General features: G+C 46.8%; 14 protein-coding genes across 14 annotated transcripts; 7 read left to right on the forward strand and 7 right to left on the reverse strand.

The window, feature by feature from the left end:
- Positions 1 to 654: 654 nt before the first annotated feature.
- N7533_006417 (uncharacterized protein) lies at positions 655 to 4,113 on the reverse strand (the record flags this gene model as incomplete). Its single annotated transcript, XM_057103067.1, has 1 exon — positions 655 to 4,113. One exon carries the CDS (start codon positions 4,111 to 4,113, stop codon positions 655 to 657), a length of 3,459 nt encoding a protein of 1,152 aa, XP_056958024.1.
- Positions 4,114 to 4,120: 7 nt separating this feature from the next.
- N7533_006418 (uncharacterized protein) lies at positions 4,121 to 5,224 on the reverse strand (the record flags this gene model as incomplete). The annotated part of the gene is made up of 2 exons (XM_057103068.1): positions 4,121 to 4,531; positions 4,586 to 5,224. 2 exons carry the CDS (start codon positions 5,222 to 5,224, stop codon positions 4,121 to 4,123), a joined length of 1,050 nt encoding a protein of 349 aa, XP_056958025.1.
- A 3,969-nt stretch (positions 5,225 to 9,193) lies between these two features.
- N7533_006419 (uncharacterized protein) lies at positions 9,194 to 9,496 on the forward strand (the record flags this gene model as incomplete). The annotated part of the gene is made up of 1 exon (XM_057103069.1): positions 9,194 to 9,496. One exon carries the CDS (start codon positions 9,194 to 9,196, stop codon positions 9,494 to 9,496), a length of 303 nt encoding a protein of 100 aa, XP_056958026.1.
- A 54-nt stretch (positions 9,497 to 9,550) lies between these two features.
- On the forward strand, positions 9,551 to 9,769 carry N7533_006420 (DUF3716 domain-containing protein; the record flags this gene model as incomplete). Its single annotated transcript, XM_057103070.1, has 1 exon — positions 9,551 to 9,769. The coding sequence occupies one exon, from the start codon at positions 9,551 to 9,553 to the stop codon at positions 9,767 to 9,769; it is 219 nt and encodes a 72-aa protein (XP_056958027.1).
- Positions 9,770 to 11,005: 1,236 nt separating this feature from the next.
- On the reverse strand, positions 11,006 to 14,401 carry N7533_006421 (uncharacterized protein; the record flags this gene model as incomplete). The annotated part of the gene is made up of 1 exon (XM_057103071.1): positions 11,006 to 14,401. One exon carries the CDS (start codon positions 14,399 to 14,401, stop codon positions 11,006 to 11,008), a length of 3,396 nt encoding a protein of 1,131 aa, XP_056958028.1.
- Positions 14,402 to 15,696: 1,295 nt separating this feature from the next.
- On the forward strand, positions 15,697 to 19,303 carry N7533_006422 (uncharacterized protein; the record flags this gene model as incomplete). The annotated part of the gene is made up of 4 exons (XM_057103072.1): positions 15,697 to 16,687; positions 16,757 to 17,493; positions 18,454 to 18,833; positions 19,192 to 19,303. The coding sequence occupies 4 exons, from the start codon at positions 15,697 to 15,699 to the stop codon at positions 19,301 to 19,303; spliced, it is 2,220 nt and encodes a 739-aa protein (XP_056958029.1).
- A 6,721-nt stretch (positions 19,304 to 26,024) lies between these two features.
- Positions 26,025 to 26,440, forward strand: N7533_006423 (uncharacterized protein; the record flags this gene model as incomplete). Its single annotated transcript, XM_057103073.1, has 3 exons — positions 26,025 to 26,088; positions 26,119 to 26,279; positions 26,327 to 26,440. The coding sequence occupies 3 exons, from the start codon at positions 26,025 to 26,027 to the stop codon at positions 26,438 to 26,440; spliced, it is 339 nt and encodes a 112-aa protein (XP_056958030.1).
- A 728-nt stretch (positions 26,441 to 27,168) lies between these two features.
- N7533_006424 (uncharacterized protein) lies at positions 27,169 to 27,697 on the reverse strand (the record flags this gene model as incomplete). Its single annotated transcript, XM_057103074.1, has 2 exons — positions 27,169 to 27,410; positions 27,475 to 27,697. 2 exons carry the CDS (start codon positions 27,695 to 27,697, stop codon positions 27,169 to 27,171), a joined length of 465 nt encoding a protein of 154 aa, XP_056958031.1.
- A 1,300-nt stretch (positions 27,698 to 28,997) lies between these two features.
- Positions 28,998 to 29,436, reverse strand: N7533_006425 (uncharacterized protein; the record flags this gene model as incomplete). Its single annotated transcript, XM_057103075.1, has 2 exons — positions 28,998 to 29,206; positions 29,265 to 29,436. Coding segments are annotated over 2 exons (381 nt in total), but the record flags the coding sequence as incomplete, so codon positions are not given.
- A 1,966-nt stretch (positions 29,437 to 31,402) lies between these two features.
- Positions 31,403 to 32,436, reverse strand: N7533_006426 (DUF3431 domain-containing protein; the record flags this gene model as incomplete). The annotated part of the gene is made up of 3 exons (XM_057103076.1): positions 31,403 to 32,024; positions 32,108 to 32,189; positions 32,247 to 32,436. 3 exons carry the CDS (start codon positions 32,434 to 32,436, stop codon positions 31,403 to 31,405), a joined length of 894 nt encoding a protein of 297 aa, XP_056958033.1.
- A 5,139-nt stretch (positions 32,437 to 37,575) lies between these two features.
- On the forward strand, positions 37,576 to 39,911 carry N7533_006427 (uncharacterized protein; the record flags this gene model as incomplete). Its single annotated transcript, XM_057103077.1, has 7 exons — positions 37,576 to 37,755; positions 37,807 to 37,870; positions 38,444 to 38,455; positions 38,510 to 38,909; positions 38,956 to 38,982; positions 39,033 to 39,840; positions 39,894 to 39,911. 7 exons carry the CDS (start codon positions 37,576 to 37,578, stop codon positions 39,909 to 39,911), a joined length of 1,509 nt encoding a protein of 502 aa, XP_056958034.1.
- Positions 39,912 to 47,008: 7,097 nt separating this feature from the next.
- N7533_006428 (uncharacterized protein) lies at positions 47,009 to 47,378 on the reverse strand (the record flags this gene model as incomplete). The annotated part of the gene is made up of 2 exons (XM_057103078.1): positions 47,009 to 47,186; positions 47,242 to 47,378. 2 exons carry the CDS (start codon positions 47,376 to 47,378, stop codon positions 47,009 to 47,011), a joined length of 315 nt encoding a protein of 104 aa, XP_056958035.1.
- Positions 47,379 to 48,044: 666 nt separating this feature from the next.
- Positions 48,045 to 48,643, forward strand: N7533_006429 (uncharacterized protein; the record flags this gene model as incomplete). The annotated part of the gene is made up of 2 exons (XM_057103079.1): positions 48,045 to 48,235; positions 48,295 to 48,643. The coding sequence occupies 2 exons, from the start codon at positions 48,045 to 48,047 to the stop codon at positions 48,641 to 48,643; spliced, it is 540 nt and encodes a 179-aa protein (XP_056958036.1).
- Positions 48,644 to 48,645: 2 nt separating this feature from the next.
- N7533_006430 (uncharacterized protein) lies at positions 48,646 to 49,411 on the forward strand (the record flags this gene model as incomplete). The annotated part of the gene is made up of 2 exons (XM_057103080.1): positions 48,646 to 49,011; positions 49,070 to 49,411. 2 exons carry the CDS (start codon positions 48,646 to 48,648, stop codon positions 49,409 to 49,411), a joined length of 708 nt encoding a protein of 235 aa, XP_056958037.1.
- Positions 49,412 to 50,707: the final 1,296 nt, after the last annotated feature.

The raw sequence follows: 50,707 nt of genomic DNA on the forward strand, positions 1-50,707 counted from the left end.
TGCCAAAACCCTAAAACCACCCTCTGACCGGGTTCTACCCCGAAAACCCTCATCTCATGGGCCCTGGGTCCCTTGCTATCTATATCAAAACCTTGTAACTGATTTACTGACTTTTGTTACTCTGATCTCTTCCTATGCACTCTCGGACGGGTTGGAACCACTAATCTAATAACAAACAACTTTGGAACACCAACATATATAACCCTAAACACCTATCTACAAACCCTCACCACCTATCTACAAACCCTCACCACCCATCCATAAACCCTCACCACCTATCTACAAACCCTCACCACCCATCCATAAACCCTCACCACCTATCTACAAACCCTCACCACCCATCCATAAACCCTCACCACTGGCATCTCTCGGAACATTCCCAACTTCTAAACCTCGATCTCCGTATAACACACGATCCCTATCACTAATGACCTTATCACTTACTATACAATCGTCCTGTATATCACCTTCCTAATACCCATCATATATCTATCCTCCTGACCCTATAATTCCCATATATTTCTACCGTAATCATCCCTCTCACCTGGAAATACACTGAATCAACCATGGAACCCGGCAACATGACAACATATATTTGGCCATCGTCTTTATTACTTGAATACGGAAAACACGAACGCCGCTCTCGATTTCCACCTACCCACCACGCTCAACTCCTTGATATGCTCTCCGTAACCAAATAAACTCTTCCGTAATCTGCGCTCGCTTTCGTCCACAATTCCGCGCCATCTGTCCCAAATACCGAATCAACTCTGTATCGTTCGCCCGGATATTATCCACCCCATGCTCACTCAATCGCTGGAACCACCGTTCTCGGATTACTGCATTGGCATGGGGCCCATGCACCATCATCGCAATCGTCGGAATCAATGCCGTACGATATCCATCACATGCCTGGACCGTCTGCGGACTATGCTCCGTTCGCCGATCGCTCCGCGGACATATATACTGCGGCATCCCACACCAAAAATGCGCCGTGAACCCATCGTACGAAATCTGCCGTCGAATCTTGACCATCCAATCCTTACTGGCCTGCGCAATCTTGCCGCTGCCCCCTTCACCATACCAACACTTCCACATCTCATGTCCATCGTCACGGCCTCCTTGGCTGCATGTCCAACAACGATCAACCCACTTCTCAATCTCACGGATCAAAAACTCTTCATCCTCATATTGCTGACCGGCCCTCCCATCCGCCTGCTGGCATAATTCGGCCCGTTGGATATCCTGTTGCCGAAATGTATGCTGGATGGCGATTGGTACGGCCCGGGCCATGGTGCTGGGAATATCCTCCGTCGGGCCGGCCATCACCGGCTCAACCGCCCCAACATCAACCATCGGGTCATCGGCGATAACGGGGGACGCGGATCCAATCCGGGACTCCTGGTCTTCCCAATTGGGCATACATCCATCACATGCGGACTCGACCACCCGATCACCACATCGCTGTCGTTGGTATTCCTCGATGGGTCCATCCAAATACCCATCCAATATCACTCGCCGGCAACCCGTCACCGCCGCCTCCATATACTCAACAACATGGGCATGGTCGTCCGGGGGCGCATCGTGCATCCAAAACGGACGGCATTCCCGCCCCATCGTCTGACCCTCGGCCTGGATGATAATCGCCTCGCTGGGCTGTCCATCACGCCCGGCCCGCCCACTTTCCTGCGCGTAATCTAACATGGTCCGGGGCTGACCAACGTGGATCACACTGCGGATATCGGGGATATCAATCCCCATCCCTAACGCACTGGTGGCCGTGATCACCGCCCCGGCCTGGTGGCGGAATGATGCCAAAATCCCTTCCTTGTCCACCTGCTTGCTATGGTATGCGGCACAACCTAATAACTCGGCCAATGCGGTGACATGGGCCCGGACGGTGGCATATATGATCACCCGGCCGGGGTACGCTCGGCGAACACGGTCCTGGATGAACTGGATCACACTCCGCATCTGCACCCACTGGAACGGATGGTCATATCCATCGTCTACGGGGATCGTATGGACACGATATGCGATATTGGGCCGGCTGGTGTGGCCCCGATATAATACCACTTGATCCCGGACCCAATGCATCCGATGGAATAATAATTCCTCGCTGCGGGGGGGCAATGTCGCGGTCAACATCACGATCTGGGTGGCTGCGGTTCGTAACTTGCCCAACTGCTGGAATAATGGCCGGAATCGCTCCTGTTGACTTAATACCATATGGCACTCGTCCACCACAATCCGATCTAATCGCTGTAACATCCGCTGCCGGGTCACAAAATCGGCAAATGCATCGCTGTCGGTGCTCTCGGGCGTGATCAATACGATGGATACCCCATCGGGTGGCCGTCGGGGGTCCCATACCGCACATGAAATCCCCAATCGCTGGCATCGTGCTTCCATGTCACCGCGTAATGCAATCAATGGAACAACCACGATGGTTAACCCGGCACGGCCACTCACCCACGCGGGCAACATAAACAACACACTCTTACCTCCCCCGGTGGGCATGACCGCCACAATGGGGCTTACCCCATGCTTGATGGCTTGTAATACGGGACCCTGTTGCCCCCGCAATGCTACGGTGTTGCTCCCCATCATGTGCTGGAATGCCTCGTCTATGTTGGTCTGGTGTAAATCATATCGACGCTGCGTACGGGCCTCGGCCGTTTCGACTTCCCATGGGTTGGGCTTACGCTTGGTGCCGGGGGCCCGGCGGTCATGTTCGATACGGGTGGACTCGAATCCTAAAAAATAATGCCAATCCTGGCTCACCTGGCGGAATAACTCGCGGTGCCGGGCCGTGGTGTTGGGATTCTCCATCATCATCCGGCCATATTGCGTCCCGGCAATGCTGGCGGAATGCGCGGCCTGGATATCCGCAATGAATGCTCGGATCCCATCATCATCCATGGATGTCTCGTCGTCAATGTCGGGGGCCTCCTCCTCGGTGTTGGCCTGGAACTGACTGCTGGGGCGTAAATACCGCCGGCTGATGGCGATGGCGATGTCACGGTATGCCTGTAATCCCAACTTCTGCCCATCCAATCCAATCGCGGTCTCGCGCTTCAATACCTCCCGTAACCGGACGCTACTCCACTCGGTCTGCCGATCGGGATCCGGGGACCATACATACTCGGCCCGTCGACCGATGGTGGCGGCTTCGCCCCGTATATGCCGCTGATATGACTGCATCTGCTCCACAAATGGCAATACTAACCATAAATACCATATGACCAACTCACCAATCTCCCGGGGTAAATATCGGAAAATCACCTTGGTATCATTGGCCACATGGAACCCCTTATGGTATCGACTGACAAATGTGACCATGCCATCCTCAATGAATATATTGCGGCGCTCTCGCTCACTGTTACGATGCCGGATGCTCATTAACTCGGGACCCCGGCTGGGTTGACCGGCACAAACATGGACGGCCACGCTTAACCGCTCACGGAACTGGCTCACCACTCGAAAAAACCGATCGATGGCGGGCATCCGGAACCCGGCCCCGTGGGACTGTACAAACTGACGCTGTAATCGGGGCTCGTGGCGGATACGCTCCATGAACCACGTCGGACCCTGGACCGGCCACGATGTACGTAAATCCTGTAAAAAACTCCATCCGGTGGCACTCTGCGTGGCATCATCGTACAAATGATCCCACGGGATGGCTGGGGGCGGGTGATCGGTGCAAAACATCAACTCGTGGACCAACTGCTGCCGTAACCGGCCAACCAACCCATGCACAAATCCGCGGAAATGGCCCATGGTAAAATGGATCTGTTTGTACAACAATTCATCTCCGGACTTCCACCCGATATGACCCTCGCTGGGGGTATTCATAAATATCGTCCGTCCGTACGTACGTAAATCTAACCACCACTGGACGGGGCCATTGGTCCCACGAACCATGAATAAATCCACCAAATATGTGACCCATTCGGGGAACGTTCGGTCGGGATGCTGGCGCTGCTCCTGTGTCAATGCTCCTAATATGTCATCGCTGGTGGGGGGGGGAACTACGCATGGCCACCGGGGATGGGGGGGGGCACTGCCATATCCTTCATCATCGTGGGCATATGCCTCATCGATGCCGATCATATCACCTTCAAACCATGGCGGGTTCTGCTGCCCGGCGAACCCACGACGGATCTCCGATGACCGGGGGTCTAACCGCAATGCTTTGTGCAAAATAAAAAACCGCGCGATCTTGATCAAACTGGATATCCGGGGGGGGGAAATTCTCGGGCGTGGCCCAACCAAACTGCCCGCATCCAATCACGGCGGTGGCACAAATCATGGCACATCCATATTCATCGTTGCGGATCTTCTGGCGTAATAAATCGATGCAAAACGTTAATAATGCATGCTCGATGGGACGAATCTCGAATGGCTCGGGCTCATCATCCTCGGGGTCGGGACAACTGGCCTGGGCCTGGGCATGGCGCCACACGGCATCCCATAACTGCTGCTGTCGGGGGGTAAATGAATACTTGGGTGATTCCCAATCATGTTCAATCTGGGATGGTGAATCAACCTGGGTGTCTGATATCGGGTACGGACGTGATCATACCTGGGTTCGTGCAAAAAACATCATAATCTGCTGCCACGGTGCCACATGCTTTTGAATGGCGGTGGCATCTAAATATGCCAATAATGGCTTATGTGGACTCTCGTCCTTCATCGTACGGACCACATCAATGCGTACTAAATGCCCGCACGCCTTGGCGATCTCCTGGCTCACCGATGCCAATCGCTCCATGGCCTCCCAAATGACCAATGCGATACGCTCTGGTCCCTCGGCATCCTCCTCGGGGCGCTGGGTACTCTCGAATAATGGCTGCCGGGGGGTCCCTTGTAAATACCGAACCCACCCCGTCCGATTCAACCATGGCGTGGCTTCATCTAACTCCCCGGCCTGGATGATGGTTTCATGGGCCTGTTGATCTTGCTGCTGATACTCCTCAACCATTTGCACTAACTGGTGAATCCGGTCGGGGTCTTCCACGGGGTCTATGGGGGGCTCATTGGGATTGGGCTGCACAATATGAATATAATGTGAACCGGGGCCTTGGCTGAATATACGCTGACACGCAACGGCTCGGCTATTGGCGTTAATGGCGGCCTGGATGGCTTTTTCCTGTCTGGGTGTGGGACGACCACGGCTTTGCTGTACACGATACTGATGGGCCTCTATCCAATGTGCCTTCATCGTACGGATCTGGCGGCATGTATATACCTCACATTGCTGGCACAATAATCCATCCTGATAAACGGGTAACTCGGGGATGGGTTGATCAATCTGGCGGGGCCAACTATCCACCTCTGGGTGATCATCAATATGATCCCACTGCTGGATCACTCTGTCGATATACTGTACCCACGAAATGGGTATCCGATGTACGGTACTACTTAAATGGGCCTTGATCTGTCCCCGGCGTACGGCACATTGACATTTCTGGCAAATCAACACGCGAAATTCGGCATTGACACAAAATAATTCGTGGGCCTGGTATTCGGTGTCCATGTCGGATATGGAAATCTATATATCGGCTGGTATTGTATATCTGGGAAATGGGATCAACTCAATGTTGTTCAAATGGACCCAAAATAAAATGGGATGATGATGGGGGATCTGGGAAAACCCCCCTGAAATTTGAAACAAAAAAAAACAAATCCTATGACTAAACTACATATGGTGGTTGTTGATGTTGGTGGGTTTGACTGGTCGCGACCGGCGGCTGGTGGTTACCCCATCAAAAAATCTTGCTACTTTGTGGGGGACAAAATCGATACTGGATATGCTCTGATTGTGCTTAAATTTGGCTATGGAATAAAACTAATACTAAATTAAAATATATCGAAATCTGGAAACTCTACGACATTATTTTGCTAAATTCAATGGGGGTTTGAAATCTAAATTCAATGGGCCCTGGACCCACTTTTTTCCCCCATACTTAACAAAACCCTAAAAAATTCAATGGGCCTCATTGAATTTACCCTCATGGGATAGAAAGTATATAAAACTTTAAACTATCTAAATAACTATTTAATATCTATATAATATATATCCTAATAATTAAGTAATATCTTTATAAATAATAAAGTAGATCTCTACTAGTATTTTACTTCTTTAATACCTTACTAATAATATTAATTACTTTAAAAATCTATAAATAATTACTAGAGTACTTAGAATAAAAGAAACTAGATATAATTCAAATATATAATAGAGATATATCTAGATAGATATTAAAATAAGTATTTTTCTATAACTACTAATATATAAATTCTAGAGATAATATAAATTAATATTAATATTAAATCCAACTAAAAATAAATTCTAGAATCTATCTAGATTATAGTCCTTAATAAACTAATAAATTATAGAAGAGATTACTACTAAAGACTAGTACTAAAACTTAGATACGATAGGTCCCTAGCTCCAGAGAGTGACTCTTTTACTTAGGTATAGCAGACCCTCGTACGTAGGGGATAAAGGCTAGACTTTAGGAGTAAAGCAAAAACTTAAGATATAAAGTCTAAAATTTAGGAGCTAAGCTAAAATATAGGGTATAATACCTAAGCTTAGATATAATAGGGCTCTAGCCCTAGGGGGGTTAAAAACTTACTAAGATATAGCTAACCCCCATATATAGAGACTTGGGTCTAGATATTAGAACTAAAGCTAAGACTTTAGAGAAGCTTTAGAGATCAAACCCAAAATTTGGGAACTAAGCCAGAACTTAGAGAGTAGTACCTAAGTTTAGGTATAACAGATCCCTAGCCCTAGAGGCCTAAATTCTCACTTAGTTATAGCAGACCCTTATACGTTAGGGACAAAGCCCAAATATTGGGATTAAAGCCAAAACCTTAGGAAGTAAAACCTAAGCTTTAGGGATAAAGCCCAAAATTTAGGAACTAAGTTAAAACTTAGTAGGTAATACCTAAGCTTAGGTATAATAGGTCCCTAGTCCTGGGGGGTCAAACTTTCACTTTAGTATAGCAGACTCTCGTACGTAGGGGACAAAGCCTAGACTTTGGGAACTAAGCTAAAACTTTTGGGGGTAAAACCTAAGCTTTAGGGGTAAAGCCTAAAATTTGGGAACTAAGCTAAAACTAAGAGAGTAATACCTAAGCTTAGATATGATAGGTCCCTAGCCCTAGGGGGGTTATACTTTTACTTAGGTATAGTAGACCCTCGTACGTAGGGGGGTAAAGTCTAGAATTTAGGAATAAAGCTAAAACTTAGGGGGGTAATACCTAAGTTTAGATATAATAGGGTCCTAGTCCTAGAGAGTAAAATATTTATCTAGGTATAGTAGTTATATATATATAGAAACTAAAGTTTAGTTTTAGAAATTAAACTAAAATTTAACAGAGTAAAATCTTAATTTTAGTAATAAAGTCTTAATTTAGAGAATAATACCTAGACTAAGATATTATAGATCTCTATATATTTTAATATAAATCTTAGGGTTAGAAATTATATTAAAACTTTAGAGATATAGTCTAGATTTAGATATAAGAGATCTCTAATTCTAGAAGATAAACTTTTACCTAAAATATAATATACTTCTATATCTAGAAAGTAAAGTTTAAATCTAAATATTCTAAGATTTTATATATCTTAAAAGATTTAGAAGAGATTAGATAAAGAGATAAATATATTTAGGTTTTTTAATAAGAAAAGAAATTATATACTATTTATTATATTTACTAATTTTGTATTAATTACCTTACTTATTCTATAATTCTTTTTATATAGTATCTAGGGTTCTTTATTATAATTAATTCTTTTAATCTAGATATATTATAAATTAAATATTAATTAAGAGTTGTCTAGAATTCTATATAGCTAGAGTTTATATAAATAAACTCTTACTATCTAGATATAAAGATTTATTTAGATAAATCTAGTCTATATAAAAATATAGCTTTACTATAGTAATCTTAATAGTTTTCTAGGATTCTATATAACTAGAGTTTGTATAAAGAAACTCTTATATACTAGATATAAGGATTTATCTAGAGAAACCTAGTCTGTACTAAGGTATAGCTTTACTATAGTAATCTTAATAGTTTTCTAGGATTCTCTACAGCTAGGGTTTATACATAGAAACTCTAACTGTCTGGATATAAAGATTCACCCAGATGAACCTAGCCCGTGCCTTAGTACGGCTTCACTATAGCAATCTCAATAGTTTTCTGGGATTCTGTACGGCCGGGGTTCGTACGAAGAAACTCTCACTATCTGGCTGTCAAGATTTACCTGGACAAACCCAGCCTACACCAAGGTGCGGCTTCACTATGGCAATCTTAATAGTTTTCTGGGATTCTGTACGGCCGGGGTTCGTACGAAGAAACTCTCACTATCTGGCTGTCAAGATTTACCTGGACAAACCCAGCCTACACCAAGGTGCGGCTTCACTATGGCAATCTCAATGGTTTTCCGGGATCCTGTGCGGCCAGGGTTCGTACGAAGAAACTCTCACTGTCTGGATGTGAAGATTCACCTAGACAAACCTAGCCCGTACCAAGGTACAGCTTTACTATGGCAATCTTAATGGTTTTCTGGGATTCTGTATAGCTTAGGTTCGTACAAAGAAACTCTTGCTGTCTGGATGTGAAGATTCACCCGGACGAACCCAGCCCGTGCCTTAGTGCGGCTTCACTATGGCAATCTCAATGGTTTTCCGGGATTCTGTGCGGCCAGGGTTCGTACGAAGAAACTCTCACTAGCTAGATATAAAGATTCACCTAGATAAACCTAGCCCGTGCCTTAGTGCGGCTTCACTATGGCAATCTCAATGGTTTTCTGGGATTCTGCGCAGCCAGGGTTCGTACGAAGAAACTCTTATATACTAGATGTGAGGATTCACCCGGACGAACCCAGCCCGCACCAAGGTGCGGCTTCACTATAGCAATCTCAATAGCTTTCTGGGATTCTGCACGGCCAGGGTTCGTACGAAGAAATCCCAAATTTGATAGTATTCACTATGCAATCTTAACCACCTTGACGACGTAATCGGATACACCCCCTTAGATATAAATACCCTCCCTACCCCCCCACCGAACTTAACTTCTTCACCATCTCTCCTTCTTCTCATCTTCTCTCTCCCATCTTCCACTTCCCACCCCATCCAACATCACCATCTTCTCAACCATCAACTGGCCAACCATGGACACCGACCAAGCCCTCATCCCGTACGAGGCTAGCCAGGTGCTAGTCGGCACAAACCAGTTCCTCGAGCGCCGTGCCACCCACGAGGACAGCCAGGGCCGCATCTACGTCCGAGTCCGTCTCTCCCACCTCGCCAACGAGGCCCTACGCCTCAGCTGTCACACCGCCGTGCAGCGAGAGGTGTGGTCCTTTCCGACGTACGAATTCTGGATCCGTGTGATCAACAACAAGATCGTCATCTCGGCGAACCAGGCAAGTCGCCCGTGGTGTAGTGGTTTGTACGAAGCTGACCATATCTAGATCCGCACTGGCCGCCCTTCCTACATCAACGCGGTGTTGATCGCCTCCCGGGGCATGCTGAACCCGGGGGAGGTGTGTGGGCACTCGACCTCAGGTCGTCCCTTCGGTGGCTGCGTACGACTGCCTGGCTACTTTGGCGGTGCCTGCGCCAACTGCAAGTGGTCGGACCACGCTGCTCGCTGCACCCTCCCTGTTCCAGGTGAGCCCGCCTTTGAACCAGCCACGGTGACCGAGCTGCCTGAGGCCCTGGCGATTGAGCTTCTGGAGGACTAGGCGTACGGGGGATTTTTGAGCTGGCCGGATGGCCGTGTGGAGGTTCCGGGGTTCTGGGTGGTGTCAAAGCGGTGGATGGATTTCTGGGTGTTCTCTTTGTTTTTAGCATTTTTAACGGAATCTGGGTCTCTGGCAGCAGTTGCCAGCAGTAGGAGATAGCAAACAATCACCTCTCCTTCTTACTTTTAAGAATTATGCCGTACGATAGGATAATAAAATTTTGATTGATCTTAGGGCTTCGACAAGCTATGTCACCAAGATATATATTTAACCGGATGATGGTTGACAGAAAGATTCTCCCTGTACGTAACCTATAGATTGACCCGGTGAAACTGCTGCCGTAGATACAAAAAGGCCTCACAGAGCCGGCTCTGTTTTAGTGGTGTATCTGCCTTCTGGGAGAGATATCGTACGAGGTCCTGCTCACTATGAATCTCAGTCCCCAGCTCTCGATACCATGTCTGCAGGATCGACTGGATTTGCTCCTGGATCTCACCCTGGGTCGCCACCCCATACATCATCATCGCCATCATTGGCAAAAGAACGTACGGATACTCACAGGGCCGCTGGCTTGTCCGACGGTCACAGATCGTCTCGGGAAGCCCACAATGAAAGCAGCAGGAGAAGGGTGTGAACCGGATCCGGCTCCGCCATTCAGAGTACCAAGCCTGGGCCTCGGTGCTCTGCGGGCTCGTACAATAAAGTAATTCATGCTCGTCCGGCTGCTGGTTGATCATACAGACCCAGCATCGGAGATTCCACCGCCCTAGCTCTTGTCGGAGATCCTCCTCGGTAGTGGTGTGGGTGTATCGATCCTTGTAGATATGGCTAGTCCGTGTCGTACGGGAGATATCCTGTTGCCGGATGATATGGCGGGCGGTGACTGGGACCGTACGAGGGGGGGTCTGGGGTAGATGGAGCCTGAGGGGTAGAGGATCGAGGCGACGGAGACCGGGTGGGGGTTGAGACCGGTGGTGGCTGGCGGGCGTACGGGGGGGGTACTTGATGGGTGATAGACCGGTGAGTAGCTCTCGTCGATCTCCATCAGAGGGGGTGGTCTAGATGGCCTGGCCGGTAGATCGATTTCAGCTGGAACGTAAGTGGCTTGTGAATGACCAGAGATATCATAATGGTCGTCCGAATCAGGTACCGGGGCATCAAAGACTGGGGGGTCAGCAGGGTCTAGGGAAGGCGGCAGGGCGGCGGTTATAGCGGGTGGGGAGATCTGCGGGGAGATCAGCCTAGGGGAAAGAGCCTCGTACGGATCACCAGGGGCACAGATCTCACAGGGGATCTCTGCTGCAGGCTCGGGCACCGTACGATCCTGGCAAGAGGTCCGCTCCTGGCCATCGAGATAGCGGTCGAGTAACACCCGGCGACAGGGCGGCTGCTCAGTCGCCAACCACTGCTGGACGATCTTGGCTTCCTCGGGGGGGGGGTCTTCTCTGAATAGACCCACGATGGGGGCTGGGTCATCGTCCGAGGCTGGATCAGAATTGCCTCGCTCGGTTGGCCATCTCGTCCGGCACGGCCGGTCTCCTGGGCGTAGTCAAGAAGACTGTAGGGCCAGCCGATATGGATCACCGTCCGAATATCAGGGATGTCCATGCCCATACCTAGAGCACTGGTCGCTACCAGGATTGCATTGTCCGTACGACGGAAGCGGGCCAGGATCCCCTCCTGGTCCACTTGCTGCCGAGGCGCCCCGGCTATATCGGTCACGACCTTGGAGTAGAAGGCCTCACAGCCTAGAAGCGATGCCAGGAGGGTCACATGTCGTACGAGAGAGGCGTAGACTAGGACCCGGCCAGATCGGGCGTGGCGTCGGCGAGCCTGGATGAAGCGTACGATCTGTGGATCCTGGATCCACTGCTCCAGGCCCTGGCGGGGGAGATCGGTTTCCGGCCGGAAAGAACAGTAGGCGATATTAGGGCGGGTCGTACGGCTGTGATAAAGAAATATATCTTCCCGGGATAAGTGGAGCCGGCGCCAAAATATATCGTGGAGGCTAGGGGGCAGGGTGGCGGTCAGGAAGACTGTTTGTACATTTATCTGCTGGAGACGGCCGATCTGGGCCAGCTCTGGCCGAAAGGTATCACTAGGGTTCAGGACCATATGGCATTCATCGATCACGATCCGATCCAGACGGTGAAGGGTCACCTGGCGGTTTAGGAACGTACGAAAGATATCACTCAGGGCGGACTCGGGGGTGACCAGAACGATCGAGGCTTCATCCGGGGGGTGGTGGCTCTCCCATTCAGTACAGCTGATACCTAGGCTCGTACAATGTCTCTGAAGCTCTTTGCGTAGGGCCACCAGAGGGACCACCACTACAGTCAGGCCTTTGGAGATCCACGCCGGAAGCTGGAATAGAAGACTCTTACCCCCACCGGTGGGCATAACGGCCACAATAGGACTGAAGCCGTGCTGGATCGCCTGGAGGACCTCTAGCTGCTTCTCTTTGAATCGTACGGAAGGGTCACCCAGGAAATGCTGTAATGCTTCCTCCAGGTTACAATTCGCAAATTCATAGCGGCGGGTCACCTGATTCTCCTGCTGCTCGTTCTCCCAGGGGGCATACTTCCGCTTCTTGTTTGGACGCTCAGGGGCCAAGGGGAGATCCGTACGGGGGAAGCCCAGGAAGTGATGCCAGTCCTGACTGATATGGCGGAATATCGTACGGCGATAGGCCATTGTGCCTGGGGCCTCATGGAGCTGGCGGGCGTACGCAAGGCCCGCAACATGAGAGGAGTGACCGGCCTGTAGATCCTGGAAATTCTCATCTGGATTGGTCTCAGGGTCCACAGCCTCGTCGGTCTCTCCGTCATCATTGGCATTCTGGGGGAAAGCACTGCTCGTACGAAGAAATCGGCGGCTAAGGGCAATCGCAATATGCCGCCACGCGGCAATATTCACTATCTGCCCATTGAGGCCGAGACGGGACTCTCGCTGGAGGACCTCCCGAAGCCGATCGGCGGTCCAGGGTCGTTGACTGAGAGGATCGGGGCCCCAGAGTAACGCCGTACGGGCTGTAGTGGGCTGCTGATCCCGAGGGCTGGTCAAGGCGTCGAACCGCTCCACCAAGGGTAGAATAAGCCACAGATATCGTACGAGTAAGGTACCAACGGACCGAGGCAGATATCGATGGATGATCTTTGGGTCGTTGTGGACGTGGAAGCCTTTGTGGTATCGGGTCGCAATCACCACCTGCCCATCCTCGATAAAGATATTCCGGTGGGCATTGGTGGTGTTGCGATGGCGGACGGAGAGGATCTCCGGGGCCCGCGCTGGCTGGCCACCACAGAGGTGGATCAGGACTGCGAGCTTCTCTCGAAAGAGACTCACCTGGGCCAGATATCGCTTAATGGCATTCGTACGGAAGCAGCCATGATCGATGTCCAGAAATCGCTGCTGGAGGACCCGGTCGGAGCGAAGACGCCTCACCAGCCACTGGTCCCCGCAGACCGGCCAGGTCGTACGAGAGTCGTGGAGAAAGCTCCATCCAGGCTTAGACTCTGAGGGATCGTCCATTATCGTCGCCCAGGGGACCAGGGGAGCCTCGGCCTCTGAGGGCAGGAGGAGTAGATCGGACGAGAGAAGATCCTGGCAGGTCTGGACAAGCCCGTGGATCCAGCCACGAAGGTCACCGGTGGTAAAGCTGAGCTGCTTATAGAGAAGGCGATCCGTGCCCACCCAGCCAATATGCCCAGGCTGGGTCGTACTAAAGCTCACCTTCATACCGTACGTACGAAGATCCAAGATCCACTGGAACGGGGAGTTGGTGCCCCGGAGCATAAAGCTCTTCATGATCAACTGGACCCATTCCTGAAAGGTCTTACCCGTACGGCTGCGGAGATGCTGGCTGTATGGGAGCGGGGCCGGGGAGGAGGAGTTGGGGGAGGAGGAGTTGGGGGAGGAGGGGATGGCCGGTGAGGACGGACTCTGGTATCCCTCATCATCGTACGAGCACCGATACTCAGGGTCATCCAGGGGGCTGATCAGGTCAAAATCGGTACTGGTCTCCTCCCCGCGGAAGTGTTGGACGATCTGCTCCGCGTGGGGATCCAGCCAGAGGGCCTGCCCCAGGACCAGAAACCGAGCGAGCTTGATCACCCTAGACAGGATCAGAGGGAAGGAATCAGCAGTATGCCAGCCCGTACGGGACCGGCCTAGCACAGCGAGGGCACAGACTAGAGCACACTCATATTCGTCCGCGCCAATCCGCTGGTTCAGTAGCTCGATACAGAAGTCCAGACAGGCCCGCTCGATAGGTTGGAAGTGGAAGGGCGAGGGTTGAGCTGGTGTAGCCGGAGCCGTACGGTCTTTATCACTCTCATAGGGGTCAGGGGAGGGAGAGCGGGTGGCCAGAGTCCAGAGGTGCTGCCACGCCTTCCGTTGACGGCGGTTGAAGCGATAGTGGGGGTAGGCCGGGTGGGAGGGCTCTGTGGGATACTGCGTACGGGCAAAGAAGCTGACTATCTGCTGCCAGGGGGTGATATGGGCCAGGATCGTCTCCGGGTCCATGTAGGCCTGCAGGGGAGTATGCGGGGACTGATCGATCTCCGTACGAACAATCTCCACCCGGATCAGATGGCCGCAGTGCTTGGCAATCAACTGGGCCGTACGGGCCATACTGACCATTGCCTGGTGGATCTTCCAGAGCGGATCGGACGCATCAGGCTCGGGGGGTCTCGGTCAGCGAAGAGAGTATCTCTGGGTGTTGGTCCTTGAGATACTGCGACCACCGTGTACGACGTAGCCATGGAGTAGCCTCATTAAGCTCCACGGTCTCAATCGTACGATCTGAAGGCTGAAAGATCTCCTGGTGCTGCTTTTCTAGTTGGTCAAAGAGCTGGTCAATAGTAGAGGATGCTGACTCTGGCTCTGCTGATTCTGATCGTACGGGGTTAAGCACAGCAAAATAGTGAGAGGTAGGCCCTCGGCGATAGAGACGTTGGCAAGAGACTGAGTGCGTACAATTCTCTAAGAGCTGTTGGGTAGAAGCTGTAGAAATAGCTTGGGCAAGCCATTGGTGGGATGTCCGCCAGTGCTCTTTCATAACCTTGGTCGTACGACAGACATAGTGACAAGTAGGGGTAAATTGGCACTGAATACCATCATGATAAAGGGGAAGGTGAGGAAAAGGTAAAGGGCAGTTAGGGATAGAGTTAGGTGTAAAGGTAGCAAGTAACTGTGGCCAGAGGGTAGGGAGATATTCTTGGATCTGAGAAGCCGTACGAGCAGACAGAGAATGGGAAGAAGAGATTAGATGGGCTATAACTTGGCTGATTCGTACGGCAGATTGACATTTATAACAAATAAGAATAGGTAGAGTAGAAAGAGGAGTAAAGAGCTCCTGGGTAAGGGAGGGAATATTAGTTTCCATGGTAGTGGTTAAATTTGTGTAGTATGTAAAAGTGCTAGGGAAAGTAGCTCATAAAGTAGTGATCTATCTTCAGGGGTCGTACGTAGAATTAAGCTATCACAAAAGTTTTGTGTGGGTCTAAAACCAAAAGGTGGGTCTTCCCGGTCGCACCCCAACAAAATTATTTTAGGGTTTTAGGTGATTTAGGGTTAGCTCGTACGACTGCTATAGTAGACTACAGTGTCTAAGAAGAAAACTGGGTATAAATCTTATACACACTTAGAACTTCTGAAATTCTGAGGTTAATCGTACGAAGGAAATTGCTTGCAGTCTACCCTAGAAAAAGTGGTTGCAGTCTACCCTGTGGGGCGAATTCTGCCCATACTTAAGAACTTCTGACCGCCATGCAGTCAGGTAGACTGCACCAGGTCCCTTGGGTTAGGGTTTCAACTGGTTATGAGCCTCTCCTTTCTAGACTATTCTTTGGATTGACACAAGTAATCAGACCAGACCCCAGACCCCAAACGCCCAATTCAGGGCCCCAGACAAGATATAATCTAAGATGGATGAAGTCAAACCAGATCGCCAGCTGAAAGGCAAGACCAACTTCATTAGTTGGAAACGCGAGTTTGAGCGAGCAGCCAGAGCAAACGATGTGCTCGAATTTCTCACGGGCGAAGAAGTCGTTCCACCGAAGCCCAACAAGGACGAATATTTTTTGAAGGTCCTTGACGCTGAAACTCGTCGGTCTACTCGGATAAAGAAAAGCTTAAGTCCGACGACCGACGACGAAAATGAGACCGATGATGGCCAGGCAGTTGTCTTGACGACCAACAACACACTCCGATGGCAAATTGATTACAATGATCACAAAGCTGCCAAAGATAAGATGAAACTTGCAACCAAGTTACTCGATACATGGATTACCGACGGCATTAAAATCGAGGTTGAGGATTGCGCGGACGCCAAGGAAGCCTATGATTTCATCAAGAAGCGATACGCGGTCACAAATGAGCGCGCACGCGACATTCTGCTGAATAGATTGAACGATCTCAAGCTAGACAACTGCCTATCTGTGACCGACTACACCAACCAAGTCCGCCAGATCAAAGCTGATCTCAAGACAGTCAAATATGATATGACTGATGACATGTTCGCCACCGCTCTTCTTCATGGTCTTCCCCCTAGCTACCGCGGCTTCAAAGAGAAGTACGACTGGATTAGGTCGATGCGGCCTGAAGATTCCCCTGATCTGGACTATCTTTTTGAACGCATGCATGTTGAAGAAATGCACCAGCTTCAAATCAAAGAAGAGAGGAAGACCAGGGACAAGGCCAAGAGAGATGCAACCAGCATCAACAGCACCATGAACATGGACAACACTCGTTACAGGCCGAGACGGGAAGACAGAAGTCACCTCAAGTGCACCCATCCTAGCTGTGGCAAGACTGGCCATACCGAGGAAAATTGCTGGGTTAAGAACCCCGAGAAAATTCCACGGTCTCTCAAAGAAAAGTTCACCAACCCAACCAACAGGGCCGTTGCCACCAATGGTATGGGTGGTGTCGCAGAAATGGATCTCACCGATTCCAAAGACACCTATATCCGGACTGATCCTCTAGGTACGGGTCTTTCTCCTTCAACTTATGCGAAACCAGCTGACACTTCGCCACAGATGCATAGACCTATGTCTTGCATCAAGTTGCGGAGATCAGGGGGAGTTGATATGGGGGACTCAATGTCTACAACGTTGGATATCTCTAAACCTGTATGGGGGGCCTTCTTGGCAGGCGATTTCTGCACAACAGACACATGGCTAGCTGACACCGGAGCAAATATGCATATCGTTAATGACATGAAATGGTTCAAGAAAAACACTTTCTGCCCATCGAATATAAAAATAAGCACCGCAGACGGTTCCACTACCCTTGACATTGAAGGAACGGGAGTTGTCAACCTTGTCTTGAAAAGCCCTGATGGTTCTCCAGTGAATGCATCACTCTCGGAAGTTGCCTATGCTCCTCGGGGCAAATGCAATCTCTTTTCGGCAGGAATGTTCACCCGAAAGGCCAACGTAACCGGCATCTACAATGACCGGTATATGACATGGATAACTGATACCGGACATACGATCGGACACGCCATCTTCGGCAACGGTCTCTATCACCTTGACGCCGCGAAACCTCCCCATGATGAGACGCCAGGTCATGTCGTCGCAGCCACAGTGGATTTCGATGATCCTGTATGGAAATGGCACCGGAGGCTGGGACACCTAGGCTTCCAAAACATGCTGAACCTGCTGGGCAGCTCAACTGGAATGGAAATCACGGAGAAGCAGATCAAAGCCAAGCTCAAGGCCGTATGTCCCATATGCGCGACGACAAGGGCCTTGGTTAAGATTCCGCGCGACCCCGCCACACGTCATGCTCAACAGCCGGGGTGGATGGTACACATGGATGTGTGGGGACCATACCCCATCGAAGGCTTTGATGGAACGAGATACTTCTTGTTCATCACCGATGACTGTACGCGATATACGTGGAGCGCTCGATTCGATAAAAAGTATCAGCTCTTCGAAGTGTTCAAGTCGCTGGTCAAACTGATCCAAAAGGTTTTCAATATCACCATCCGGTGCTGTCGCTTCGATAATGAATTTGAAAGAGGTCCGATTGGTAAATGGTGCAATTCTCATTCCATCGCCCGAGAGCCCATCGAGCCATACGCCCACTATCAGAATGGTGTTGCTGAGAGGACAAACCGTACGATTCGTGAAAAAGCTGCGCCTATGGTCCAAGAAATTTCCATTTCTGGACAAGTCTCCAAAATCATTTCTGAGAAGGGCACTGAACTCTTGCGAACGTCCAAGATTCCCGAGAATCTCTGGCCCGAAGCTATACAACATGCGGTTTGGCTGAAAAATCGAGCCCCGGCACGTGCATTGCGCAAGAAGGATGCAAAAACACCATATGAAGCCTTACGGGGAGTGAGACCAACCCTCACAAGAGAGAGAATATGGGGCAGCCGAGCATATGTCACGTATCCGCAAGAGCTGAGGAACACCGCTGAGATGACGAAGTTACATAACCCCCGTGGCTGGCTAGGCTACTTTGTCGGATGCGAGAGTGAAGCAATTTATCATATCTATTCCCCGCAAAAACACAAGGTTTATCGTATCGGCGTTGCCAGGATCGAAGACGGTGAAGGCCTGAGCGATTCTCATGATGCGCCATGTCTAGAAGATAGGGTTCCTACCCCAGATGCTGAGAGGCCGAGCAACAATCACTCGGAACAGGAGACTGAAACTTCTAGTGATTCAGAGAGTAACTACGACAACAGTGGCTACCGCCATGATCAGATTAGAACCTCCCCAGGCGAGGAAATTACTGACCAAGAGCACCATCTCTCAGAAGCGACGCAAGAGTCCCAAGATGAATCTGAAGACGCTGACGATGAAGATGAGACCGATGGCAGAGACTTGGGTCCCGCAACCATGTCCAAGTATTTCAATCAATACAAGCACGCCGGCATGGCTAAACGCAAGGCTCCCAATGACCCTATAGTAGCGCCACGGAAAAGTCGCCGGGCCACTCACGGACTACGCGACATCGAATTAGACCATTCAGACTCAGATTTATCAGACTCGAATGCCGATTCCTGGTACTACTCGGAAGACGGAAAGATCTCACAGGGTTACTGGCAGTTTGTCGCAAAACATGGCGGTAATCATATGAAGAATTTTCTACCTGATAATGATAAATGCGACCGTTGTTTCCGAAACGGAAGAAGATGCGACTCTGCCGAAAAAGGAATACCCTGTTCAATCTGCAAGAAAGAAAATCAAGCTTGCAGACCACAGTCAAGGGAAACGAAACGCCTGATACTTCCTGAGAACCGCCACAAACACAAAGAAATTGGAAGAGTACAACAAGACCAGCCATGCAGAAGATGCTTCCAGACAAACCGCACGTGTTTTCTTCTTGACTCAAGTAATCCAAAATGTGAAGGATGTCAAAAATCAAAATTGAATTGCAACTGGAACCTGGATGGAGCAAAACAGTCAACAGCGCGACAGAGGAGAAGACAAGCTGAAAAAGAAGCCAAGCATAGAATCCTCGGATTTACACCAGTTCCTCGAGATCAGAAATGCTACCGGTGCGCAAGAAAAATAATGACATGCGATGGAAAGGTTCCATGCAATAAGTGCAGCACCCTTCTCCAGCGCTTAGCGTGTCGGCCACAGGGCGTAGAGGATTCACCTCCTTGTGACCAGTGCAGCCATGGAAGTAGGAGTGGAAAGAAATGTGACCGCGGACGACCTTGCAAGGCATGCATCCATGGAAAGTCGACATGCAGCTACAAAGCTCAGCATGGCTTGCTAACTAGAGTCTATCACGCTCCTGATTCCTCACTTCCAACAGGTTTCTCCTCAGTGGGACCTCTTGAGGAAGGAGATCCGTCTGATGATGAATGTGTACGCTGTCGAAGAATGAAATTAAATTGCGACGGGGAAAAACCCTGTTATCCATGCATCAAGTCGCAGGATAATAAACACGTCGCGAACTGCAATTATCGGCGATCTGATGGAACGTACGAATCCTGGGCGATCCGGCCATTCGAGATGAAAGGTCTGGCCGAGCCGAATCTTCGGGAAAATTACCAAACCTACGCCGGTCGGAGGAAGCTTCAAGTTTCTCACGAGCCGGGATCAGTGAGAGAGACGATCGAGTCCAACTCACATGATACTAAGAATTACAATCGACGCGGGGCGGCCATGGATAGCGACAAAACTTTCAAGTTTGGCCTATCTGTATACTCTGAACAAGCTACACCACCTCTGCAGCTGAAGTTCGATGGTACTGGGAGTTCAAAGTACCACCAGGCTAAGATGGAAGAGTTGAATTCGCACAAACAAAAAGGTACATGGAAGGTCGTACCACTTCGGCATGGCATCAAACCGGTTACCTCACGGTGGGTCACGACGGACAAGTATGGACCAGACGGCGAAGTCACCAGGCGGAAAGCTCATCTAGTGGCAAGAGGTTTTCAACAAGAAGAGGGCATTGACTATGAGGAAACGTTTGCTTCTGTAGTCAAATCTACCTCCACCCGCATCTTGCTCGCGCTGGCGGCACTTTGCCGTTGGCACATTCACCAGGGAGATGTCAAAACGGCGTTCCTAAACAGCGACTTAGACAAACCCGTCTACATGAAAGCTCCGAGAGATGTGCAGTTACCTCGTGGATGCTGTTTACTGCTACTGAAGGCCCTTTATGGCCTGAAGCAGTCACCTCGAGCGTGGTATCAGAAACTCCGGGATACTCTTGTCCGCTGGGATTGGCGGATGTCTGCCTATGACCCATGTGTTTTCATCAATTACGGAAAAGGGCTCATCCTCGAAGTTCACGTGGATGACATAAACGTGATGGGTAGAAGCCTACAGGCAATCCTTGACTTCAAGGGTGAATTTTCAAAGGAATTCCCAATAACCGACCAGGGGGAGTGCTCCTGGTATTTAGGAATGCACATAGAGCAAAAGCCTGGAGAGATTAATCTCCATCAAAAACAATATATCGACCAAATGGTCGACAAATATGGCTTCAAAGATGCAGCCCCTGCCAAGACTCCCCTGGACGCAAAAGTCAAGCTAGCAAAACAGGGCGACTACGTCGCCAACACCAAATTCCGCAAAGAATATCAGTCGAAGGTCGGATCGCTCAACTTTAGCAGCAATCAGACAAGACCGGACATTGCCTTTGCGACCGGGTATGTAGCTCGATACGTATCCAACCCAAACCGGGCCCACATGGATGCCGTGGATCGCATTTTTGCATATCTGAAGAGCGACGCGAGGAAAGGAATTGTCTATTCAGACAAACATGGTCTTCAGCTGACGGGCTTTGTCGACAGCGACTTTGCCGGATGTGAGGACTCGCGCAAGTCAACAACTGGATGGGTCTTCACGCTTGCCGGAGGGCCCATATCGTGGTCATCCCAGAGACAAAAAACAGTTGCTACATCAACCATGGACGCGGAGTATGTTGCATGCGCCGAGGCTGCGAAGGAAGCTATGTGGATTCGCAACTTTATTAATGACCTCCGCATCCCCGGAGTCCATATCGATACGGTTCCCCTTTATATCGACAATAACGCAGCCTTGAAGCTCACCAGGAATCCAGAGTTTCACAGCAGGTCTAAACACATTGACGTCAAGCATAACTTCATCCGGGAAAAGGTAGAGGAAGGACTTATCAATACCCAGCGCGTCAATACAAAGGACAACTTGGCAGATGTTTTCACCAAAGCTTTACCAAGGTCTTCACACGAAGACCTTATCGAGCGTCTGAATCTCCATTCAAGGGGAGGTGTTGAGTCTGCAATTTCGTTCCAAAAAGGATCAGAAAATGCCAGATCAAATTCAGGGATCCTTGAGGTGCCTCGGCCCCTTCGGGTCCTTGGCACAGGGGGAGAATTGGATCCCATGTCACGTGATGTATATAGATCTGTAGGAGTGGCTGCCTGTTAGGCAGGCACTACGCTAGGCAGCAGGGAGATGAGCTGCTGCTACTATAAATAGCTGCATCCTTTCATAGGAATCAATATTATCATTCTTGTACCTCAATCCAGGGTTTCAACTCGCGAGGGGTCGGGGTAAATGAAATCATCCATCCATCCATCCAGACTGTAATAGCGAAAATGGTTGACAATTTATCTGTCTCTTTAGTCAAAGAAATGATTCTAACAGAATCTGCCTGCGACTAGGCTTAAATTACACAGTTTATAGACAGGTACCAATTATCGTAACAGCCCAGGATACTAGAGGTGATCAATCAATATTATGTGGTATTCAACGAATACTGACTATGGAGAGGTAAGAATGACAAAGAACAGGAAAGCACCTAACTAGTTACTCCGAGGCCTCGAATGCCTAAAGCATAACTGTAACCATGCGGTGTATTACAGTTATTTCTGAATATCAAAAATCTGGAGAAAAGGGAGAGACTGAAAACCCGAATTTTGGCGAATAAATTCATTTAATACGTTTGCACAAGATATATTATCTATCGGATATCATATAATAGCGCTCTATCACTTACGTCCTAAGAAAAAGAATATTACACTTCTAGTTCAGATATAGCGACAATAGGATTCTGTCGGTAGACAGCACGCTCCTAAATTCCAGATATTAGAGCATTCTTTCAGAACAGTTCTAAGCTCACGAATTACATTCACAAGCAGTATGATTCATGCACATACAGTATAGGAAATTAGCTTATTCCATTTCGTAGACTGCTTCTAGGCCAGTCTGGTATCTAAAATCCGCCTGAGATTGGTAGTACAATGGTGGGGACATTTGCATTTGCACAGCCGACGCGTCCGTATCCCCGCGAAGGACGCTTGACAAACGATCTGGTGGGAATAATGAATAATATGTATTCGTCCATCTTGTGTTTGGGAATGGATATTGAGGATCCCCAATGAGGGCTGGTTGGGATCTTGGCGACTGTATGCTTCCGGCTATCATGTGTCTATCATCATGCCCCCTCAATCTCCGCCGACTTTGAATGCATCTGGTTCTTGAGCAATTGCCATTTTGTGGGAAGGATCGAGGATCAGTCCTGTGCCGTCTATAATATTTTTTGGACCTCGGACGATGACAAGTCTGACAGATTAGCTCTGGCGGTGCTATGGGCTTTTGTTCCTCTGGAGGAATCCTGAATATGGACCTGATTGTTGGAGGCCGTGGGGCCCTTTGTATTCTAGCAGGTGTCACTGAAGAACAACCATTTAAAATATTTAAGGAGAATAATACACTACCTTGCACATAACCAGCTTTTGAAGCCACCAGTCCATTTCATTATTGTCAATTTCGATAATAAATTGTGCGATATTTTGCTGGGCGGCGGTTTCAGATCCTAGAGATGACCCGGCCTTTATAAGGTGGACTGCAATAAATAATACCTCGAAACCCTGTTCACCACTTCGAGAGTAGTTATGAACGTAGTCATTAAAGGATAGACCTTCCTTCTCAGTATCACTCGCTCTTCACGCCGAGTGTGGGTGATATATAGTACATAATAAAGTCCCGTCGAAGACCAAAAGTATCTAATCTCATCCAACAAAGAATTGGTCATGGATACTAGACCATTCCCACGAATTCCTTCGCTGAGAGTCAGATTTCATCGCCCAGGCGGCAGCCCTTCTGAAATTAATGCTGCGCTTACGGATACTCAGCAGCAAACAGAACAATCTGCAGCCGTTGAACATTTTTTCAAATGTCAAATTCGAGAAAATCCAGCCGGGTGTACCATCCTTGCCAGATCTGGCGATTCTTACAAAATGCAACTGGAAGTTTTGATGCCGACAGGAGTAAGAGACTGTGCCGAGACAAGAGATATGATTGCCGCCTTTGAACGTCGTGCCAGCCTACGCCCTCGAAAGAAAACTCGTGAAATACATGGCCTAGACACTTAATATACTGTACCTAATTGTATGCACAAAAGATATACTTACGAGTATTTGTAATGCATCAATTTCTTGACGAATTACCGTAGAATTTCCCAGTACCTTATGGTACTCTACTGTATTGTAGTAAAAGTAGTTCAACTCGGGCTAAGAGATCCACCTTCGGATTCATTCTCATAAGTGTACAGTAAGAGCCTTACAGCGATTCTAAAAATTAGCTTCCTTTAGCTTTTTCAAGACTCGACAACCAATAGATTATCGCGGATAGATGATTGACGCGGCTGGATTGAATCGAGTGTTACAGAACTACGCCACCTCATAGTATAGTCCTACCCCCTTACCTACGGGCTGTTGGTATTTTATGCTGCTCTCACAGAGCGTGAATTCGAAACCCCTGTGATACCTCCGCAAAATTCAACGCGGTGCAAGCTGTTTTGGTCCGTCAAGCGCTATTACAGTAGTCGTACCTCTTCTCTCATCTCCCAATCCTCCCAAAGTTGGTATGCCGTTGAACGCATCACCAATCCTTCTTTGGATCTCCCCCTTGATAACATAACGGGTAGATATCCTTGTCGTCAGTCACGGACCGCGACATTTAGTGGGAAGCAGCGCAAAGCAAAATACCAGCACATACTATACATATAAACAACAACAGGTGCTATTCTGAAACGACATTTCAAAATTTTAAGGGCCTTGCCAAGTGTACTGTATAGCTATCTGTCACCGCATAAGTACCATGGAGATATAAAATGTTTTATTAGTACCGTGATTTACCTAGTCTGCTAAAAACAAATTGTCTCTGTTTAAGACGATTCTCTGGTGCTGTAGTAAAGTACATTACAGCAAAGTGAAGTTCCAACCCAATAAATGTTCAACGATGTTGACTTTTTTAGGTCATATGCAGCACTAGTAATGGGCTATCTACCTGTATTATCTCAATGCGTCTTGATTCACCAATATTTCTTCCTCTATATAAGTAGATCCATATATATGGTACCTTGTGACTACTATACTTGCTGGAGCTTGGATATCCACGGAAAAACAGTACTGATGCAGTCCATGATCGTTTGGCTTCTAGCAGTTGTCGGACTCTCTCGTGGAGAGTGGCAGCCAAGAGAATTGGCAAGTTATCACCTGCTGTTTGAAGGAACTACACTAGCAATATTTTGAACCACTCCATTCTAATAGGAAGTACTTACAGTACCAGAAATTTCCATTAATACACTTCGCACCTTGGGATCTGGGGGTTCGCGCCTTCGTAAAACTTCCCCTGTTTCCTCTCTCAAAGTAGGTGACTAACAAGTCAGACTGGGGACTCACCTGTTTGCAATATAACTACAGGCCTCGGATACACAACTTCCACCATTGAGAACATAGAGCATCTGAAGGATGTGGGAGACCAGCAATGTGTGGTTGACCCAGATAGTTGTGCCCGAGTATCGCATAAAAATAAGACTTCAATACTCTTCTGCAATCCAGTGAGATCTATGTCCCGATTAAAGGAATGTCGCAGTGAAACCAGAGCTCATAATTTCTTAGAATCAGCTGCAACTCAATCTTTCATGTAAAGCACTGATTAGTCCCGCCAAATCCATTATGGAGACTTGTAATTTGTCGTCCATCTACACGTTTGGATATATTAACCATCGTACTACAAACGGGGATAGATTTTCTCTCCATGTTGGTGGCGAACTTCCAGGGAAAAAATTCGAGTATGGCAATTCTAGGTGAGGAATTAGAAGTCTGTTACAGTGATATTCGAAATCAGTTTTAACTCAGTTCTCACTTTATCTCCCGAGGCCCCACCTCAAGCGCACTAGCCCGTATTAGGACATTTTTCCGCTGGTCTTGTATTTCTTAAAGTATCTTCGATGAGTCAGCGTAAATTATGTCGGAATATGTGGAGCTTTGTTTTGTCATTTGTTGTATTTAGTAACGTGATTGTAATATTCGGTAGATAGATTGTCCGAGCTACCATACAAAATCGTATGGTAACAGAGACGTTCGCAATTAAGACTCCTTGCTATCTCATTCGTGTATGCTACTTAGGCCCACAGCTGCTCCGACAAATTACAGTGGTCATAACTATATGTCTGATTATCGGATATCGGTATCGACTAGTACTCATGAGGGCCAATTGAACCATTCAGCGATTGATTGATTGTCTGAAGAACTATCTGCAGGCCACTGCTCTGAAGGCCATATTTCAGGGGTTATTTAGCGTGTTACAGGGCTGCTACTCCGAGAATACTCCGATTACTATACGAAACAGGTAGGAGATCGGGTATGCGCTGAATCATCCAGCTGCTGGCAGTAACGTATTCTCCACTTCAATCGACACTATAGTCTAACGCACACAAGGCTTTCGGGTCTAGCAAGCAAATTGTTGAGGATAATCTGTCTGGTGCTACGGCTTTCGATCCCTTGATGCTCGATAGTGCTATCAGCAGCATTGCGGTCAACTTTGCCAATGAGCAGATTACTGCTGCTAGTGCGGCGCAAGGCAGTTTCATTCGCTAAGTCGAGCGCAACTTGCCTAGCCACCACAAGGAGAAGATGCTTAAGAATGTGCGCGCTATCACCGTTGACCAGATTAAGTGTGCTCTGCGTGATATCTTCCTGCCGATATTTGCTCCCAAGACGGCGAACCTTGTCGTCATCTGTGCGACTATGTTGGAAGAGGTATGTTCTTAAATGGGAAAATGACAATAAACTAACGTTTAAAATAGGCTACAAAGCAAGGCTTCGAAGCATCTGGCTTCACTCCTACCGTCCAGCCTCTCAAGAGGTTTGAAGATGACTATGGTCTCAAGGCCGGCGATCAGAATGAGGATGAGGATTAAGATAGCGATGATGAAGATGATGACTGAATGTTGGAATGATACTACGGATACTCAATGGTGTATAGAGAACTATTCTATTTTCCCTCATCTCGCCAACCTCGCACAGTAATTTCCATGACCTGTATGTCTTGAAAAGAGCTGTATACTTAGGCATTATGTATGCATATCCCTGGATTTTACAGTAAGCCCGGGTAAGAGGGTGTAACCATGTCTACCTCGGGATTGTCGTCGGTTTCCGGTGAAACTATCCTGTGTTGCGGCACGGCTGAATGCTGAATCTTGACTTTCTCTCCGTGGATCAATTGGTTGAGATCCATAGATCACAGCTGGGGCTCTGGATACTTCTAAATATTCCAGAGATAAGGAAATTACTACCCGTGGAGGTATTTTCAGTGCCGCTACTTTACTTTCATTTTCATTATTGATAAGTGACTATCTCATGAAACACCAGTTCCATTTATCCTCTGCCTCCAAATTGCCTGAAATGTGGTCTTCATGATATACTTCCCAGCCATGGAGACATGAGGAAGCCGCCACGAGAGGGTAAGAGGGATCCATTGCAAAGTGTACAAGGCTCATTCAATAGTGCTGTGACATAGAGGTCACTTCACAGGCCACTTCACTGCTGAATGAAAAAGGTTCAGCCTTGCAAGGGATCCCCCCTTCCCCCCATCGAGGCTTCCTGATGCCTCCATGACAAGGAAGTGCGATTGAAGGGAGGGGCAGTATCACTCGGGCCAGATGAGGCCGAGGGCAGTGAGAACATTTTCGAGGTCATCGCCGTTCTTGGCGGAATCATAGAAAACTGCGCCAATTATGGCTTCCATGGTGGTAGGCATGGTCTTCTTTCCGGCCGTTATGCCCCATTGGCCCGGGTTCTTCACGATGAAAGGGTCAAGTCCAAGGGCAATGCCCCGGTCATACAAGTTGTCATTGGAGGCCACCTTGGTGATGACGTCCTGAATCTCCCCTGTTGATGACACCATACTTAGCATACGTGCAAAATAGTCATTGCTAAGGGAGGGGTGGCTTACCCGGAGTTTTGTTCCTCTCTCGGCCTTGATCAACGAGAAACTGGCGGAGTGTCGCATCGCCAACCAATGCGAGGGTCTTTTGACCGCTGTGGTTGAAGATACTAGGGCCTTGAAGAGCCTCGCGAATCAAAGCTCGGTCGGTAAAATGATAGGCTTGTCCGAGAACCGAATTCTCGAAAGCCTCGATTTCTTCGTCCGAGGGGAGATGCATGAAGATAACCATGGCGAGGATTCAAAGTGTGTTGATAATGATGATATGGTGGATTATTGTCTCAGAAGCAATGGATTGTATGGGAAGTAAGAGAGAAATGGGGAAAAGAGAGCATCTTATACAAAATGAAAAGGGAGACAGGAAGGCAAGCCAGGTGGGCGCAGCCCGACAAAATGGCTAGGAATAGTAATGTTGGGCTTATGCTGTGCTCAGCCTCACTTTTCCGTTGGCCATAACCAGTTCATAGGGTATCCATGCATGTTATTCCTTGTCTGTAGCAGCTTTCAGGTGCATGGAAATGTGCCCAAGTATCCAGCTTGTGGCAAATCATCATTGGTAACGCGAGATGTGCCACTTTAAGTTTAGAAAATAATCAAAAAGAGTAAAGTGGTGACATTGATTTCGAGCGCGTCTGTACTATAATTTACACTAAGATACATAGACGAATGCAAGGTTGGCGGAAATATATCCTAACACGGACTAGTGCGCTTGAGGTGGGGCCTCGGGAGATAAAGAGAGTGAGAACTGAGTTAAAACTAATTTCGAATATCACTGTAAGGACCTGCAATACTGCTACTGTACTGCACAACATCACCATGCTTTGCACTGATTCATCATGACATAATTCAAGTATAATACACTATGTAGACCGAGACATTATTAGGTTAATTTATTGGATCTCAGAGTCGTGATTACTGTTGTATAAGCCGACTACTAACTAGTGTAGTGGGGGACCTGTTCTAGGAGAGCAGTGGGGTGATAAGAGCCTTAGGGCCCAGCACCTTTTTGTTTTGTCATTTTAAGTATCTGAGATAGCATCATTAACTTACAATCACACACTCCTTTCGTTTCGCGGTACCGTTATTTTACTCTTTCGTTTTGCCGCTTCGCTACGTATGGTTACCACTATTTGATTGATCGTTTGCTCAGTTATTTGCTTTGCTTTGCCGCTTACACTTGGTACGCTACGTGTACCCTTGCGGGTGTTGTGTTTCCTGCGATCGACCCGCCCGCACTGCGTGGGCTGCCATTGAGCGTTCCCATATTTCACTAGTTACATAATATTATACTGTACTGGCTTGGGCTATTTTCCCAACGCAACGTTGCACGTATAGTAATTACAGTAGCTACCTTTTCTATCAAAAAAGGATTCTTAGTTACTATATTTTACTACTGTAGGAAAAGTTATCTAGTGCGTAGGGCAGACGTCCCTGTGATAATAATACGACCCAGTCATACCGGCAGAAACAGAAACTTTTCTGGTAATAGCCATATTATAGCTACTGTTTCAAGGTATAGGTGTTTGAGTACCGAGATGTGGGGTTATGCACTTGCTGCCAACTTTAAAATTGTTATCAAGTAAGCAGCAGAACTCTTTGCCTTGTTGGTTTCTGAATGACACGCCGTCGGAACCATTGCCTCTAGTCACATTCATCCAAGCAACCTGTTGCCCATTCTCTGTACCACATATATCTAGCTTGAGTGTAGTTGCATTGGTGCTCGTCCCATTTATAGAAAAGTCTAGACATTGATCATCTTAGTCACTAGAAACTAGCCTCTCACTGGCCCTAGCACTCACTTGAACAATCATCCCCATTAAGTACGGCGAAGGGCTCTGAGTAGCCAGTACAGCCGAAAACACTATCAGACCATATCCTACACACACCCTGGTTATTAAAAACAACAAAGGAGTCACTAACTGCGAGCCTTGCCAGCAGGCTCAATGATCCAACATAGGTGACGGATCGCATTTCTGGATTCAAGAGACTAAGAGAGACTAAGATGAGTCTTCTTCGATTGTTACGGTGCGATTGAGGGACAGGTGCATTCTTATAAGTTAGATTTTTCTTCTGCTTCAAGCACCAGTATTTTCTTTCGTTAAATTCCACGTCACAAGTTTTAAAAATGCAGCAAGAAGCTTGCCTCGGTAGAGTTCTGTCTGTTAGGCCGGAGATTCTAGCGCTCTGTTCGAATGAATAAACGGCAACCTCAAGAGATTTATATTCACCCTATCAAAATAGACTGTCATAATGATACTAAAGTACAGTAACTTTTTAACTGAAGTACAGTAAAGACTTCTTTTTGAGATTGGATACATTAGTGCGTCTGTTACGTGTAGCTACAGTGGAGGATTTCGTTTCATGTGGGCATTCACTCGATGCTTCGCATTTGACCAAGGTCATCGAGGAACAAGACGTAGCTTCAAGCCAGAATTTTGATGTACTATAGTACCTGCATCACATACTGGGGATCTCAGGGAAAGCACCTAGTAACCAAGAATTCCTTTTACATCATTATCAGAAGAAATTATTACAGTACCCGTCCAGTGAAGTCAAAGCCAGATCCTCTCTTGGCTACTTAATTTGGCCTACCTGACCGTAATAAGTTCCTTTATGATTGCTGTTAATACTACCGGGAATCTGTTTGCGTCCGCCTCTGGACTATAGACACTTTACATAAATATCATCATTCTCAAAATCAGCGTCACAGTAATGTTGGAAACATGAATCAATTACAACCAATGAAAGTGCAGTAATTGAAAGGCAGTTTATTAATGGCTAACCACACTAAGCAGTCAGTTCATTTATCGGAGACGCATAGGTTTCAATATTTTGTAGACCTTTTCTCAAGCCACAACAGATCTATTAGTACAGTACAAGTCCAATAATGTACCGTAGCGCGTTGAACGATTATTTTTAAATTCTGGATATGATTCAAAGTTTGTTTCAGTGAGTTTAAAAGCGAGCTGTATTCAAAACGTTTTTCCATTTTATTGAGTCTTTTAGACCTATACCCAGCGTCTTGGCCATGTTTTTAACCACACTGTGGCTTGTATTGGCTTCAACGAGTCTCAGCATGTTTGTAATCCTAAATTCGAGACACAAAATTGACCTTGGGTTGGGACTTATTACTAAGACATTACAGTAACCCGGATGGCCTTCAGCATGGCAATTTGACGTGGTATGAAGTTGGCGTCGGAGCTTGTGGATATGCCAACCAATCTTCGGATTTTGTCTGTGCTGTCTCATATACCATATTTGATTCTATGGCACAAGGGTCGAACCCGAATGACAATCCAATTTGTAAATCCAGCATTAAGGTGATTCATGGTGGGGAGTCCATTGATGTTAGTGTTGTGGATAGATGCACGAGATGTGAGCCATCGCACCTAGATGTGAGCCCAAGTGTGTTCCGGCGCTTTTCAAATCTCGAGACTGGAAAAATACAAGTAGATTGGAAATGGAACCCATCATCTGCTAATGAGACTACTGGGGCTCAATGTTGGGATGCGTGATACAGTGCGTCCCGAAACGCGTGCAGCAATCTCACTCTTCGAGTGATTTTAGCCCCACCACCTAAACTCATTGTACTGTCTATATTATCCTAAGAATATAATATACCTCATCGTTGTTGAGGAATTAAGTAGTGTTTTATTTATTTTACTATTGTTTGGGGGTGCGCAATTGGCTTACATGCGCAGCTCTCTTACCGAATAATTACAAACATTAGTAACTAGTTGTAAAAAAAATGATTAAATTGCCATCCACTCCATTAGCTAGCTACAGTTACCCCCATGGGATCGTATGTGAGAGAAACAACTGACTTTGAGCCGACAGGTTTCAAGACAACACCCCCAGTAAGGGGGGTTCGGGCCACACCACCCATAAAGGTCGCAGCGGCATTGCAACTCGTCAGCACAGCTAAAAAGCCATTATATCAGTTCAAGCTCTCGTCGACATTGGAGAAAACAAAAACATACTGATTAGCAGGCATCTGAAAAATGATATGCCATAGCTTCTCCATCATCCAGCCTATCCCATAATTCTCCGACCATTGAGTTTTAGCAACCCAATTTATAAATCGCTCATAATCATTAATGGGCCTGTTTAAAATTATTTCTTTTGCAACAGCAAACTGCCCACAGCACATATGCCCGATATTGGCGGGAGGAGGGCCAGACCTAGTCCCCATAATTTCGGTCCAAATTAGATCAAAATTATCGACCAGATTCTGATTCTCAACGTCGGATTGCTCAATAATGTCCTGGCGGAGACTGCTCGGGCACCCGGGTCGATGTAAACAGCGTAGATTCACATAGCCGAAGTGTTGGACCGCTTGCATGCGTAAATTAGGGAGCTGATTCAAGGTCTTGGGCCCGGCAACATCATTATGCCAATGTTCTTCGCGGCCGTGAATAAATATGGTGTACTCATGGAGACTGTCATAGTATTGCGTGAGGTAGGAAAGATAAGCACCTGCTTCGTGGCCCCTATTTGTGTATGGAATGAGGAAGCCTTCTTCCGGCTTATCATCCAGCGAATAGATGTATGGGGTACACCTGCTGATGGCGGAGAATATCTTGTTAGGATACATGCAGTGAATGATGATAGCTGGGAACAGTCTTACTATTTTTCACAGTACGAAAAGACCCAGTCAACTGATTCCTCAATTGTTTTTGCGACGACAAGGGCGACATCTCTGGGGCCCGTGTGGTGGGCCAGTCCTGTCTCAAGATGGTAAGCACTTTCGGTTATGGATATTCACGTCGTTCTCAACATACTGTTGTTGCCATTTCCGTTTAACTTTGTCGGTGATTTCGGGGTTCTTGCCTTCGGTTGCGGCACTGAAAGATCCTGCAGGTATATGGAGGAGCGATAAGTCAAATAAAAGTCGTATAAAAGAAAGCATGTTATTGCACTCAAAGCAAGAAATAAAATCTTCGCCGTCCGAGAGTGATTTGGATAGTTCATGGTTTAGAGTTTGAATGAAGGTGGTTCTGTAGGGCTACTACCAAATATGATAAATGAGTATATAAAGGAGCCAGATGTATTGAATTTACAGGCGAATCCATCCGTGGAAATAAATTGTATTACACATACTCCATTTAAATTACACGGTTCCCCGGAAGAACTCTCAAAATTGACCACTATTTCTTGGCACAACGTGTCGGAAAGTCTATAGCACCATTACGGAACGCACTGTATCCGTATCCCATTACTATACTACATTTTCTTTTCTTCTATCAAGTTTCCCTATCCTGTATGCTGTAATCTATCATACTGTACTGTGAACAGCATAATGAACTTGTTTTGCTTTGTGCGGTACTGTATCATAGTGAAACTGAAAAATCAAAATATCCTAAATTTTTAATACATTAAAATCATGATGAATACCGTAACTAAAATATTTGAAGTAATTGAAATCATTAAAAAGAGCATCAATAGTTATCTAACCTATTAAGGCAAGAAAGCTTCTAGAATGAGGCACGAAGTGACCCCAATTTTGAAGCTAATTCTCCCTGTTGAACGTTATGACCTAGGCACACGCCAACCGGCCCGAGTATAGTTGTTCACTTGCAGTTGGTGTTCAACTTCGAAACAACAGTAACTACTTAACCCCCGTAAATGCTACCCCTCATTCTAGGCAAAGGTATTTTTTCTACCATGAGCAGCTACACGATTCTTGCGGTCATCTGTTTTCTCTCTCGGCTTGGGAGCACACAGGACCTTACCAGTCGCTTTTCTATCGCAATATGCGATTACTACGACGAATCATTTTCTATGAGTGCTCTTAATCTTGATATTGGAACTGGGAATGCGCTTACTTTGGAGAGACCGAAATGTGGTCAGCAAGTACTTGAGGCACTAGGGAATTGTCCACCGAATGTTCCTTGCTCTAAGATTCTTCTGTCATTGGTGCCTTCAATGAGCCTTGGCACTCAATCTGAAGAAGTTTATGCTACAGAGGTTCGGAAAAGAAACGGTGATTTCTGCCCAGCGGTAAATAATAGACAATCTACCGATGGCTCAGGAAAATGTAAGTTCTTTCACCTGTATATTACTGTACAGGAAGGGATTGATCTAAATACATCTAGCCTTGAACTCCCCCACGGTGCCCCCAACCCAGAGCAGCTCCCCATTATCTAACAAGACGGGATCACAATTTTTAAATATACCCACAACAACAAGCAAGCCGGCGCTATTCCAACTAGGCTGCTTTGTGAAGTAAGGTTTTCCTAGCCCTGCTTTTGTGCGATAGTACTTGATCAAGTCTGACTCTCTATCGTACTGTACTTGACTATAGATTCGCAGACATCTCATCCGGCATGTGTTACTGTCTCGACGGAAATAGTATAGAGTATTCTGAAAACTGCACCATTGTGTCCTAGATGTACCAAGCCCAGGTCTAATAGAATATTGGCCAAATATTGTACGGGATCTACGTATTGGCATCGGCGTATATGTTTATTGGCCTGGGGGAGATACTCTGATTCTCATTTCGTTTCGCTCGTTTTTCCTTCTCTTCATCCCACAGTCTTTTGACAAGAGAAAACTGCCACTCAAAGAACAAAACAGCCGAGCCACACACCAAAGTTAAACTGGACGTAACAATTACCGCCGCCCGAGCAGTCACAGACCACGATCCCCCGGTATAAATAGTGATGAGGGTGTTTATCAAACCGGTGAAAGAGTTGATAACAATAGGCCTAGTAAAGTATCTCGGATCAGTAAATATATAATTTTTGTCTGTGGTGTATCATTACATGAATATCTTCCTGATTAGAAACACTAAGTTTCTTTTTAACTTCCAACAAAGCACGAGCTCTCCAATAACTCCAATACAGCAAAGTATGCCAGCAGCCCATAGGAGAGGCACGCGCTCAATATGATCATATAGCTTAGATCCGATTTCGTTCTTTGTCGCAGTTGGTTTCAAGGTTTCAGATGATCTCAGAGATGCAAATGTGCCTGGCAGCACGAGATAACCCGCCAATAGAACCCATGCAAACCCTGGTGCTAGAATACTGTACACTAATGGCGTTCGTTCGAATTCTAAAAGAAGCTTTCCATATTCAATAGGTGACCCTTTGTGTGTTGGTAGTAAGCCATCTGAATATGCAGTCTTTATACGGTCTTTTAATGTGGATATTCTTTCAGAAAGGCAGATTTGCTTCACGAAGTCCATGTTTGAATCCACGTTTCGATGGTATTCACGCTCCTTGGTGATGTTTAATAAACTCCATTTCCCTTCAAGCTCAGAAAAGATGACCTGCGAATATATCTTCCGGCTGCCCAGTCAAATTCAGTCCCCCAGAGTTATAATCGGTTAAGATCTCCTGATGGCCCAGAATATCATTATTGCTATCTTGGCTGCCAAGCGCAACAGCCTGGTCCAGATGTATGTTACGTTCATATGGTCGATCGGAGGGATAGCTTTTTTGCGTCAAGTACTGACGTGTCTGGTTCTGATCGTGTAGAAGATTTGGCTCTGGTGGGTTCGAAATCGGTGGCAGTTCAATATCGGAGGTCGATGGTCTTATTGTAGGCACACGTTCCGAACTGTGCGCTGGTAGCTGACGTGGCTCTGGTTGGACTGGTAGATCTTCCATGAAAATTTGTCGTTGGTGTGATGGGGCTATCATGGGGTCAATCGAATCAAGTCCAAGGCGCGCTAACACACTGAGAGTATGAGTGTCCAATCTAAGGGACTGCCGAGTACGTTGTATAACTATCAGTAGCCGTATGCACAGGTCCCGGAAGCATTGCATTATCGCAACGCATCTTGCATGATCAGGCTTCAAAAATCGGTGCTGTTGCATAATGTCAGCTCTATATACAGTAAAGCATTGCTTCAGAACTTACCAGGTCCTCATGAGTTCGTAACTGGGATTCTAGATGATGCAGAAGAATGACAGTAGAATGAAGCTTTTCGATGTCTCGGTGGGATTCCATTTTGGACATTTGGCGTCTATGTCAAGAGTAGAATTTTCCTCTCTCCTTTCAAAATCCGGGGGCATGGGGTGGTACCCATATGCCAGCCCGTCGATGCAAGGAAAGCGACCCCTCCCTTTCAAAAGTTGCCAAGATTTACTAGGATATTTGATTGGTGTGAATCAAAAATTAGTTGCCCATCTGGGAACTTGACGCGCTGTTGGTGTGATAGACAATCCGATTGGTTTCTTAGATCCCTGCAAAACCGTTCAACAAAGCCGACCGCGGCTCCCTTGCCCTGTTCGTAATTTAATTTAATTTTCCAATAATTCGAGGGAAAATGATTGGGATAGAAATGATCGCTAAAAATGTAGAATTTACCAGGAAAGGGAACAAGAATTCAATATGGGCATTTGTCATCTTCTATTTGAGGCCAAATGCATCTGGTAGTTCTTAAGGGATTATTTAACACCAAAAGGATTTCTGACGGAGATCAATAGCGTTGTCTACTTATTTGACATCTTTGTTGTTCACCAGGCCACAAAATGAAATGGGAAGACAAGGAGTATGAGTACCTTCTAGAAATACTAGAAGCATTTCTCGATAACCCACAAAAAGATCCATCATGGAAGCACATGTCTAGGAATTGGAAAGCCAAGTTCGACAAAAGGCGTAGCGCAGAATCGATTCGCGGCATATTCAACCGAATGAAGTGGGGTTGGAGACCTAAATCTCTTCGCCAACGCACGTCTCGACAGCGTGGCTCGAAACTATTGAACCGTCAAGCAAATACTCCTAGTTCAAAAGCAACCCGGGGGCGCCGCGCCGGCCGGGCAACCGGGGCAGCACCCAACACCTCGCAAATATCAAATAGCTTACTATATTCCGGTGATATCGAATCAGACATAAGCGATCATATTGAACCTGGCATACGTTCATCTATGTCCCCGGAATTGAATCACTCGCAATCCCCGCTTATGGCACCATCATCACTCTCGCCGCCAGATTCATCGGATACATGCATCTTTATATTACCTGGTGATAATGGAAGTACTGGGTCTGAGGAAGAACCTGGTTATTCACTGGATTCATCACTTCCAACAACACAAGAGCCGGCAATAGAGCTTTTTCAGGCCATGGGTATCATTCTTCGTGAGTCCACTCTTTCTGCTCCAAATCCAGGCCTACCAATTAATGAAGAAAAAGTTATCAGCAAATTAATTCTAGATTCACGGTCCTTCATGTTGTGAAAGACGGGGGCGCCCACTGTGCATCTTCAGTGATGAAGTTCGTTTTTGGGTCCTAAATTATTGCTTTGAGAGAATAATGGTTAATTCGCAGCCACTGATTTTCTTGTAATACACTTTGAGATCTTAAATACACAGACTAGTTCCAACTCGGAATGATGGTCACCTACGCTTGCCGTTATCATTGCCTTGGCCCGTATGCGCACTCTATAGGGATACAACGTGAAGAGCAACTAATCTTGATACTATGTCTACATGGCTAGAACTGCGCTCCAACAGTGATGGCTGGATCCTTGTAGACCATGGCCGACTCCGTGAGCTGATACAACTTCTGGATGACCCATTGAATCAGCGCCCGGCTACCTGTCTATTCCTCGGAGGGGCTACAAAGTCAATGGCATTGAAATCGATATTTCCGCATAGTAACACTCAAAAGCGCTGTTCTCCCGGCATTTTAAAACTTCATATGATTGCACATAGTAGTGCTACCCCTCGACCCATACTAGTATTTGAAGGAAATCATCATGACTCTCCTCGTTCGTTGAAAACCCCTCCAGCATCTGCGTGGCAAATTCGGTGCGTCGAGAATCAGTCATACCTTGCAAGCAAAAACAGAATTTTGAGCTGCGGAATATGTCCTTTTATTCACACAATATATATATTTGTTGATGATCTGGGAGGTATAGATGAAGTTCAAAAAATACTCTGGTCATGGTTGGCTGATATCGCGCACCGCTATGAGCCATTCGCAGCACGACCAGGATTAGCTCTCATCCAGACCAAAAATGAGACTCGATCATCTAAGCCGGTGGCTATAGACTATCACTTACAATCCGCTCTGCTGGAGAAGATGATATCTGGCCTGGTCACCCTTGACCTAACTGGCCGTCAATCTATGTCTCCATGTGCCAGGTTCCAGCCACTCCAATCAATGTTCTTTGATCATGCACGAGCTGGCTGGGATCTTCATGATGCGGAAAATGAGCTGTTTTCTATGATACATCTCGAGTCCCTACTGAAAAAGGCGGTATATATCATCACACAACAGCCGGATGCAGTTTTCTCGCCGGTTCACGCTGCCCGGGAGGAAAATCCCGTTCCTGCGGGGGCGGTAAGACACTTGCGACACTTCATCTCATCGACCAGGACCACACTTTCACAGGAGGAACAAGTCCATTTCATTGCAAACGCTTTGTTAATGGACGCGTACCCTCCAAATATGCACTGTTCGTGGGTATTCTGTCAAATTTAGTTCTGAACTGACAGGCTTTAGTATTCCGACCAGAGCAGGTGTTTTTATCCCATTATCAACAGATTTGTTTTGATGCATGGACTGAGGGCTTTCCAGAGCATGCTCAATATCTTTGCCAGGATATTCTACGCCATTTCTGTCAATCATGGACCACAGTGGGAGTATCCTCTTCACTAGAGCAACGACGGTCATATCTCAATTCGAAGCTGTCCACCTGGAGATCATTGAAGACGAACTCGACTTGTCTGAGCTGTTTACTTCGAGGACCTGACGCCATTCTTCCATGTGGGCACTCCTTATGCTATAACTGTGCACGCTTATGGGGTATCAATGCACGGATCCCAGACCATTCATTTCAACTACGCAAATGCTATTTATGTTACCAAAGTTTGAACTACATTGTACATTGCCCCCCCACCAACAGTATCTCCAATCGTTTTCGCGCTTGATGGTGGTGGTATACGTGGAGTTATCACGCTCCGTTTCCTACAAGAGCTGGAAAGGCGAATACCCTTGCCCCTGTGGCAGATTCCTAATTTAACGGTAGGTACTAGCGCAGGTATGCTATGAACTGTGGCTCAGTATGCTGTAATTCCACCATTAACCGCGACAGGCGCCCTTATTGCCATCGACATTTTCTGTGATCAGCGCAATGCCTCTGATGCAATATCACGATTTACATCATTTGCTGAGGAGATATTCCCTCCCCAGCCTCGGCGATTGACCTTTGTTGGAAAGGGATGGGACATGTTTAAATTCTGGTTAGAAGATGCGCAATATGACTCCAATGCATTAGATGCCGCCCTGAAGAAGGCCTTTGGAGCCTCTCGATATTTATTTCAATCTCCACCAACCAAACAAACAAGCGGCAGTGTGGCAATAACGGCAAGCCAGGTAGACGAAAACGGCAAGCTTTGTTTGCTGACTAACTATCGCCACCTGGGTCACGATAGCTATCGGAGATCCTACACAACAATTATTCCTACGGAGGAAGAACCGCGACTATGGCAAGCGTACGTGCGTAAAAGATGTCCAAAGTCTGTTACTAACACATAATAGTGCGAGATGTAGTGTTTCTGCACTCGGGTATGATCGTATTGGACGAGGAATTTAACCCTGCGCTAACCGAAAACTAGATACTTCAAGCCAATGTTTCTTCCTGGAATTGGATTACTTCAGGACGCTGGTGTTCGAGCAAATTGCCCGCTCCGAGTTGCTATACGAGAAACTCTAGACATGTGGCCTACTAATGTTGAGCCTAGTCTGGTTGTCAGTGTTGGAACGGGGTTTTCTCTTACCCCCAAGCTTTCACCGCATCGGAATGGATTCATCCATCGTGCACTTCATGCTTTTATCTATGGTCCTGCTGTTGACGGGAACGAAGGATTTCAAGACGCGTATGATAATCTTCCTCGTGGGGCCCAAGAAAACGTGTTCAGGCTTAATCTCCACTTAAAGAATGGACTACCACAGCTTGATAGTGTCACGAGCATCAAGGAGCTCGTATCTCTGCCATATACTATTCCCAACCGACTTTGTCAAATGATAATTTCACGCCTGTTCTTCTTCGAGCTTGATACGGAGCCAGCCCACATGGATCGAGGAATTCTATGCACAGGGTCTATTCTTGTGAAAGGGGACCTTGACAGCATGTTGGATGCGGTTGAAAGAGAGTATCAGGATCCTATCTTTGCTATGGTGCCCGGTGCCAATTTTGGCTCAGTCACTAACCATCAGGGATGTACTGTATGCGCTTACTACCGCAAACGTGTTCAGTTCACAGTTTCAAGTCCAGTAGAAGAATTTTCATTATCAATCAAAAGTAAAACGTTCAGTGAAAGGATTAACGGATTTCCGACTACACTCTCCAGGATCCTCAAATTCCAGGGTGTCGAGGCTTCATTCGGTAGATCTGACCACAGGCATACCTGGAAGCCACAACGGGTGTGTTGCTGTCATGTTCATTCTAAGCGTGGACGAATGTCACCTGAGCCAAGGCCATCGAAAAGGCGTAAAACTACTGAATGATATATTAGTTTATGAATGTAATATTCTTCTTAATTTCAACTGCGCTTAAAGAAATACAGTATAATGTAGAAAGGGTACTACTCAATGGACACCCCTCTACGTGATCAGGTAAGTGTCGTATTCGACTTACCAACTGAGATACATTAAAGAGAAATTTGTAAACATGTATAGTGTTTGTAGCGCCTTATCTAGTGTACTGGAGAGAAGCGGTAGATATAGGCAAAATACTACAATTAGTCGATTCTGGAATAGCAGGCTAGTCCCTTGTGGACTACTGAGGTAGATATCTTCGTTTCGGAGACCAGAGATAGCTTCAATACACACTTCTGGCTCAAAACGTGCTATTTATCGGTATTAAATTGCGTGCTATTGGTGGTGGTTCGTGATGCTCCATTTTTGTCTCATTCGACCCGCACGTTCTGATCGTGCTGCTTTGGCCATCCTCTCCCGCATGACTAGCTACGTTGAGAGTTTCATATAGGTAAGAAGAGAGGCACCGCAGTAACTTGCATTACAATAGCACCCGCAGAATAAGGCGGCAGAGCTAGGCTGTCAAAAATTACAGGCAGGTTATAGTATTCCATATAGTGCCGAAATGTCATTGGAAGATCCATTGGCAATTCTGTGCTTCTGTGCTCCTTCATTTACTATAGTAGAGAACTATTTGCATCTTATGGGTACAGTACAGTACATTACAGCACTGTAGAGTAATAGACATGCTAAACCACAGTAATCATCTAATGCCGCCTAAATAAACATTCAAATTGGATTTGCTATCGCATTCCCTGACCGCCCAGTTGTCTAAGGGTTGGTAATATACATTCGGGCAGTGGTGGTCTCCGGCTGCACACTCAATTTTGGGACAGTCTGGAAAGGACGGTATGATCGCCGTCCCTTGATCAAGTAAAGGATCACCGTCTATCTTCGAGATATCATAATAGGTCTGCTCTGCAGGCCCGCATGTGCTCTTGGGTTCAAAGCATGCGCTATATTCTATTTGAAGAATATCTAGACTCCCTTGCGATGTGGCGACCTTAATTGAGTTACCAGCGCCATTAAAGGACTCTCTCATTGGCATTGAAATGTTTGCGAGTGGTTGTAACTTTGTTCTCAGATACGGGTACCCAGTGCCTTGATAACCTTCTATATAGAGAGCCATCGGACAATGATTATATAGATTCACGTTTCCATATCGATGAGCACGTTCCGTAGTGCTAGTCTGCACTAATGTGGCGCATATCGCAGCAGTCTTTGTAATAAAATTATACATTCTTAGCTGTAGTTTACCAAGAGTTACCAATTAGGATATACTAATATATGATAGCACGGAGGTTTCCTTGGCGTTCTATGTTCAACTCGCTGATAATTTATTTTTCTCCATTCTACTTCCTCGCTTTCAACAACGGGGGACTTAGTTTCGCTGGCTCGTTGAACCTGTCTGCTCAAAATGAGCCCGGGTGTTAACTCCTCGACTATAAGGCTAATTGCATTCCCATCAATGGCCTCTACCATCGAAATCAAAATTTCAAAATGGCTGAGCTACAGCTAACTCGATTCCCAAAGCATGCTTTCATGTCTTTGGTCCATGGTATTACCAGTTCAATACTTGCGCTCTTGGCTTTGCGCCTGACCATTGAATATTTCCATCGTCCATTAGCACAGGCCGTCATGGCAGGGTTAGATGTCATTGCTATTCTTTGTTTTTTGTGTGGAATGATGGCCGTATATTTGCTAGCTTTGCTTCGTCCGACTGAAATCGGTGAAAGTCAGGAGAATTCCCATGCTTGTGTTATATTCATGACATGGGCTTCTTCGGTTCCATTTTTGCACTTCCAGTTCTTCCACACACCGCTGCTTCAGCTTACACTGCTATTTATTATGACTTTTCTGTCCGTATGGTTCAGCTCCTTCGTTCAGTTCTCTTATATGCGCCGTGATTCCATTGCGGCATGTTGTCTTTTGTGTGTAATCGCAATTCTCCCAGCGATCTATGCCATATTTCAGCCAACGGCATGCCGTTATGATATCGCAGCCGAGTATGTGAAACTTCATATAATGTGGCTATTGGGGGCTAGCATCTATGCAATGAACCTGCCTGAACGACTCGGGTTCTTTGTTCATTCTCATCTCAGCTTGGTGGTTATGCATATTATTGTCGCTGCGGCATCTGTTGCATTCTCGGCACATCTGTTAAGAGCCTTCCAAACAAGCTCCCAGTTTACCCATTTGTGTCGTTTTTAATACTGCAGTCAGCATCAATGGATCCCGAAGATTCTGGGTGTATCTGTAAAGTACAGTATTAGTCCGATGGAAGGTTACTTTGTGTTTATTATAATTTACCGAACAGTATAAAGTATAACTGAAATTCCAAAATATGCAAACTATGTACTATACACCGTACTTCTTCGCATCTATTTCGTGGCAGAAAAAAGGTCTCGGTTACAATCCACTGTCAAGTGTAGTACAGTGATCTACAACTATTCTCGAAATCGTCTTGACCTGCAAACACTCGATATCCTTTCTCTGGCCCCATGAGAAAGACCTTAGCACAGATCATTCGTTGCGCTAGCACCCTAAATGAGAGCGGCCTCGTAAATGTGACGGTTTGGCCATCCGTCAAGATTTAGAATTATCATTGAAATACGCGTTCAACAGGAAAAGCTCTATCATGTAAGATGAATATTCACCACAAATCCGCATCTTGGCGGGCCTCAATTTAATACCAACCGTTCAATAACAATCGGCGCTAAAGGCTTGGCGTTGGACGATACAATAGTTAACCAGTGTGTATTGGTCAAGCCGATTTCGATCATCGCTGTAACACAATACTTCCTTCCGTGACAGTGACCGGCGCGTCTGCGGGGAGCGAGAAAGGGCATCGGATGTTATGCTGTACTTCCTCAACTCCGAGACCTACGCCGACAGCTTCGGGAGAAGGTCGGAGATGCGTTCAACAGCGTATCCACCCATTTGGGAGGACCTGAAGGGGTAAGGTAAGTCTGAGAGTGCTTAACATGTCAAGACGGTGATAGCTGTCTTGGATTTCGCGAAGGGGCCCCAACAGTTTCAAGTTCGCGCGCCATCAGGGCAGCAAACAACAACGGCTACAGTACTAGGCCATTCGCCATTCCGGTATCCACGGCCAGCCATTCCCTTCCAAAGAGGGTTGGAATCGATGCTTCGACAAATTTTGTATGAATTTGGTTCCAGCACCGGAATAAACTCAATACAGCACTTCTGGAATCGGTACATAACACCACTTACAGTGGCGTTGCAAAAATTTGAAAGTACCTATTTGACCGGTTTTACATACCGCCCACCAAATCATCCGCTTACCACTCCTGCACCGCACGCGTTTACCACCCGCTTTGTACAATACGAACAGTTCAATATGCCCCCGATTCGATCTACCAATCCATCAAATAATGAGTAATCAATTCTGCACACCAAGCCAGCATCCAAATGTTACTCAGCGTGTGCGACATTGTCAATTAGCACCATATGAACGCGTTAAACTTGTTGAATTGAAAGCTATTGGCTGATCATATAATGAGATTCATGAACGCCATCTTTAAACAGTATTTTCGGAAAACGGTGTTAGATCATCACTCATCCGCCTTAGCCCATTATTCTAGAATAGTACAGGAGTTTTCGAATTCATTTTGACCCCGGACATGATCACCTTCTCTCAAAGTAGACAATATTATCGAACTTCCCGTGTGTAATGGGACTTCAGCAGGTTAATTCTTCGATCTTGTCATAAGTATAGTCGCTAGGTTCATCTATCTACAATTATCGGACCAACGTTGTGTCCTGCTTGTCGATTAGAAGCTTCAGTCGCTCGAAACTTTCAACATTCTTGCATACGAATCTTTTGGGCTAAGGTCCCTCTTAATATCTACTTCAGAGGCATGGGAGTGTCAACTAAAATGTTACAGTAGTTTTCGAAATCAGTTATACCTCCACACTCTTGCGACGTCATTCCCGGAAAATAAATCCGAAATACGCTAACCTTCTTTAGCTTACCGCTCTATAAGTCTGGCAAAACAATGATAGTAATGGACTTACATGACATATGAGTCATCGTAATAATACTGTAAGCTTGTATGGAACCACGTCGAAGCTTTAGGGAGCTAAGGCGATCTGGCATAATCGTCCAGCCTACTCACAACCTTTCCGCCTCTCCCACCCGTTCTTACCCCTCGTTCTTCCCGTTTCTGACGCAGCCACCCGCCAGTCATAACACAGAAGGCTGCGCTTATGCTGTAGAGAGCTAACCCTGGTAGGCAAAGATGCATCTCTAATTTCATGGCTTGTGTCACCTTTTGCGAGTTTCATTCGCTGCCAGCCCGCCGTTGAAACGTGGTTCTACTGATAAGCTGATGTGGATGATCTAAGGTTTGCGAATGCTTGTTAGAGAGCCGTGGAGGAGTATACTGAATGGCTGGTGTCGACCGTCGATAGGGATACCCTCAAAGCCGCTTTCCGACAAACGTGCGAGGTGATGCTCGAGAATGGCCTTGACCTCGAGCAAGTGTACAAGGACCAAGACCCAAATTTTTTCATCGAAAGAGGAATAAAAATAGACATTGCCCGTCGATTTGTAGAGAATATCGCAAAGTGGGTGAAGAAGGTGAAGAACGCGGTGCCTGTTTATGAGGTTCTTTAGACGGAATAGGTGGACATTAAATCATCATGGCGTTTGAGAGTTGAAAAATCGATTTGTATTACACAGAGTAGCTCCAGATTGTTACATAGCAGAATTTACACTACATCATTTCCAAGGTCTTGACGCAATATTTAATATGAGCTGACCTTTATAAAGTTGAGGGGCGAATGCGTTTTGTTATTTTTAGTAACTTGCTTCAAAATATTTTAGTCCATTCCAAGAAAACCATGGAAGTAGGTAGAGTCCTGCAGGCTAAGGGGTGCGAGAAAACAATCCTCTGGGGCCAAATTCTATGGTCGGAGCCAGTTCCATACTATGAGCCATAACTTGCCGATGTTTCGGAGGTTTTTTCTTCAGTATCCAATAGTCAGACGAACAGTCATACTGATCTTCAGTTTCTCGGCATACGAAGCGAAGACAATATAAATACAGAATTCGACAACATGTGCGGATTATTCATCGTGAAGCGACTTGAGTGCAGGGAATCGTTCTTCCAGCGTAAGCATTAACTTACGCCTTGTCCTTAACTTTGCAAAGTGTACGTTTCCCCCCAAGGCCATCACAGAGCCCCCTGCCATGAAAGCACACAAACCAGCTGCGGCCAAGGGTGGAGCGATGAAACAACCTACAGCGGCAATTCCCCAGCTGCCTATACTTACTCTCCTCACTGTAGAGTACCAGTTAATCTCCCTATGGTAAGCCTGACGGAGGGAGTTCATAAGTCCTCGGAGGAACTCGATCGCGTCTGTGGACGGTGAGATAATAAGGTGGGCCAAACGGATTGCAAGGTCATGGCAATTCCAGAACACAGGCATATATGTCCAGTCATTTCGAAGGTCTGTATAGACTATATTCGCTGAGTTAGCTTTCAACAAAGTACTCTTTGATGTCTTAAATACCTTTCGAGATTTCGGTATCAGCAAGATTGGTCCGACCAATCTCCTCGCCACTGTCTATGCACTTAATCTGCTCCACGTGCCAAGTACGACATGCATTCAAGTCTGTCGGAATCATACTGCTATTACTTCTGCTGCTCCCTGCAGAAGCCATCATTGTACAGTCTCCGGGATGGTCCCAGAACTTCGCATCTCCGAATTTTTCCAACAGGGTTAATGATTTATTCCCCCAGACCTCACCATCGATCACGCAGAGGGCGTAGTGCGTCGTGAATTTAAGCCGGGAAGCCAAGTCTGGCAAGGCAATATTCTCGTGGCTATCCCAATCAACAGGAGGGCTTAAAGGGGGTTGGCGCCCGATTGCTTGAACAATTAAGTTGAATGAACTGCCAATGGGAGCGGTAACAAGAAGCACGACTCTTTCGCCTGAATTCGAAAAGCGGTTAGCTGCGTACATTATACCTAACTACTGCCATCTAATCGGATTGTCAAGGAATCACCTTCGTCCCCGAACAAGTTTCTTTTGGCGGGCCCTTGTCTCAAGGTTTCTATGTGACATTCCTGCTTCTCGCATGGAAGTTCCTCAACGCTCTCCGGAGAATCGGCTTGGTATTTTTTAACCTCGTCTGAATGAAGAGGAAGTTGCAGAGTAATTTGAGAATCCATTTCCCGTGGGAAAACTTTGCGCTTGAAGACAGAAGGTGGATACAAGCTTTGTTCGTGAAGGCCCGGAGGAGAATAATGGAGGGGGAAAATCTGACAAATGAAGCAGAATGATAAAGCGGACGCGTTGAGTATGAAAAATTCTAATGTCGATTATACAGTAACAGATAATCCAGTGGAAATTCACTCCTATTTAAATTAGTCCTGGGCCTGTTGGCTGAGAAGGTATTCCCAAAGATAGTACGGACTTTGTCTTCGCGGGCGCTTGGTCAAACAAAGAGTGTATCAAATGAAAAGAAAACAGGAAGAGATACTTTCGGTAGCGGTACTGCAGGAGCCTTCGCCTACTACTGAAACAATGGTGCTTTATTGTTAAGAGATGAGGTTTGCTTCGTTGGACCATAGGCGTCGTTCCTAAAATTCAGTTATCTCCGAGCATTCGAGTTGGTTATATGGACCCCTCCGTCAGTTGGCACAATCCTCAAAGCGGCTCGCTGTAACCAATTAGCTTGAATGCTAAGCAACGATACGGTGGACAGTTTTTACTCCGCCGCTCAATTTATCGCGGGCCGCTAAAAATATGATCTGCGCTAATGCCTTGGCCAGGAAAGAGTTTCTCAGTGTATTGGTCAAGGCGATTTCGAGAATGATGTCACTGGTTCTCTTAGCAGTGTCTGTACACTCATCGATAACAAAGATAGAGAAAGTTTTTCACAAAAGGCTAAAAGCATGACCAAGTGACAACGCCTCTACACACTATAAGGCTACGACCAAAGAAAAATGTCCGTACAACGGAGATCACTATTTCATTCTGACTAATATGGGGAATAGTGTTCGAAAAGTCATCGTAGTGACTTTATTCATCTGACTGTTTCATATCTCTTTCAGCATACAGAACATGGCCAGTATAGCGCCCATCTTCATCATGGTAGATATGAACCGGCTGGACTTTCTTATTCTTGTATTGTTCCTCGGTTGCTAACAATGCTGTAGCGTGCGCCTTGACGTCGGTATGACTCGTGTGTGACGGGTTTCTGCAATGGTCAGTTTTGGAAGTAATGAACTCAATTGTATTGACATTTTGCTTACTTGAGGGTGGCGATGGTGAAATGCGCTAGGTCGGGCTTCGTAGTAGCGGTTTCGATGAGGGTTAGGGTACGATTACGCAGAACAGAGTTGCGGATTCTCTGTGTGAACTTAACAGCATGCCGAGGAATGGGGGACATGGTGGCCTCTACGCTTATAAAGGTTCCGTGTGGATTAAATCAGGGAGTCAGTCTTCGTAGTAGGATCTCCCAAGAGTAGCGGGGCACTACTATATATATTCCTCCGTCGGATGTTTAGCGCCGCCATAGTTGCGCTTTCCTAGGCTCTGGCATGGTGCTCCAATGGCCAGGATAGCTTCTTTAAGAGTGCATAGGCGCCCGTCTCATACTGGCACGTCGTAGAGTGACATGTTTTGGAGGTGCGATGCTGACCAATCAATTGCCGCTTGAAGTCTGAGGCTGTCGGAAGAACTAGGCGGAGCGTATGGCAGAATCCAGAGATTACAGACTAGAATAGCTAGCGCAGATTAGGTAACCCTCCATACAAAATAGGAGGTAAGATACATAGAAATTACACAGATTTCTCGCACCCAATCTTCAGGTTCCCTATTAGGCCTTCACCGCTTCTGACAGAGGCTGCTTTTCAGATCATGTGATTGGCTATTCTTGCCACGTCATCTGCGTCCAGGGCGCGTGGGACATATTCACGTATTCTGGACTCATGACGATATTAACATTACCTGCACCGACAATATCAGTCTAGTATGAGGAGCATCACCTGCTATCTACCGAGACGTATTGTTCCTTTGAGAAGTTCTTGCATTTTCCCCAAGTTCATGTCTACCAATGCCGACAAGAGTCCGATGGACCAGCCTACCTGTTTTCCCCCCCATTGATGCGGAGCCACTTTATCGCTACCGACTAGGTGGTTACCACCCAGTCACCTTAGGAGAATGCCTTAAAGCTGGAAGGTATAAGGTGTTGCATAAATTAGGATGGGGTGGCTACTCGACAGTTTGGGCGGCGAGAGATCAAAGGTAATACATACAAAGTGCAACGCACGGTAGTCCCCGCTAATTGAACTATACTCTGGCAGGACAGAGACTTACGTCGCTGTAAAGATTTCTGTTGCAGAACAGGAACATGGTAGGGAGACGCGAGAACTCCAAACTATGAGGGAACTGGCATCTTATCACTCTAGTCCGACGCATGTGGTGCAGTTGCTCGATGATTTTGACCTAACGGGCCCAAATGGATTCCATAGATGCCTCGTTTATGAGCTTTTGGGGCCAAACATTCCAGACGTAATTGATGCTCAATTTTCCGGTGGGAGACTTCCTGGAAAGCTTGCCAAAATCATTGCCAAGCAAAGTCTCTCCGGGCTTAATGATCTGCACCAACGGAATATTGGACACGGAGGTACAGTAACTCATTCCCTTTGGTAAAAATGGGACACTTCTCACCGAAAATAGATTTGCACACTCGCAATTTGGCCTTCACCATGCCTTGCTTAGATAAGGTGTCCGAAGACATTCTCTTTGAGATTTTAGGAAAACCTGAAATAGGCCGTGTCCAGAGGCACGATGGGAAAGACCTTGAGCTTGGCATGCCGGAGTATATCGTGAAGCCCACCTCATATCGAACACGTTCTTGGAACTCGAGTCAGTCGATCAAAATAATTGACTTCGGAGAATCATTCTTATGTACTGCTGCTCCTCACACACTGCACACACCTTTATCAGTTCGAGCACCCGAAGTTTTATTCCAGGATCAAATTGATTATCATGTTGACTTGTGGAGTATGGGCTGCATGGTACGTAAAGTGATGGAAGTCTCCGCGCTATACACGACTAAATTGTGGATTATGACAGCTCTTTGAACTTTTCACAGGCCAGCCACCTTTTGACACCTTCCTAATAACACCCCCAATTCTCATCGGTCAAATGCAAGAGATGGCGAGTGACGATCTACCTAAAAGATGGCAAGAGATATGGAATACGATGAATAAAGGGGACGACGTGACCGCGGAAAGCTTCGGGCCTAACCTGCAAGAATGGCTGGAAGAAGTGTATTTTGATGGCCGCAGGACCCCTGATCTCACAAGAGAGGACATCACGAGGCTGGGAGAAATCATTGGAAGCTTGTTGTGTTTTGAACCGTCGGCAAGAGCATCAGCGAGACAAATTCTCGACGACCCTTGGTTTAATGAGTAGGCTAGGCTGACTCTGTGAGGGCCTTGACCCTAACAACTTCTTGAGAGTTGTTCGATCGTCAACCCTGCATGTCGAAAATGGCCTTTAGCGCTCTCTTCCTTTGCACCCACTACACTGATACACCATTCAAGAAAGGCAGAAAACCCTCTCTCGGGGTCCTTTTCGTAGCAATTCCATTTACGCCGAATAATCCTTTGAGTTCAGCAAAAAACTCCTCGATCGGGTTTCAGGTCCGGCGAGTACGGTGGCAGATAAATTAGCTTCACCCTGCGTCTTCACACAATTTTAGAAGTCGCTCCGACCGGTGAAAGGACGCGTTATCCATAACAAGGACAGATTTAGGTTCTGGCCATCTTCCGCAATGGTGAAGTAACTGGGCTATAAAGTCTTCAAATACGGTGGCATCCGTAGAACCGCGGAAGACGCGCGAGAGAACAATCCCATCCTGTGCGTATACGGGCAATATTTGGTATCTCTGGTCACGGTGAAATTGCGTCACTTGCAAAGGGGCCTTGCCAAGTGGTGTCCATCCTGTCCGTCTGAACCCAACACGTTTATCACATCCAGATTCATCAACATATACGAGGTGGTAGGATTTGAAGTCCGAAAGATTGTGCAGATAGTAATCTCGTAAATCAGCATTTTGCTCTCTCGCACGTTGCTGTGCAGTCTTTTTCGACTAACCCTTAGCGACAAGGGCCCTCGGGCCCTCCTAATGCTGGAGGTTGTAACCATGGTCTGAAACTCATCCCAAAGGAATTCAGCCATCTCGTCCAGGTATTGGCCAGGTTTCTCACATATATGATCACAGAGGGCTTCGATTATCAGGGGTGTTATAGTTCGTTTCCGACCTACTCGGGTTTGAGGGGCGTAGATGCTTCTAAATTGTCGTAGGTTTCTGCGGATATTGATGATGGTTAGCTTGTTGCATTGAGCCTGCTCGGCCATTTCAGATATAGTGAAGGACTGGCTCTCTATCATATCACGTATGAGAACGAGCTTGGCTGGGGAGAGTCTTGGAGCCATATCGCCTTGAAGTTAATGGGTGCGAGGGCTGAGAAGATGTGATGCGCAGGGAGGTTGTCGAGTGACCTAAGGGGGAAGAAGGGGCCGTACAGGTTAGCGTGTGTATGTCGGTTTCGTGTAAAATACATCCTTCCCGGTCTGGTGATTGTATTATAAAATACAGCGATAATTATAAAAAGCGGTCTGAGATATAGCTTTAAATAGATTATCCAATCAGAGCTTACATCCGACGGAATTATTTTCCGGGAATGAAGTAGTAAGAGTGCGGAG

The sequence above is a fragment of the Penicillium manginii genome (assembly GCF_028828005.1).
Source record: "Penicillium manginii strain IBT 31320 chromosome Unknown utg000005l:1.0-5665137.0:1.0-5668048.0, whole genome shotgun sequence".
NCBI classification, from domain to species: Eukaryota; Fungi; Ascomycota; class Eurotiomycetes; order Eurotiales; family Aspergillaceae; genus Penicillium; species Penicillium manginii.